Genomic DNA, 65,944 nt, shown 5'->3' with positions numbered 1-65,944 from the left:
CATGATCAATTAGACTTACAAGAAAAAAAATATTTAATTTTTGTAGTCTTTTTAGGTTTTATTATTACATTTATATTGTTTGCATAATATTATTTTTCTTAGTTTATAAAATATATATGGTTTACATGTGTAATTTGATGTAATCTACAATTTTTTAAAATGATTTATTATAAAATTATAACTAGTATTAAAATATTTAATTACTTAATAAAAAATTAAAAAAATATAATTTAAAATTTGTAAGATGTGAATAACTGAACAAAAATGAATACGAGGAAAGAAAGAAAAACTATAGTGGGAGAGGAGGGTAAATTTTTTTATATGTCTTTTTATTAATGAATTTCTGCTTTTCTTTTACTTTTACTTTTTGTTTTTACAACATTATATATGAAAAATTAGATTGAGAGTAATTTTTTTTATACTTGGAATAAATGAAACCTTTTCATTTTGTATTAGTTTGTAATATAAAATTTATATTTTTATTGGTTGAGAATATGAGATAATTATATTTAATACACTGCTATTAGATTTTAAATTTAGTTGGAAATGGATAACTTTTTTATTACAGTGTTTAACACTTTTTATTAAACAATTAATTTTGTTAATTTCACTGTTGAATTGAACATTTATACCAAAACAAGTTCATGATTATTACAAAATATATTTATTATTTTCAATATTATTTTATTTAGTATATAGTATATTTGAAATAAATAGATAAATATTAAATATAAATAAGGTATTTGCATACTGTTTAATTTAACGGAAATTTAATATACATTGTCATTAAACTTATACATAATTTAACAAATTAGATTTATTATACTTGTACCAACCTAACTTAACAAGAGTTATTAAACGAGTCAATAATGTTTTAATAAAATAAGTGCATCATTTTTTAAATTTAGTTATTAAATTTATTAAAAAAATTGAAAATAGTTGTAAGTTGCACCTTACATAATATTGTAAAGTCTTTTAAACACTTTTTACATCAGTTTAAATACTTTTAAAGTGATATTCTCTTTGGAAAAAGCAAAAATAAAATTTGCACCTCCCCGTTATATTTAAATTTAGCTAATATATTTTTTATATAGTATTATATATTAATTATTAATTATAATATGCAATACCATATAACATATATATGATACCTTTACATGTTATATATATTTATAATATAAATGTATATTGTAGAATTAAAAAATACTCTAACCAAAGAAATCGATCCATGTTCTAACTTCTTCATGGTATTAATATACTTAATATATGCTATAAATACAATATTCATATTATAATTAAGTTGAAAATATTTTAATCAATTACAACTAAATAGATGGGTTTATACATAACAATAAAAAGAGTAAATTAGTGTAATTTAATTAAAACTCACTTATCCACAAAGGTTTAAAAAAAATGCAATTATGCATTCTTATTATCAACATCAAAAAATTTAGAATAGTAGCATCCTGTTTGTATATTAAACAATAAATAATATTAATTATTAAAATAGTTTGATTGATTTCCTTTTAATTTGAAAATCCTAGTTTACATTTTTTAAATGCAAAATTGAGTAATTTATGCATGATAAAATATTGATTTAAATATGTAAAATATAATGAAAATATAAATGTTAAAGTGAAAAATAATTCGCAATGAAATCAATTATTAATTTACGTGTAAATAGGATAATATGTGGAAATTGGTTTAAGAAGTGGAGTAAGTTTATTGGATCAAAGATTTTAGTGTGAGTCATTTAACAAGTGAAAACAAAATAGACCAGAACAAATTAAAAGGAAACAAAAGATTTTTTTTTTACATTCATGAAAAGACAAATTAATGGCAATAGATTCAGATGAAAATATTTGTCTTCTCTTCCTTGGTGTGGACCATCAAAGTGTCATAGTCTAGGTAATTAAGGTTAATTTTTTTCTTATTGGTTCTTGTCATTTGTGCACAATAAAACCTATAAATAACACTTCACTTCAACATTTTTTGTGTGTTCTTGTTGTCACGATCAGAAGAGAAGAAGGTATTTGAGGTAAGTTCTCTGTTTTTATTCCATTCTAGATTAGAGTATCTTCTTCCTAGGAGCTTTCATGTTTTAGAATTTTGTTTCTTTCTTTGTTCTTACTTCATACTTTTTTGTACCTTTTCTAATAATTTTCATTCTCCATTTTTAGTGTGTTTTTGTTTAAAAAGATGATTCTTTGGAATGTGGAAAACGTAAAGTTTGGTTCAAATATGACCTAAATCGAAGTTGTGGAAAATAAGGTTTAAAGAAAACATTTTTTTTTTAAAATTTGTATACGACTTTACTATTTTTTTTATATTTAAATTATTTGTCACTTATAAATATGGTTAAATATTCAAAACAAACCCTACTATATCTAATTTTATTTGAAAAAATATAGATTATTTATTGCGCTATTGAGTTTTTTTATATAATCAATGTTGATTAAATTAAGATTATGATTTAATATATTTGGTGATGTGTTGTTAATACTGTGTTTATGGTTAATTTAATATGTAATATAATCATGGTGGAAAATTTCGTAAATAATAAATTTTTATCGATATGTAATAGTGATATTCTTAATATTATTATGTGTGTGAAATTTGTGGATGTGATGGTATACGGTGATAACACAAATAAAGAAAATATGATTTCGAAAATATTATTATATGGCTACTTGAGGTAATAAATTTCTATATGAGACCTTAGTATCATCAACAATTGATTATTTAAGAAGTATGTGATAGGGATAAAGATACATTAAGGTGCATAAATCAAATAAAGTTCATGAGAACCTAAGGTAAACGGAGGGTGGTGATAGGGTTATTCGGGGTTGATGTACACAATTACTTGGATAATAATAATCACAGGTCTCACACTCCGTTCTCAATAAAATAAAACGTTGAACTATATTTTTATCGTCAATAAGACTAGTATCACACCAGTTGTGCTTGAATGTGCATGTTAAATGACAATTTTCCCTACTTATGTAAGACACACACAAACCAACATATGCAATGTAAGCAATGATGTAATACAAGTACTAATGACTATAATCACAATGTATGTGCATATTTATGTGTGCATAAAGTTTTTTTCAAAACAATTTTATGTTTTAGGATTTGAGGTTAACATATTGCTCCAAATTTCGAGAAGTATGTTTGTTTATTTTATGAATAACCAAATATGTTATATATTATAATGCAAAATACTAACTTGTGACCTTCATTTTAATATCAATAGTGATTGTCACTAGGTTAAAAGTTATATATATCTAATAGTATTAAGGAAATAATAATTATCAAATTATATGTTGGAGATCCCACATCGACTAGAGATTAGAGCCTTTCATTGTATATAAGTGAGTGCAAACCTCAACCCTATGAGCCGGTTTTATGGGGTTGAGTTAGGCTTAAAGTCCACTTCGTAATATGGTATCAGAGCCATTTCGAGTCTATCCTAGCGAGTATTTGTTGGGCTTATCAGGCCACCCGCTATCGGGCCGCTATCGGACCACCAATAATATATAGTCCCACGCACGAGCTTATATCTATCACTCTCGGCGTGAGGGGGGTGTGTTGGAGATCCCACATCGACTAGAGATGAGAGCCTTTCATAGTATATAAGTGGGCCCCCACTAACGGACTTGACTGGCTTGAAACTTTCAGTTCTCTTACTCGACTAGAGGGCTTTCCCTCACATCCTACTCTTCATTATAGAAGGTTCCCACCGCGCTCACGGCCCGGGCTGGCCTTCCAGCGGTAGTGACCTAGATGGTTAGGCTTAAAGTCCACTTTCGTAATATGGTATTGTTGGAGATCCCACATCGACTAGAGATTAGAGCCTTTCATTGTATATAAGTGGGTGCAAACCTCAACCCATTGAGCCGGTTTTATGGGGTTGAGTTAGGCTTAAAGTCCACTTCGTAATATGGTATTAGAGTCATTTCGAGCCTATCCTAGCGAGTAATTGTTGGGCTTATCAGGACACCCGCTATCGGGCCGCTATCGGACCACCCAAAATATATAGTCCCACGCACGAGTTGGTAGTCTCGGCGTGAGGGGGGTAATTATTGTATGCAATATTTGACGATATTGTACCAATTATATGCAATTAATTTAATAATTATAGAATCTCATGATTAGTATCCTACCTAATTTGGGGAGAGAAACTCCCTATATATTTCCTATACATGAAGTGATGTAATATACACATAAGAGAATAAGAAACATTTGTTCTTCTTACCATTTTTTATCATTTTCTTATATGGTATCAGAGCACCGATCTTGGTGCCCCTGACAGCCTCTCCATTTTTATCCCCTAAATAAAAAATCATGTCTGGCAAAGAAGGCACCAGTAACGAGTCCGATAGAAACCTCGTACAACGCTTCAGTGCCGAGCAAATTCAGCAATTGGCAAGGGCTATTTACTCGCTCAACAATAACGGTAAAAGTGACACGTTTGTTAGCTCTGCAGGTCTGCTTGCCCATAACTCCTTTTCTAATTCTGCTTTTACGAAACCATGGATTTTGGATAGCGGAGCAACCCATCACATTGCATCTAATTCACAATTTTTTACACACACTTCATCATCATTTATTTCAAATGTTAATCTGCCCACAAGCTCAACTGCACCCATCTCATCTACAGGCACAATTAAATTCAATGACAAAATCACTCTCAAAGATGTTCTTTGTGTTCCTTCTTTTAATTTAAATCTCATGTCCATTAGTAAGATAGCCAGTTCACTAAATTGTTGTGTCGTTTTTACTCCACATGGTTGCGTTTTACAGGACTTGGCTACGGGGATGATTGGCTAGGGTAAACAACACGCAGGCTTATACTACATGTCCCCTTTTTCAAACCAAACCCACGCATCTCAAATATCGACCGATCCTGATTTATGGCACAAACGCCTTGGACATCCTTCTCCGACGTGTCTACAACTTGTATCTTTCTTACTACCTATCCCTATCAGTAAAAATCTCATTCCCATTCATAATCATTGTAGTATTTGTCCCAAAGCTAAACAGACAAGGCTACCCTTTCCTTTAAGCACAATAAAATCTCATTCCCCATTTAATCTATTGCATTGTGACATTTGGGGTCCTCATAAAACCCCAACTCATTTTGGAAAACGTTTTTTTCTCACTATAGTCGATGACTATACTAGATGTACTTGACTATTTCTTATGAATCACAAATCTGAAACCCAACATCTCTTAGAGTCATTCATTACATTTGCACAAAATCAATTTCAAACATCTATTAAAACCATCCGCGTTGACAACGGACTGGAATTTATTTCAATGTATGATTTTTTTCTCAAAAAAGTATTGGATGTCAACGCACTTGCGTTTACACTCCTCAACAAAATGGAGTAGTAGAACGCAAACATAGACATATTTTAAACACAGCACGAGCCCTCCTATTTCAGTCCAATTTACCATTAGAATTTTGGGGAGAATACGTTTTAACCGCCACATATATCATTAATCGCATGCCATCACCTTTACTAAAAAATAAATCACCTTTTGAGCTACTATATAATCAACCACCTTCACTTTCTCATCTAAAAACTTTTGGTTGCCTCTGATATGCAACTGTTGTTTAACCTAAGCAAAAATTTCATCCGCGCGCCCGACAATGCATCTTCATTGGTTATCCTCACAGTCAGAAAGCAACATGGCAGAAGAGCAAGCACCACCTCCTAAGAGGACACTTGGAGATTATGTCATGTACCAAGGACCAATGCATTATTCTAGTATCGCAATACCTGCTACCGCTAAGGCCTTGAAAATAAATCCTAATTTTCTCACTATCATCATTACTCATCAATTCAAAGCAATGGATCATGAGGATCCATGTTCACATTTGTCTACATTTTATGAATTGGTGGGAACAATGGGCTTTCAATCAAGTGATCTTGAAAATGCTTATATGCGTTTGTTTTCTTTGTCATTGGCAGGAAAGGCTAAGGATTGGCTCAGATCACTTCCAAATCAGAGTCTCACTAGTTGGAAGGAGGTAGAGGAAAAATTCCTGCAAAGATTTTTTCCAATTTCTCGCTACATCAAAGCAAAGTCTGAAATTTCTGTGTTCAGACAAGGAGTAGATGAATCATTCTGTGAGACATGGGAAAGATTTAAAATGTTACTTAGAAAATGCCCAAATCATGGGTTTGAAGATATTGCTCAACTGAGCATATTTCTCTCCGGTCTCAGATCTGACACAAAGATGCTCCTAGATGCTGCAGCTGGAGGCACAACGATGACTCTTGATGTAGAACAAGCGACAAGGATTATTGCTGCATTGGCGTCAACTGATTATCAATCCCAACATGATAAACAAAATACTCAGAAGGAAGGTTCGTTAGAAGATGCACTCTTGGCTCAAAATAAAATTCTGACACAACAGATTGAGCAACTAACCGCACAAATGGCTAAATTGTCCCAACAGTTATATGTTGTGCATTCATCTCAAAGCCAGAGTCACTCAATCATGTGTGATTTTTGTGGAGGTGATCATCCTAATGGACACTGTTCTTATCTGAACAATTCACCTGAAGTTGAGGATCCATTCATGCTTGAAAGAATGAGTAAAGTTGAAGAAGCCCTAACAAAGCTTGTCATAATGGAAGAAAATAGCATGGCAACAATCAGGAATATAGAGATCCAAATGGGAAAAGTGGCTAAACAATTTGAAGAAATACAAAGTGGTCAGTTTTTAGTTGACAACCAAACCAACCCAAAAGAGCATTGCAATAAGGTAATAGCTGAAAAAGAAGATGAGACTGAGGAGTTAGAGAGAGAAATGAAAAGAAGTGAGGAAGAAAAAATTAAAAATAAGGAGAGAAGTGTTCTTGAAAAAGATTTATCATATCCTCATCCTCTTTCAAAAACAGAGAAGGACAGAAAATTCTTTGACAAATTGCTCCCTAGGAATTATTTTGCAGGAAATCTGAAGCAAGATTCAACATTTGAGAGATTTCTGAAGAATAGGAGCTATATTGAAGAGAGAAATAGAGAGTTGGAGGCTAGATGCAGTATCATGACTCAAAGGGACTTGCTTCAAAATTCTAAGAACTTAGGAGGTTTTAATCTTCCCGTGTCTATAGGCGTTTTATCTGTGGACAAGGCTGCACTGTATTTAGGCGATTTGGAGGTTCAACCCACCAAGATGCAGTTGGCAAAAAGATCCATCAAAGATCCTTATCGTGTGGTTGAAGATGTTCTTGTAACGAGGAAGAATGCATACAACATGATGCAACAAAGAGAGTTGTCCATCTTGAAATAAACAGGCGTCAAGTTAGATGACGTTAAACGAGCGCTTACTGGGAGGCAACCCAGTCCACATTTTAGTTTTATGTTGTTTTATTACCTTTGCTGATTTTATTTAAAATAAAAAATAAAAAATAAAAGTAAATAAGAATAATAATAAAAAAATCCTATATGCCTCCTAATCATTTTGTAGGTTATGTATTTTTGACCTGGGGACAGGTTCTATTATTCAGGGGGGCAGATCCAGCAAATGAAGCAAGACTGTAGATAAATTTTTTAACAAAAAGATGGATGATTTCTTAAGAAGAGAGGATTGAGCAAAAATATGGTTTTATCTTTCTAATTCTCTTTTCTTTTCAGTTATTTGAATTTTTTCTTATTTTATTTATTTTATTTTTCGGTTATTTTGTTTTCTGTTTATTTGCTTATTTGTTTGGTTTGTTTTTATTGCTTATTTTGAATAAATTTCCTGTTTTATTAGTTTGGTAATTTTAAGTCTTGAATTATCTTTCTTGACTAAATTTCAGTTTTAATTTGTTTGTTTTCTAGTTTATTTTTTTTTTCAAATTAAAAAGAACTAGAATATTAATTTTGAATTGTGGAAAAAAGAATTTGTGTTTAAATATTAAGTAGTGAGATGAATTAGACACAGGTTAGAAAAGAAAATATGATTGAATCCCTATTTAAATGTAGTTAAAATTATGATACATGAAAATTTAACAGGATAATTGATTAGGACAAATAATGACAAGACAAAAAGGAATGAGACCATTTAAACCAAGTGAGTGTGTGAACCTGAAACAGTTTTTGAGAGTTTTACTGATGAATTGACAGTTGTGGTTACTTAATTTTTATTTTTGTTGCATCATAAAAGAGCATGAAGATGATTGAGGCATTTGTTTGTGTTAAGTAGGAGCCAAGGCCAAAAAGCCAACCTTTATATTAGTATTCCATTTTTTTATCCCCTTTGGGCCAAGAATTTTTTTGTTAATATTGCACCTTAACCTTTATTGATATAATTTCCTACCCTTTAGCATGTCTAAGGAAGGAGAACATAGATGCAATACATATAGAAAAGGGAATGGTTGGTTCTGATTGTGAAAGTTCAAAAAGTTTAAAATAGGAAGAATTTTTTCCTATTATTGAAAAAAAAAAGAAAAAAAACAAGAAACAGAAACATAAGAAGAAAAAGAAATAGAAAAGAAAGATAGAAAAATTTCATGAAAATCATGAAAAAAAAAATGAGGAAAAAGGTGATATCAAAAGAAAGTGGTAATTAGATAACATATATGTTCTCTATAATTGAATTGTAGGTATGTTCTTCTTCTTTAAGATGTGCTTTTGTTATCTAAGAAAAACCAATATTTTTTGGAAGCCCAGCCTCATTACAACCCTGGAAAAGACCTCAAGATTCATGTTTCTAATATGTTTGTGATTTGAAGATGAAATGAAAAGCAACTGTGATTTGTTATGATTCAGTGAAAATATAGAGAAACACTTACCCGTGAGAGCATATGAGAAGATATTCCTTGATGAATTGTCATTTATTTGTTTTGATTTGATCCTGGAAATTGATTGTGTCTATAATTTTCTATATTTGAATTTGGAAGCATCATAAGTTTCTAATTTGATCTGTTGTTTAATGAATTAAGCTGTTTGATATTTAAATTCAAATATATTCATTTACTTTGCTTGAGGACAAGCAAGATTCTAAGTTGGGGAGAGTGATAAGTGTCTAATTTCAGTAATATTTCATATTAAAATATAGGCACTTATGAGGATTTATTGCTAATTTACATATAAAATAATCCCTAATTTGTGAATTTATACCTTTTTACATTTTTTATGATCTTTATTTGAATAAGAGTATTTTATTCCCAAATTTGGTGTTAATTGCAGATTTCTAAGGAATATTGGAGATTTGGATTAAAGATGAATGATTTGAGCTAAAAAGATAAAGATAAAAGGTCCCAGAATGGAAAAGATGCAAAGAAAGATTGGGCCTTTTTTATGTTTTATCATTTAGCCCATTAGCGCGACATAGGAAACAACCTAACCCTAGAAAACTAGGATAAATAGAGGGCTAGAGGCTCAACCTTAGGGTGGCAGATTGAGAGGAAAACACCATAGAGTGAATTGTAACCCAATTGGGAGAATGGAAGGTGATAGAAGTATGCGTGGCTAATTCTACCCTTTGGGATTGGGAGTAATCTGCTCAAACTCTTATGTATTGAGGTGATATTTTATATATTAATATTCAGTTCTTGATTGATTATTGGTATTGTTGTTTTACTTTTAATTTTCCGTGACAAATTGAGAATCTTAAATCTGACCGGGAGGTATTTTTAGGGTTCGGACCTAAACAACAATACTTAACATATTTGAGTGCTAGGAATAGACTTGAAATGTTAATTGCTATTAAACGTCCGAGCTTCGTTCTAAGTTGTTCTTATAATTATGCGAGGGATCGATAGTTAGGGAACATTCTTAAGGATTTTATATGCGAGGAATCGATATAAATGATTTTTATACGGGCATCAATTTCAATTAAAAAACTTAATATTGACATGTTAATCAAAATACATGAGAGTGAGAGAGATGAAACCTAATCCCTATTTTTCCAATTGAAACAATTAATTCTTTGTCTGTTTTCTTATTGATCATCGCCAACACAACCACTCTCAATACACTTTTAATTGTTTTGTTCTATATTTAGCGATTATTGTACTTGATAATTCACTGTTCCTTGTGGGATCGATATCCGTCCTTAGGGACAATTATTACTTCTGACAAACGCGGTGCACTTGCCGTAAAAAGTCATCAACTTGCCACCCGGGCATCATCGACAGGGGAAAACATTGTATGTCGATTCAACAAATCCTTTATGGTCTCAAATAAGCATCTCGAACATGGTTTTCAACATTTTCTCATGTGATTAAATCTGTAGGATTTCAACAGTCCAAGACAGATTACTCTCTATTCACAATACAGAATAACTCATCATTTACTGCCCTTTTGATTTATGTGGATGATATTCTTTTGACAGGAAATGATTTGACAGAAATTCAGCGTGTTAAAGATTGTTTATTACAACAATTTCGCATTAAAGATCTTGGAGACCTAAAATATTTTTTAGGGATTGAATTTTCCCGTTCCAAAGCTGGTATTTACTTGTCCCAAAGAAAATATGCGCTTAATATTTTGCAGGATACGGGACTCACAGGTGCTCGTCCAGACAAATTTCCAATGGAACAATACCTAAAACTCACACCAGACGATGGAGAGTTATTAAAGGATCCAGTCAAATACAAGCGACTTGTGGGACGACTGATATACCTCACGGTTACTCGGCCTGACATAGCATTTTCGGTTCGGACCATAAGTCAATATATACAGGATCCACGGAAACCTCGTTGGGATGCCGCAATTCGAGTCCTAAAGTACATCAAAGATCACCAGGACAAGGATTGCTATTGCCATCCGAAAACAATCTGACATTGACAGCTTATTGTGACTCAGACTGGGGAGGTTGTCAGACAACTCGGAGATCAGTATCTGGATATTGCATTTTTCTTGGTTCCTCTATTATCTTATGGAAGTCAAAAAAACAGACAAACGTATAAGATCATCAGCGGAAGCACAATACCGCGCAATGGCCAATACTTGTTTGGAGATAGTTTGGTTGCGATATCTGTTGCAGGATTTTAAAGGTGCCATATAACTTGCCAGCTCAACTTTTTTGTGACAATCAAGCGGCATTACATATAGCATCAAACCTAATATTTCATGAACGCACAAAACACATTGACATAGACTACCACATTGTGCGAGAAAAATTACAAGCTGGGATAATTAGTCCTTCATATGTGCCCACACAGTACCAGCTCGCAGATATTTTTACGAAGGCATTGGGCAAGGAACGATTTTTGACGCTACGACACAAGTTGGGGTTCTTGATCTTCACCTACCAACTTGAGGGGAGTATTAAGGAAATAATAATTATCAAATTATATGCAATTATTGTATGCAATATTTGACGATATTGTACCAATTATATGCAATTAGTTTAATAATTATAGAATCTCATGATTAGTATCCTACCTAATTAGATTGTAATTTGGGGAGAGAAACTCCCTATATATTTCCTATACATGAAGTGATGCAAGAGAATAAGAAACATGTGTTCTTCTTACCATTTTTTTTATCATTTTCTTATAAATAGTTAGAGTGTAACTTTTTTTTACTTAAAAATGTAGTAATCAAAGCGTTACGATTCAAGTGTGACTTGACCTATCTAACCCATGTCACAAAATATTTGATGTTCATCTACAACAATCTCTCCTCAATAATTTTCTTCCTACAAATCAAATTCATGACCTTGAATTTAATATTAATTGTTGAATCAAACGCTTGATAATTATAATACAATTCTTTTTACTTAAAATAGTGGTAATTTAAACATAACGATTCAATTATGACTTAACACACTAACTTACGTAATAGAACAAATGATGACCACTTGTAACACTTTTGTCTTCATAATCACATTTTAATTTAACCATAGTGTTTTTTTCTCTCTAAATCTTATTATTTTTTTCATGGTTTAATATTCGAGACTGAATATCCCCTACCGTTTGTCTTATGTTTTCTCCCCTACAAGTTGTCGTCCAATATGTTTGAGAGGTGAGATACCTATGCAGAGACACTCCAACGCTCAAGTAAGTTTGGATTCATGAGTGCTTTGTATGTTTAGTTAGAATTAGAAAAGTCATTTACCTTTTACCATGAGAGTCCTCTCATATTTATAACTTTTTATTGGACCTTATTGATTTAATCACTCTGACTCAAACCTAATAACTCCTAATAATGTTGAGTTATTTACTAATCCCAAATTAATCTAATTAACTAGTTAGGTAATTTACCTTTACATTTAGATTCAGCTACTTCAGAATCGGATGTGACATTTCCTTCCAAAACTAATTTTGTTGGTTTCCAAAACTATTTTTGTTGGAGGAATCTAAATTTTGTCTTTTGCATATGTTTATTCCTTTGGCAAAATCTACCTTGATGACATACACGATAAAAATAAATAGAAGCATATGAAATCCTTTTCGTTTTGGATAAAAGTGGATTGAGCTTTGGACAAATATTTACCATGTTGCATAGCCACAAGTCCTTTATTCTATTTATGCATATCAAAGTGTTTTAATGTTTTGCTTAAATATACACTTTCACTAAAACCGAACTTTAATGACATACTGAAGTTTGGTGAGAGTCACAACACTTCTTTCTTATTTTTTTTAATATAATATTATTATTTTAAAACTTTGTCGTATAAGTTTTTTTAATATTATAATTTTATTTATATTTATTCATTTAATTTAATTTTAAAATTTAATTTAATTTAATTTTAAATTCTTAAACATTATTTCTTTTTTACTTCATTATAATACTTTTTAATTGATTTGTTTTTCGATTTCACGCCTTATCTATATAAAATATAAACTTCTAATATACTTAATTAACCATAAAAAAAGGTAAGAATATTACACTCCAACTAGATATGATTGGTGAACGATGACTCAAAAAATAAGAAGAGAGTATATGGATGAGAAGCATAAGGAAGAGGATAATATGTGTAATGTTGCGTGAGAAATCTTTAATCACAATAACTTTTTTGCAAGTATTATATAAATAACAATTATGACTTTTACTTTTAGATGTTATATGAAGTCAATGTAAAAAATGTAATTTAATCAAACGGTATTAAAAAAGTTGTTAAAGTCTCCACTGAATTGTATTGTAGTGTTGTAAACTATTAATCTATTAACGGTTTTCTAGGTTATATAACTGAGTATAACTTTTTACTCTTATTTAACATAATAATGATTTATTTATATTTCTTTTATTAGAATTTTTTACTATAGTAAGTCATTTTTAATGATTGTTCTATAAATATAAATTATAGAAAGTTTTATCTAAATATATTATGACAGATTTATGATGTTTTATATACAACAGTCATAAATGGTCATAAATTAACTTACTATATCAGTTTTTAATACAGAACTTTTATATTATATAGATCTATATTCTCATCAGAATCATCATAAAATTTCTTTTTCCGATTAAAAAAAAGTCGTGCAACTCAATCATTTTTATTTTATATTTTTCCTCTCAATTTCCTTACCATTTTCTTCAAACAAGCAAAATGTTACAGAACAGGCAAATACAGTATCGAGCACAACAAATACATCAAGAATATTAAAAAAATATTAAATTACAATATTTAAAGTTGAAAATGAGAGAATCATAATATATAAAAATATAAAATATCTTTAGTTCACCCAATATCTTTTTAACATTGAAATGGTCAATCATGTACTAAACCGTGTTCCACAAAAAAAAATTGCATCACTATTTGTTTCCTTGTTAAAAGCAATGAAAACAAACAAAACATTTTGTTCTGAAACGAAACATCAAACATTAATATTGAGAAAAAAAGTTTATGCTGACAGTGTTGAATTCCTCTTGGTGTGTTACGTTTCGATTGGATAGAATGTCTTAAGAATCCAACTTGCAAAACTTTTTTGTGTAGGTGTCCGTTATTTTCTGTCTCTTGCAAAATTGAAAGATAACCTTCAAAATTTAATGATTTAGATGGGTTGGCCTACAAGGATTATGACGCTCACTACCTTTCTATTTTTTAGGTGAGGAGTGATTGTTGGAGATGTGTGTTTTGAGCATGAAATGAGAGATAAAAGAGATTACTTTTCAACAAAAACAAAGAAAGTTAATTATGTAGTTGTGGCTGACCCCATGGAATGAATCATAATTTGGATTTCAGTGTTTCAAATTTGGGGAGCTAATTAATTAATTTAACCTACTTGTACTTCTAAAATTCCACGTGCACATCCAATGAAAATAAAAACTGTTTAACATCAGCATTTAGACACTAACACTCATACGATACAGGTATGAAAATATGTATAATCTCTCAAATGTAAGATACAAGGACATAAATTTATATATTATATAATTATGAACTATATAAATTAACTTTATGTGCACAAGTATGTTTCAGTTTTTTTAACAAAAAGATGTTTCTCATGATTGGTTAAAAAAGATTTGTTTCTTATTTTTATAATTATAATACAAATTTATATAATAAATTTAAATTATTAATTAATAAGTTTGAGTTTTTAAAAAATTAATATATTTTTTTTTTCAAAAATTGTAGAAATTCAATAAAATATTTTTTTAAATTGAGCACTTCATATACGTGTCCTATAAATATTAATATCTAATATGTGTATTCGACGTTGACACATCATTTAATAGACATATTCGAATCTCATATAGACAAACTAGCAGTAGTGTGTGGATATGCATTTTTTAATTTTTTTTATTCTTACTGGCTTTTAGATTTTGAAAACAATAATTCTTCTCTATTAGCGCGTATTTTGAATTTGATAAGAAAAGGGAGTTAATTAATTATTTTAGAAGAAATGAAAAAAAAGAAAAATTGAGAAAAGAATGATTCAGGTCCCGGTAAGTCAACCAAACCTACCCACTTCAACAGGAATGATCTAATTAGAAGAGATGAAAAAGGAAAAGAAAAGGAGAGAGACAGAGAGAACCGCGGCTTCTTTCTCGTGGAATGGAAACGTGTGAGTGATGAGAGAATGAACGATCAATCCAAAAATAAAAACAAAGAAATTCTATTATTGTTTTCGTCGTTATTATTTTCCCTCGCTGACTCGCGCTTCCTTTGATTCGGTTCGTATACTTTCCAACAGCATAACCAAAGCTACAGGTTGGATCCGTTCCAACATGTAAGCATGATCGCTAGGAATCTTCGTTCGTTCGTTCGTTCGTTGTTGGTTGATTGATTGATTGTGAGAAGTTTTTGTGGTGCGGAATCCTCCGGCGGCCGCCATGGAAAACATTGCCGCGCAGCTGAAGCGCGGCATCTCGCGGCAGTTCTCGTCGGGGTCGCTGCGGAAGAGCATGAGCAGGCTGTTCACGCGGCAGGCCTCTCTGGATCCACGCCGGAACAACCAGCGGTTCAGCTTCGGGCGGCAGTCGTCGTTGGATCCGATACGGCGGAGCGCCGAAGAGGAGCAAGCGGAGCTCACCGTGCCCGAGAATCTTGACTCCACCATGCAGCTGCTCTTCATGGCGTGCCGCGGCGACGTCAGGGGAGTTGAGGATTTGCTCAACGAAGGCATCGACGTCAACAGCATCGACCTCGACGGCCGCACCGCCCTCCACATCGCCGCCTGCGAAGGTCACGCGGAAGTCGCTCGGCTCCTCCTCACCCGCAAGGCCAACATCGACGCTCGCGATCGCTGGGGCAGTACCGTAATTTTCTCTCTCCTATATTCCGTTATTAATTTATTATACACTTATTTTTTATATTGTGATTATTATTAATTTAATTTAAGTGCACTGATAACTGTCAGCTTGACTTGTGAGGCACATTTCCCATACTTGTTCCATAATTTTCGTTATGTCTCTCAATTATTTTTGACCTTTTAGTATAATTAGCTTAAAATGTAATATAAAATGTTTCTCACTTTTTGTAAGGTTTGTTAAAAAAAAACATTAGATGGTTTAAAAAAAGTTGAATATATTATCTATTTATGTTTTAGACATTTCATGTTTCTCTGTGTTTGGTGTCCCTGCCTCCTATACTTCAAAGATATTGCATGTGTTGGGTCTGGTCATTGTTTAAGAGAAATTATTATCTAATCTTATACCATCATGTTATTTGTAGTCCCAGCTAATTCTTTTTTTATAGACCACTAGTTTCATCAAAACTATCAACATCTTATCAACGTCTATTTATTTTATTTAGATATTTTTTTAGTCAGAGTACTAAATGGATATTACGACTATGAGCTCACTGTTCAATTACCTTTTTTTGTTGGTAAATAATTTAGTCAATTCACAGACAATACATCTAGTAATAGTAATGGAATTTTAAATTTTGGAAAACTCTTCGCAATTAAATTTTTTAAATATTAAAAATATATCATGATCATAAAAAATTCTTAAATTATTTATTATGCATCCAAAAAAACGTTTACTGAAATCACAGCGAATCTGAAGAATTATATTTTTATAATAATCACGAAAAATTTGAAGAGTTTTTTCATATTGTCTAGAAAAAATTATGATAGGAAGGACTGAATTTTGACTTGAAAGATAGTTTATGTGAAAGCCAACATGACACTTGCCTACAAATGGAATACATGGTTTGCAGGATTCGGCATTTCTAAACCACGAAATGCTCGGTTTCGATTTTGTCGCAGATTTGATAATGGAAAAAGGGCATGGCAATTAAATCTATTATAATCATAATTTTAAAAACTGTGAATGAATCAAAGTAGTGTTTTAATGATTTATAGGATAGTTATTGTAAATTAATTTAATTTAACATATAAATCTTTGTAACTGCATAAGAATGTAAAAAATATTATTCTCTTAGTACATTTATATTAAATTATTGCTTTAAGGTTAAAGTTGATTTGTTTTTTGTGTTAAGTGGTGGTGGATGTGTGGATGTGCAGGCGGCAGCTGATGCCAAATACTATGGAAATACAGAGATTTATTACATGTTGAAGGCTCGTGGAGCTAAAGTGCCGGTATTGTGCTACCGTTCTTTGTTTGTTATGGATCAGTAAATGGTGGTAAATATGTCGGATAGAATTTAGTGACTTACTGATTAATTATCTTTGACGTGTTTAGAAAACCAGAAAGACTCCAATGACCGTTGCAAATCCTCGAGAAGTTCCGGAATATGAACTCAACCCGTTAGAGCTACAGGTTCGGAAGAGCGATGGTATTTCCAAAGTATGTTTCTCTTTCTTTCTTTCGTTGGGAACTGTGATTAAATATTGTTCACTTGGTTATATTTTATTTGATTATTTAATAGTTATGGTTTTTCTGGGATATTATTCAACTGGGGATTCCACCCGGTCATGGTATTTATTAAAATGCAAGTTGATAATTGCAATTGAGACAACTACTCTGACTCCGAGGGACCATTTTTACTTTAAAATTGATCAACTAAGATAATGTGCATATGCTGTAAAATTTTGCTCTAGTAATGTAATTTGCATGACCAGTAATGTGTCATGTGGTGTTTATTACTGCACGCATTAAATATTTTACCATATTTCGTGCCCTATGCACTGGGCTCCCTTTGTTAACCGTCTGATTTTTTATTCTTTTCCCCCTATCTTTCATTTCTAATTGTTGGTACCTCATGTGCTGATGCTTTGTGTGATCGAGTTCACGGATCTTTAAACATATGACATTTATAAAGCTAAACAATGATGTGTGTTAAACTTGTTTGTATAGTTCTTCACTGCTGTTTGATCCATCTATTTTCAGGGAACATATCAAGTAGCTAAATGGAATGGCACAAAGGTTGCAGTGAAGATACTTGACAAGGACAGTTATACAGATCCTGATACCATGTATGTATATACCTTTGCAATCGAACATGTTTGTGAGAATGGTTGTATGATATGCTTCTTGCCAATCAATCACGTTGTTTGATGCTGCTTGGCTAAGTTCCTGTCGGACTGCATATGTCATTACTTTTCACTTTGATTTCTGGTCTTGTAGATGACCCGAATTGCTGTTTATTTGTTTCTATACTTTATTACCCAACCTTGGCTCTAATTTTTTGCCATTTCAATAATTCACTCAGAAATTCCTTCAAACATGAGCTCACGTTATTAGAAAGGGTGCGACATCCCAATGTGATCCAGTTTGTTGGAGCTGTAACCCAAAATATACCTATGATGATTGTGCGTGAGTACCATGCTAAAGTAAGCTTATCCTCTCTATCCCTCTCTGTCCTCGCAGAGTAAGTTTCTCGTATGATTGTATCTAACTCACTTTTCTTTGTTCATATCAATTTTGATTTTTCAGGGTGACCTGGCAAGCTATCTCCAAAAGAAAGGGCGTTTGTCCCCATCAAAACTTCTATGTTTTGCTCTCGATATTGCTAGGCAAGTAACCATTTCAAGGAACTATACGCATCTTTGAAAAAAAATCATGTCCTTTTCTTGCTTTTATTATCTCTTATATGGTTGTTAATTTCTAAAAGGCTCCTTAGGTCATCTTAGCTTTCTAAGTTTACAATGTACTAATTGATTATAAGTTTATTGCAAATTCCACTAGATTGTTTATCCAAATTGTCTTGATAATTTGTTGTTGGCAGGGGCATGAACTATCTTCATGAATGCAAACCAGATCCGGTTATTCACTGTGATTTAAAGCCAAAGTAAGATCACTTAATACAATCTGATGTTTAGTTATGACTGAGTGCATTTTGAATTAGATTTTTTTCTCATGGGATTACTGTTCCTTTAATATATGAAATTTCGGTAAGGTGCCAGAAATATTTTGCTGGATAATGGAGGGCAATTGAAGATAGGTGGATTTGGCACTGTGAGACTTTCTCTAATCTCACCTGATGAAGCAAGGCTGGTGCAGCCTGACCCTAACATTGATCTTTCAAGTAAGTTTTGAGTATTTTCAAAAGAAATTTGTTGCATTTCTTCTCCTTCCTCAGTGTTCGGAAGGTTTCTATAATCCAGCGTCCTATTTTCTAGCATTAAGATTCAGTTTAGTTACAACTGGCTGAACATATCAGATTTGTGATTGCAATAGGAATTTCCTTTTCATGGATGAATTATACCCGCTAAAATTGGATATGACAACTCTCTTTAGCTGCCCTAAGCTTGGGTTTTAGGCCACGAAAAATGATAAAATACTGTCTAGGAACTTCTTTTAATTAGTTCCTATTACATCTTAAGTTCAATATATACTCTTTCAATTATTCATTGAGAATTCTATGTCAAAACTTGCTGGACTTAAGGGGATTGAGAGGGAAATTTTGTTCGACGGTCCATCATTTGGGATATGGAAATTTTTTACAGTGCACATACCTCCATTTGATGATCTTACACAGGTTTTTTTGTACAGTTTTAAGGTTTAGGGTCTTTTTAGACAAACTTCATATTAACTTTTTGGAGAGAAAAATAAGAAGAAAAATAAATTAAATGAGTTTCTCTAAAAGTTAAAATTAGTTTTATGTATAAGCTATTTTCTAGAGGCTATGTCATGTATGGCTTTTCTAAGCTTTTATTTTTTTTTAACCTGTGCATAAACTAATTTAATTTATAAAAAGAATTATTTCGTTGTTCTTTTTAATTTTTCTCTTCTAGAAATCTTTATGGAAAAGCTTGTCCCAGCAAACCCTTAAACCCTTTTCTCTAAACTTTTTTACTTCTGGATATGCTGCATTTATAGTGTGCTATGGAATGGCTGTGTTAACTGATGCGTTGTGCACCTTCTCATTTCCATGATAAGCCTTGTCAATAGAATGAGTCTAACAAGATATACATGTTTATTCTGTATTCTTTATTGTTAACTAGGATATTAGACAGCCCGGTAATTTTTTGTTGTTGTAATGAAGTGTGCTTGAAGATAGTTGCTGCTACATATGAATATCTGTTTATACTTTATTTTGTTATAAATGTGTAATTAGTTATGGGATTTTGGTGTAAAGCAAAAATTGGACAATAAAGTGGGGAGTTTTCTTTAAATAACGGTTGAGATTTCAAAAAGTGAAACTACCATTATGATAAACATTTACATAGAAATAACTTAACACTTGTTGAGTAATTTTCCTCATTGATGATGGTTTGATACTTGTTCCATCTCTAAACCATGGTCCCTTTGCCCAACAAATACAAAATATATATAAAAGAAAATGCATACTTTGTAGAAAAAATTGTAAAGAAAACGGACAAGCATTTCAAGAAAGATTAAGCGATATAATTGCAGATTAAAATTTCTAAAACAAAAGTATATTTCGTGGTTCTATAATGATTTGGTTGTATTCATTGCAGGCTTGTACGTGGCACCGGAGATTTACAAAGATGAAGTATTCGATAGAAGTGTGGATGCATATTCTTTTGGTCTCATTATATATGAGGTACCTGATTTTTGTAACACATAATAATGCCGATCTGTTATGACGTTTCGTATGTCAGATTAATTAGTTTACAAATTAGTTTCCTCTTGGTAAGATTCTTGTTTTTATTGCTTCGTGTCAGCCTTTTGCCTTTAGAACATGTGAGTTTTAAATTGAACAGTGAGGCTTAGTCTAATGCTCTCCAATTATAAGCTTTAATTTTTAGCTTAGCTGTATGCACTCGATCTACAGGTTTTTTAGAGTTGAGATCACGAGTTGATGCTCAGAAGGGTACGGGCTTGAGTTGGGTGCCGAGGGGAAGGATGATGAATTTGACAATATTTTCTTCACATTTCTTCGGATGTTTTGTCACGTTGTAGTTCCTTAAGATGATGCACTTCTATTTTCATGAAAAATGCTTTGTAGATTTTCTAGATTCATTTAATATTTTTGAAGTTTAGGATTGTCTATTGGTTGATCACTCTATTCCTCATATTAATTGTCTATTGGTTGAAATTCAACACTTTCTTCTTCAATTTAATATATCATTTATGGACCCAGATGTTAGAGGGTACACATCCCTTCCATCCCAAGCCCTCGGAGGAGGTGATGAAAATGATGTGCTTAGAGGGGAAAAGACCGACATTCAAGATCAAAACAAAACATTATCCACCGGATTTGAAAGAGTTAGTCTATTTTAAACTTAAAATCAGGTCTTCAAGCTTCAGTTTAATTTAGAAACGGTCTAACTATCGTAGTTTATGCAGGTTGATTGAGGAGTGTTGGGATCCAACCCCTGTTGTCAGGCCAACATTTTCTCAGGTCATAGTACGGTTGAACAAAATTGTTGCAAATTGCTCAAAACAAGGATGGTGGAAAGATACTTTTAAGCTTCCTTGGTATGTTTCCTAGACTGAATATATCCTTGTAAAGTTTTATTTACTTGACTGATTGTACCTTGAAATGCCAAGAATCAACCATCCCTTGTTGTACGTGTCTGTGGTAGGGAGGCTTACCTCAGACCATTTTAGTTCAATTTTATCAATGCTAGTTGCGAAAATACTAATATTATTGTTGTACTTGTTGATGAACTCTCTTTGCTGACTTCAAAACTTGGCACTATCATGATACATTTCAATGCTTGCAGGAAATAAATAACAGGATACATGCTACGTGGCAAAGAGGACATCAAGTTCAGGTGGCATCCTCAAAACCAATTTGTGAGCTTCGTATTGGTGTTGGTGTACCATTGCAACAATTAATAACTTGAGAATTCGAATAATATTAACCTGAGCTTGGATTTGAGCGTGAAAATGATTTTCCACGGTTCCACCCGGCCCACCAGAGGTTCTGGAACAGCTCCTCTCTGTACAATGTACCATAAACGACATAACATTTATTCTCAGAAATTTTCTAATAAAAGTGTGTTTCTATACTTATGGATGCACTACTATGTGCTTCTATTCGCATCATCATTTTGCACCATATATGTTGTGTGCCTTCTAGGGAATCTGGTTTTTGTCCCTCAATACTTTAATTAGATGCGCTTGAAATAAAAGCTGAGAAGTTAATCAGAGCTCAAAGTTTATGTTTCTAACTAATTGAATTGAAAATGGTTGATAAAATCAACTATTTTATGGACAAATGTAAGATAGTAACAAGGACAAATAGTTACTTCCTGACAACTTGAAATTTGATAATTACGTATTTAAAAAATAATTATATATTTCTTTTGACATTTTAATTTATTTTAAATAATTTATCTTTTTAAGAATTAAATAATGTTTTTATACTTTCATGTATATGTTTTTATAAATACCATAAATATATTCGTATTATTTTGTATGATTTTATGTTGCAAGAAAACATTTCATGCTTTAGTTAATTAATTTTTTTCAAAATTAACGTACTTTAGAAACACATAATCAATCTTGTAGGTAAGGTTTGTAGTGGGAAAGAAAAAGAAGATGTCCGTAAAAATAAAGAGTTAGAAGAATGAAATGGGAAATATATCTATTTACATTCTCTTGAAAGAGAAACGAGAGAAATAGAGATAAAAGGCGTTACTTTTAATGCAATTGAGGTTCAAAACTAAAGTTACAAAATGTTGGTTCCTATTTTGGTGCATTAGAATGTGTGATTCTGTGTTTACTGTTATACTAACGATTTATCAAACTGGTACAAAATAATTGTGCACTACACTTTCTCTATTTTAATATTGTAGTCGTAATCTAAAATTTACGACTATCATACTAATATTAAATCACAACTAATGGTAGTTGGTTAATAAATAATGTTTCGATAAACCTTTCTAGAAGTCTCATGAGAGAGAAAGAAAAAAAATAGACTTTTCCACATAGATTAATTTACTCATACACTAATGTGTGAAAACTATCTTATATAGTTTCTATAAGTTCATGTTTTAAATTTATATATAAATTAATTTTAATTTGGGAAGGAATTGATTATTTTTTTTTCGATCCTTCTTCATGCCAACGTGTTTGTTGATAATTTTTTTGAAGAAAAATAGTACTATTAGGTATGGATAGTTTTACTGAATAGAGGAACATATATATAACTTCTGTAAGCACATAACAATGGAATTAAGAGTTTTTTTTTTCTGTGCGGATTATATCAGTAAAATAATAATATATGATTTTAATAGGATAGAAATAATAGGATAAATTTAAGAAAAATTTATTGTTAATTTTAATAAGATATCAGATATTTTTTTATTTTTTATTAGGTAACATTGATGAGAGTACATCTTGTTTAGTTCAGTAAGAGCACAATGATAATAAATTTTTAACAAAGAATTAAGATTAAGAATATAAAATAAAGTTTATTGTATTTCTTATTGTAAGAGTCTTCACTTATTGTTAGATGGACTGAGACTATTAAAAAAATAATAAATAATTATATTATAATAATTTATAATCATTTAGTAGGTTATAATTAAATTATAATCTATGTGTCTTGAATATTATATCAAATAATTAATTATTGGTATTTTATTGTAATTATTATAATTATTATAATTGAATGTATATAAAAAAAACATCTTGAGATCTCTCCAAACTTCCGATCTGGCTAAAAACAAGTTTTAATACCAGTCTTTAGTTTGCCTTTTGCTTCATAATGTCCTAAGCAGCAAGAAATGAAAGGGTAGAAAATGAAAAAAGATGTTAGTAAGAAGGGCAAAAGTGGAAATAGAGGTCACGAACAAAACACCTTAAACCTCTTCACTACTTTTCTAACACCCTAACTCCTACAAATCTTTCTTTCTTTATTTTGTTCCTATTCGCTCTCCGTCTTCCTCGCCCGCATAAGTAAGCTCAATCACGCTCTCGCCTTTCACCCATCAACCGAATTCCCACTCGCCATGCAATAAACAAAAAAAGAAGATCTAAGGAATTCGAAGTTATTTATATTTTGTAATAGAACAAAATAAACATTCATTTGATCGTTTCTTCGATCTTTGTTTCTCATCTTCTACTGTTGCTTTTCGGAGGCCAGTTCGAGAATGGCGTCGCGAGCGATTCTCAGAAGGAGGAACACTGTCATCCATTCATACGTCAATGGCAGTTTTTCGTCTGTTCGTTATCTGGAACATGCTGTAGCTACGACAACTCCTCCGATTCCTTGTAAGCACGGAACGACGCCGTATAAAGACTTATGGAATCGATTTGGATTAGGAAAATTCGGGAGTGCGGTTCCGCGTGAGAGTTTTTCGGGATTCAATGCGCCTATAGGTGTGCGGTGGTTGACGCAGCCGGCGGCGGCGAAGAATCATGAGCAGGAGGAGAATGATGAGGCAGTCGCGAAGAAGCGGAAAGAAGCGTCTCCTGAGGAGTGTGATCAGGCTGTTGAAGGCTTGACCACTGCGAAGGCCAAAGCCATGGCGAAACGGTCGCAAGAGTCGCAGAAGGAAGTGCAAAGCGTTTTGCGGAGAGTGTGGACTGCTTTTTTGGGAATCGGTCCCGCGTTGCGAGCCGTGGCATCTATGAGTAGGTCCGCGGTTATTGTTCCTTATATTAAACGAGTTTGGATTTACTGTTGAGGTTTTCATTTAATTTGAAATTTTAGATTGAAGGTACGGTTGTGTTTCGAGTATGGAAATTGCAGCTGAGGTTTTGAAATTATTATATTTTGGCGGCGATTGCTGATGCGGATTGAAATTTGAAACAGTGATATGTTTATTTGTTAATGGTTGGTAGTTTGGTGTTTAGGTTTGCTAGTACTTGCATTTGCTGTTTAAAATTGTATTTGATTTTTTAAGTTGAAGGTATGTTGTGTTTAGAGTAAAGAAATTGCCGCTGAGACTTTTGAAATTCTAGTGTTGTGCTGCAATTGCTGTTGCAGAAAGAAATATGAAACAGTGAAATGTCTGTTCGTTAATTGATGGCGAGTTGGTGTTTAGGTTTTGCTAATTGTTGCATTTACTTTTGAGAATTGCATTTGATTTTAAATTGAGCTTATGCTTGTGTTTTAGTTTGAGTGTAAATTTTTTAGCTAAGGCTTCTGAATTTGTCAGAATGAAATTCGAAATAGAAATGTTTATTCTTTAATTGTTGGTGATTTGGCGTTTTGGTTTGTTGATTGTTGCTGCTACAGGGAGGACTGGGCAAAAAAACTGGTTCACTGGAAAGGGGAATTTGTGTCTACGTTGCAGCATTATTGGTTGGGTTCTAAGCTGCTTTGGGCTGATGTGAGGATCAGTTCCAGGTTGTTGTTGAAGCTTGCAGGTGGGAAGAGTCTCTCCAGAAGGGAACGGCAGCAACTGACACGGACTACTGCCGATATCTTTAGGCTAGTTCCTTTTGCAGTTTTCATTATCGTTCCCTTTATGGAATTCCTCCTGCCTGTGTTTCTAAAGTTATTCCCTAACATGTTGCCCTCCACATTTCAAGACAAGATGAAAGAACAGGTAATAAATTATCAAGAATTTTTAGGCCGTATGCTGTTAGTCCATCATTTTTATTTTATTTTAAAAAGCTATCAAATTAGAGAGAATATTTTTTAGAAATTAAAAAAAAACTATTCCCTTCTATTCCAAAACCAAACTTCCAAAACACCTTAAACATCAGCATCTCTGGTTACAAATTATATATGAGCTAATGCTAGTACATGCTCTATGTTTTCTGGTGGCCGCTTATTTTCCTAATTCAGTTAGCATGAACGTGTGGGATTTGATTGCCCACCGTAGGTTGTTTGTGTGACTCAGTTGCTCAATGTGTAGGAAGCATTGAAAAGGAGACTCAAGGCAAGAATAGAGTATGCAAGGTTCCTTCAGGATACAGTCAAAGAAATGGCAAAAGAAGTTCAGAACTCCCGAAGTGGAGAACTAAAGAAAACAGCTGAAGATCTTGATGAATTTTTAAACATGGTTAAAAATTTAGTTCAAGCAATTGTTTTTATATATTTTTTTCTGAAGTTTTTCCTTGGTTAGTCATTTTGTACCCTTTATTTCCTTTCTACAGGTTAGAAGAGGTGCAATTGTCTCTAATGAGGAAATTTTGGGCTTTGCTAAGTTGTTTAACGATGAACTTACTCTAGATAATATAAGCAGGTCAGTCTCCTAACCTTGTTTGACTTCAATATGCTGTTTTTCTCAGTTGTGAGGTGGTATCATGACTTCCATTGTCTCTTTACTGCTTGTAGGCCACGATTAGTCAATATGTGCAAGTACATGGGAATCAGCCCTTTTGGCACTGATGCATACTTGCGCTATATGCTAAGAAAACATTTACGAAGGTACGATGCATTTTATCATGCAAGTTTACTGTTTGATACTATTAATGCAACTTGGGGTTTTATCTTTTTGTAAAGCATTTGGGAAAACTAAAATAAATCTCTAATGATAAAAGATACCTTGTTATTTGAAAAGATTACCTCCCCTTACTATCATTAGGGTAAAAAATAAGATAACAAATAATCTTATGCATATTAATTATTTAAATATAAGAACAAAAGGCCTGAATACAATAAAAGTATTCCTGTATGTTGTGGCTACTACGACTATCACAACCAAAGCCTTGTCTTGACTGACAGGTTTGACTTCATGAATCAAATAATGTCATTGGGCTCAATCAAAGATAAAATTCTTCATCAATCCATTGATGCAACCTTTGGTACTCAATTGGGTTGGACCTATGTTTGGATTGGAGTTTATTGCACTGTTAACATTTGAAAACTGGTATCACCATGCATGATTAATTATTTAAATTTTTAAAAGAATTATTTTAGATTTAATTGTTTAGAGAGGAAATTTATATAGAAAAAGAAAAAACAGTAGAGGAACTATTTCCTTTACTCATCATTTTGGTCTGAACGCATTACAAGCCATCTATCAAAAACTTTTGATCTGCAAGGAAATGGTTTTAAGACCTCAGGCCTGAACTCCACAAAACTACCACTATGGCCCTAAAATATTTGGTACAGATCTAGGTTTGAATGTAGTTAATTAACTCTTCAAACTGCTATTATCTGCTGCTGCAGCATACATTTTCTGGTGTTATGATTATAATAGTTTAATTAGCATCATTAGTGACAACAACCCTGAAAAATAGTTTTCTTTTTCACCTTTTAATGCTATATACTTAAATTTACCATTTTACTCGACATACCTAGTAACTGTGTTACTTGCAACATGTCCCCCTTTTGTTAGGATTAAGGAAGATGATAAACTGATTCAAGCAGAAGGTGTGAATTCTCTTTCAGAAGCTGAACTTCGGGAAGATTGTAGAGAGCGAGGCATGCTTGGGTTGTTTTCTGTTGAAGAAATGCGCCAACAGGTTATACTGGCATAATTCATGAAAATTTGTTCTATTTGAATACTGGATCTTGATGAGGATATTAAAACGTCAGTTTTCTTTAATATCAAATGTTAGCTTGGTGTTCTATTCTAAAATTTGCAAGCCTGCCTTTACAGCTTCGAGATTGGCTCGACTTGTCTCTGAATCACTCAGTGCCATCATCCCTTTTGATACTTTCAAGGTAATCGACTAAGTCTTCCTCCCATGGCAGGGTTAAATAATAAGTTAAAGAATAAACCTGTTTGATATGCATTTTGAAATCTCACTTGATATCATTTATAGGTCATTCACTGTGTCAGGGAAATTGAAACCAGAAGAAGCTGTACAGGCTACACTTTCTTCTCTTCCCGATGAGGTCGTGGATACTATACAGGTTACATCCTTACCCTCTGGGGACTCTGTCTCAGAGAGGAGGAGGAAACTGGAGTTCCTTGAAATGCAAGAAGAACTTATTAAGGTAAAGTATGGGTATGGAAATGCATTGCTCTTGATACTTGTCCTGTTTGAAGGTATCTTTGTTGCATTAGGAGGATATGGTCAAAATTATTCTGTTTATAGTGTTTGCTATTTTCTCTGGTTAATATGAGAAGAATGAAGAATCTAGTAAAAAGTACTAAATGATCAGTGACCAAAAAGGAATCATGTGTTTTTTTTGGCAGAATTCATTTTTAGTCTGATTAGTCATTTTAACAAATAAAATATTGGGTGTTGATATGCTAGAATTCACTATATAGTTCATTTTCTAGGTATAAATGACTATTGATGAAAATTAAGTAACTTTCGTTTGATCAATGATTCTATGTTTCCAATAGTGCAATACTTAACAGTATTACAAATAAAATGCAGGAGGAGGAGGAGAGACAAGAGGTGGTGCAATCAAGGATGGAAAGTAGTAGTTCCAGTCAAGAAGATAAGGCCCTGAAAGAGATGAATATTTCTACAGCGAAAGAAGCTCACCAACTCGCTAGAGACAGAGCAGTGGAAAACAAAGAGCAGCTGTGTGAAATTAGTCGTGCATTAGCAGTTTTAGCTTCGGCATCGGTGAGAATTTGATGTCTAAACCTTCCACTTCCTTCAATTTGGTGAACTGCTTTTTGATTCTGCAAAATGTATACTAAAAATAACATGTAAGCAGTTTAATGTGTGCTTATGTCTGTTGGCAGTCTGTAAGTACAGAGCGTGAAGATTTTCTTAGGCTGGTTAATAAAGAGGTATATTTGAACTTTCTGAATTTATCATTTTCTTTACATCTTCTGTAGATTGCCTTGAATATATTTTTTGGGTATGCTAAAGTTTTGATACACTATATAATATCATTTGAAATTTGTTGTGCATGCAAGCACATTAACAGACGTTTCCACCTTTTTAAGATCCACGTCTCTTCCTTTTTGTCTAAAACGAAAAAGATGGAGTGCTAATATCTATCAATGAAGGCACAGGAAAACAAGAGTAGTATAGTATGTGTCTGTATAATGAATAACTTTCTATAAGATGAGTTTTTCACTAAATCTTACTTTTGATTGAAAGTATGTATCATACTCTTAAATTTTATATTTGTCTAAGAACATTTTAGACTCCATCGAAGCATTAAATTTTTATTTATTATGATTTGCAAATAAGTAAAACATTAACCTTTATGACATTTAAAAAAAAAAAATCGATTGGCTTTGAATGGTATGCAGAATAATTTGTGATATTTCAAGTACTCATTTTTTCTTGTAAGAAGTGTTGTGCAACCGTACTGTATCAATATTTTTTTGGTGTTACTGGCAAACCCAGACATTTTTTGGTAGCCGGGATAGTCAAAGACAAAAACAAACAAAAGAAATTAATTTTACAATTTTATTTACATAGAAAAATTCAATAATATTACCTATAAACAATTTCATATATTTGATATTATAAATTAATACTACTATGAAATGTTTCTCTCTCTCTCTCTCTCTCTATCAATGTATTCAAACAAACATTCAACAAATAATTCATCTGACATTGTTAAAAGGTAGCCTTTTTTATAATGTGCATTGCATTTTGAATTTGTCTTTGTATTGTGACACTGTAAATTGATCGCCACTCTGTGTATGACTGTATATATTTAATCCATTACCCATCCTTATCATTGGCTGTTTTGTTTTTGTGCAGATAGAACTCTATAATAGCATGGTAAAGGGTTCAGATGGTGAAAAAGATGCCTTTAAGGCATATAAAGCTGCCCGAGAGGAACATGACCATGCTGCTGAGTCTGGTGAAGGGGATAAGGTGTCATCAGCACTCATTGGGAGAGTACGACCCACGTCATTTATCTATTATTAGGGAAAAACTAGAAACTAGTTTTACACTTCAATTTGTAATTATTTAAAATTTGTCAGGTTGATGCTATGCTTCAAAATCTCGAGAAGGAAATCGATGATGTGGATGCTAAAATTGGTGACCGTTGGAGGCTTCTCGACAGGTGTGCACTTGTTTCAACGTTGTTTTTTGGGAAAGGGGTGGGGGAGGAGGGAGGGTTATGCTAATGTTTAGGCTATAAGTGACTTGGCTGAGATGGTTCCTATGATCAAGTAGTCTCTAAAGGGAAATGGTGCCTTCTTCGAGCTAAGGCTCTTCAACATTGTGTTTATATTGGTCATGCTTTGTCCTAATCTTATCAGATAACATGATACATATATGTAGTTTCATACTGCATTTGCATAAGAATGTGGTTTCATATCAGCATCTTATTGCATCTACAGCCTCAACAAAATTAACTTATTAAGAATTCAATGACTTGTCACCCTGTACTTATCTCTCTCCCGCCTTTTCTGTTAAAATATAACTGCCAAGTGATGCTGTTTTCAATTTCAATTAAGGCTTTTCACAATTGATCAATTTCTCTGACGGCACTATTTGGTTGTGCTTTATAATCTATTTATGAAGGATTTGTGTTATATTACAATTTAATTTGTGTTGTACTACAAGAGAAAGATGTGAATACATTTTCATTCTATTCTAGTTGATAATGATTATAAGTTGCTGCCATTTAAATGACAGAGGTATAGTTGTCTGAACTCATTTTCCAAGTTGAAAGCTTAACAATCAACTCCAATTGGGAAGAATACATTTCCACATTTGTTTTAAAAGTTAATTCATGTTTGGGATGACAGTGTGTGATTATCATTTCACAAGATAAATTTGATCGGTCATGTGCATGATTTCTTATTTGCTACCCATGCAAATTTTGTACTTTATTAGGACAATCTATGTTTGGAATAACTTCTGTGCATATATTAAAAGTTGTTTTTGGCCTTTTTGCAGAGATTATGATGGGAAAGTAACTCCTGAGGAGGTAGCCTCTGCTGCAATGTACTTAAAGGATACATTGGGCAAGGAGGGTATCCAAGAACTTGTCAGCAATCTTTCCAAAGATAGAGGTCTGTCATTTCTATCTCACGCATAAATTTAATACTTTTCCCAATCTTATCAAGTCATCATTTTGTTTGCTCTGTAGTGTATTTGAAAATAGTTTTGTTTCTTTATTCGCATAAAATAAATTCTAGTGAAATATTCTTGGAATTTCACCTTGGAGCAATAGGTGAGTGAACAGTATCTCAGATAGATCAACCAAAAGTATTGCTCTGAATTTTAGCCGGATTGTTAGTCATTAAAGTATTATTCAGTAGGTTATAAAACTTACTTTTAAAATGACTGCTTTTTAGATGTTACTAAACAAGTATTTGCCACTTCTTAAATCTTGTGTTACCTTTTTCATTTTAAAGTATGCGCCTATTCAAATTGGTCTCCAGTTAATTAGTTTACCCTGCCAAGTTATCAACTTTGTAAACAATTTCATCAAGGACTGTTTTCTATGAACTTCCATGAACTGAAAGAACACAATTTCCATTTCCTGGGGGCAAATTGTATATTAATTATTTTTTTGAATAAAGTATATTAGCAAATTGTTTTGTCAATATTCTTTGGGGTCTTTTGTGTTCCCGAGCAAGTTGGACTAAGAAATTTGTATGTTTTGAAGTTATGGGACTATAATATACTCAGTGACGATATCTATCAAACTTCCTATTTATTGTGAAAAAAATCAGTTCACGAATACTGTAATTACTGATATAAATTTTTGTCGGTACAGATGGGAAAATACTTGTTGAGGACATTATTAAGTTGGGCAGTTGGAGGGAAGATGGTCATGTACCTGAAGATGGGACCAGGGAGAGTGTATGATCTGTCATTTGACTTCCAGAGATGCATATTATTTGAGTTTCATGCCACAAAGAATGTTGCGCAAATAGACTCTAGGCCATTCGAATTTTTCAGCCATTGGTTCTGTGTTCATGTATTAATAAGTAGTTCAATTGTAGCAGTCAGATTAAAAGGAAGTGTGTGCAAGCTCTGTAAATTTATGCCAGCTGAGCACACATATACGTTGATTTACACATGATACGACACTTAGGCTTTATTGCCATGCATAACTCTACTGAAATTATATTATTACTTCCGTGAAATATAAGTGGAACACAATTATATTAACATAATTTTTTAGTTTATAGCTTAAGCACACATAACTGTACTTAAAGCAAGTTATTGAAAGAAGTAAAACTCATTTAATATAACAAAATCATATTCTTTTAGGTGAGGTTAATTACATGGATTGCATGCTGCCAATTCAACTTCGTTAAAGTCCAAATCCTTTGGAATATTTAACTTGAGATCTATCTCAACAACTTGTCTCAATGTCCTTGTCTCCTATTTGACAATATGCAATTGACTTCTTTCACTAGTGCTTTAGATATTGTGCCTAAATCATCTTAGTTGTTTCTAGGTTACATCTTAATTGTTTCTGTTACTTTATCATGCTTCTATCTTGTGCAAGGCATTTCCATTTATTTCCATCCTTTTGTATTTTACTCTCAGGTAGTTTTGGATTTAGATTCATCGGTTGTATTATTATGAAATTATTTTAGGCGTTGGAGTAGCAATTCAACAAATAAAAATGTTATTTTACCTTATATAATGAATTTTGAGTTGAAACGATTGAAGTATGAGTGTTTGATTATTGGATAATTGTAAGTGGATACATTAAACTTCTAGATAATGTTTAAAATGACTGTTAGTGGATTCTTGGTATGGTTGGAATTTTGCTGCATATTATTTTTCTTATATTTTTGTTTAAATGATATATTTTCTCTAAAAAAAATGTGAGTGAGTTAAGTCTATTTTGGAAAGTTAGGGGAGAGTTTATTTCATTTTACCTCTAGAACACCGTTATATTATAATTCTAAATATTGAATGTCTTAAACTTTACCCAAATTATATGAGATTATATGAGATTGAGATTTCTATATATGTTTAAATAATTTTAGTGTTAATTCTAACAATACTTCTAATAGAACTTCATCTCTCATAGATATATATCTATTTGTATAGATCTATAGATTTGTGAATGTAAGAAGGGATTTAACTGGAATTGTAAAAAAGGGACGAGTATTTTAGAAGATGCAAAAAGATATATTCTTAATAAATATAATTTATTATATAGATTTATGTATGGTCTAGTTTAGATATATATTTTATAAATGAATGATGAGATGGAATGATTATGATTTTCTTGTTATTAAAAACTTAAAATAGAGTTGTTGTTTTTATTATATTAACATCTTTATTCCAATGAATTACTCTAGTAATTGTGTTTGTGATATATTTGAAAAAAGAATATCTGCTGCTATTATACTTAATATAATACTTAATATAAGAGTACATGTTTATGTATTTTGAGGAGTTAAGCTTGTAAGTCAATAAATACTTGATTGAAATTGAGTTTATTTTATTCATTGAATATATATAAGTTTAAAATTTATTTTAAATTAATGATAGTTTTATAAACCCTGTGTATAGTAAAATAGTACAAATTGATAATACATATAATAAAAGAAAATTTATAGTATGTTGAGTGTTACGTTTAAATCAATCAATTTCACATCATTTGGGTCAAACCAAAGAGTAAAAAACATGTTTTAAAAATATTTAATGGAATAGTAGTTATTTTAACTATGCGATTATTTAGACATGACAAACGAAAAATATAAAAATAAAACAGCATGAAGAAATATATTGAAATCTGATATTTTATTGTGAGAGACGAAAAACTTTAATACACGTGATTAGATTATATTTAAATATACAACATGAAAATTTTCTACACGCTTTTTAATAGATTATGTGATCATTAAATATTTTTTAATTTTCGCTGTCTCTATATTATTGTATGACTCAAATTTATAATTCTTATACATTGAAATTATAATTATTCTCACTTAATAAGAGCATATGAAGCGAAAAGTTATAATGAAATTATTAGTTAATTAAGCAAAGACATACTTGTGATCTATTTTTACATATGACATATATTTGGTTTTAATATTGAAATATTAAATGAGTGGATTTTAATAGTCAAATTTGAATAATTTTCGTATATTTTTTTTTCCATATATTTGTTTTTGGAAGGTCATAATTGAAGTTACAAAATATTTTAATATTTGTATACCATAATGTGATTGGAGTTGTTAAGTTTATATATTAGATACACTTTGGTTGTTCATCTTAATTGGAACATGACTCTATCTAATCAAGTTCTAATTAGACTTATAATATAGTTTTAGAAATGTAATTGAAGAAATCTTAATTAAGATCAGTAAGCACTCACAAATTAGTGGGTTCAAATTAAATTAGGAGTGATTGATCTGAATTGATAGAATTCAGGATATTGATTAATTGCCTAAATCATTCTAAATTTATTTTGGAATTTACGATTTTTTATCAATTGCAATCTCAATTTCGTGAATATAAGCAGGTATTATGTAACTGATTTTGAAATGAATATGTATGAATTCAGAATCTTGAGAAAAGAATGATTTCATTATAATTAGTTGAATTTACCCTAATTTTGTATGACCCCTTTTCTGTTTAAATTTCTATTTTAAATCCTCTTTGATTATTGAGTTTCGAAACAATTAATTTGTACGAGAGAACGTAATATGCATTTGTTTTATTATTAATCATTTAGATGTCAATGTAAACAAAATATTTAAGCAACTAATCAGAATAAACCAAATTTTAAAAATACCATCCTTGACAATTTGCTATTATTGAATTACAAGTATAAATAAACCCTTTATAGCATATAATTGATATTTGGTAGATATCAACTAATAAGAGAAAAGAATAAGAATTTTTATGTTGATAATCACTAGATTACCACTAAAAAAATAATTTTTTACTGAAATAGATTAATTTTGAAAGTACATTGTACACATCACAGTTGCATTTTTGCCAGTTTTCAAACTAATATTTATCATATTATCAAAGTTTAGGATTTTTTCAGTTCAGATTATTTATGAATTCATTTATTCAGATTATTAATGAATTCATTGATGTTGTGGTGTGAAGTACCACCCTGAGTCACTGCTTCTATGGCCAATTTCTTCCATTTCTTAGCATTAATCCTGAGTTCTCTTCCAAGGTCCTTCTCCATAACTAGCCTGATGCAATTCTGAATCTCTTCTCTTGTGACAATCCCATTCTCATTTTCCTTCACTCTGATTCCCACTTTCCACACATCCTCAACAAATTTTGCTTTGGTGGGTTGGTCAGTCCACTGTGGTAGTGCAACCATTGGCACTCCCAAGCACAGTGCTTCAAGAGTTGAATTCCATCCACAGTGTGTGAAAAAACAACCAACAGCTTGGTTTGATAGCACTTCCAATTGGGGTATCCAATTAACTATCAAACCCTTTCCACATTCATCAATTCCCTTCTCCAACTCCTTTGACAGGTTCTTTCTAAACAAATCAGGAATTACCCACAAGAAGTTGAAACCAGTTCCCATTAGGCCTAATGCTATTTCCTCCATCTGCTGTGAGCTAAAGCAAACCATGCTGCCAAATGATATGTAGATAACTGAGCCTGCACCCTTTTGTTTCAGCCAACTAATTGCTGATGAGTCTAACTCAAACAGATTCAGAACATTCTCTGTGTCATTTGGGACTGCCTTGTCCAAGTGAAAGGATGGAACTGTTGGCCCAATTGTCAATAATGGACATAGCTTTGACATGGAATCCACCACCTTCTCATAGGTATGGAAAATTATGAGACAATCACAGTTCATTTTCATTTTACTAGAGTTTGAAAAAAGAAGTGGTGTCTTGGTGCAAGACAGAAATAATCTCATGATTTAAATAAACATCTACAGAAAAACTTGCATTTATATTATAAGTAAAGACAATTGAAAGATAGGAGTCTAACTATTCCTATTATCTTCTTAGAGTCACCTTTCTCAATCAGTTGTTAGTAAACCAAATTAACGTATGTATCACCAATAATCTAGTTCTTTTCATTAGAAGTTTCTGATTACGATTTGAGAAAGTCGATTAATTTAAATATAAAAATCTCACAAACTCAATGACTAGAGATAAAATCATTTCATAATATATAAGAGAACATCTATTCAATTTATAAACTAGTTTTATAAGGTTGAGTTAGACTAGAAGTCCACTTCTTAATATGGTAACAACAAAACCATTTAAAAATGTTTATCCTAATGAGAGTTTGTTGGACTTATCAGGCCAATCATTATCCTATAAATATATAATCTCACATACGAGTTGGCAGATATGGACATGAAGAAGTTTAGTTGGAGATCCATATAGACTAGAGATAAAGATATTTTATAGTATATAAGTGGATGAAAATCTCAACTTATAAGTTGGTTTCCTAAAGTTGAATTAGGCTTAAATTCACTTTTTAACCCATCTTGTTAAGATTCCGGGTGGGAAAGGAAATTGTAATGTTCTTTATGGTTTATTTTAAGCATGACTCTTGGTAACTTTTAAGCATGTTTGAGATGAAAGTTTTGGTACACCAAGCATATACATGAGAATTAATATCAAACGAATAGCAGATTACTACACATTCCTTTGAATACGTACCTGGTCCTCTAGCTTGTAGAAGGAATTGACAAGAATGAGATCTGCTTTGTGGATGTTAGAAAATTGATTAATGACCAAGTGAAAATATGCAGGATAGAAGTCAGTCTGATAAACAAAGGCTGGTGTGTCTTTTAGGTGAAGCAAAGGAAGCCCTGGAATAGAGATTGGTAGTGATGAAATGGGGAGCTTTAGAAGTCCATGGTAGACACAGTAATATATGTAATTGACAGCACACATTTGAGTGAAAAAAGCAGCTCCAAATAACCCAAATTCTTTGGCTACATCCAACACCCATATCACCAAAGGGTCATAGACCACACAATCAATAGGGTGATCAGAAGAGTTGTGTTTGTTGATGACTTCTCTCAAGCTGTTAGACCCTACTTCTTGCATGCGAGACAAATAGGTTTCCACAGAAGCAGCTTCATGAAAACCAGCTTGGTCATAGCCATCTGATATGAAATCAAGTTGAACAGTGCCCAATAAGGATGAAGATTGAAGATGCATGGAGTTGGAAATGAAAATGGTTGTGAGCATGGTCACTTTCAATCCTTTGGAGCACAAGCGTTTGCTGAATTGGAGCATTGGATTTATGTGGCCTTGGCTTGGGTATGGAACCATTAACACATGTTTAGATCCACTCACTTTCTCTTCCATCTCTTCTTCTTCTTCTACACACACAAAACCTATAAAAGATAATTAACAATGGAGATGATGATGATCATCATAAATAGCTCTGCAAATTGAAATGAAATGTTGGGTCAATACTATGTACACCAATCAATCCTTCATACAATATCCATGGAGTTATTATAAATAGTAATAATAATAATAATAATAATAATATATATAGTAAATACTCTCCTTGTACTATTATTCTCTTCTCTTTCCATTTCAAAAATCTGTTTTTCCAAATTATAAATTTTTGTGTGGTTTAATATGACACACTATTTTCTTTATATAAAGATGAAAAATAAGTGATTTCAGAATGAGTAACTAAAGTCAATATTTAACACTTTAGTTTATATTTTCTTAGAAAAATCATACTTTGATAACTAAGGAATTGTGTACCATCTTTGATGTGATAATTTTAAAAAATATATAATAAAAAGTAAATTTATAATTAAATAATGTAAAAAAGTAATTAAAATAATAATATTGGGCGAGAGTGATTGTAGAAAAGAAGTGGATTTTGAATGTATATCATTTTTATTTTTTATTTCGGTCTTTATCTACCTGTAAGTGCAGTGAACCTTTTCATTATATTTCATCTTTCAACTATGAATTTGACACCACACGACATAATTACAGGTCATTTAACACTCATGTTTGGTTTGGCAGAGAGAAAATACATGAAAAGAAATATTATTTAGATTAAAAATAATAATAAATAAATAATCTTATCAATTATAACTTAATATAGTTTATTATTTTGAATATTATGTTCCAGTTATTATTATAAAAAAAGAAAAATATTTTAGAAAATACGATGATAATTAATTATGTATATAAAATAGAATGATGGTGAGATAATTGAGTTGCGTAGTTCTGGGAGAGTGTTTCATCCTTTCATTATTTTTGAATTCTAAACGTAATTCCTAACTCACCTTTCACCACTTCTCAAATCCAATGGGACTTATGAAGCACTCTTGCCCTTTATTTCACTAACATTTATTCCACAAAACAATTCCTTAATAAAAATATGTTTTTCCCTTTTATTTATGAAAATGTGATTCTTATTTGTATAAAGAGAAGAACTAAAAAGATAAATTTTTAGGATGAACAAGAATTGCTTTTCATGGATTAAAAAAACAAATTTTTGCAAGTTGCAGAAAAAGAGGATGTTGTTTTAAACCATCTTTCACTTTTTTTTAAGTTCTAAGTAAAAAAGATAACCAAAACAAAAACATTTCAAATCCTTAAAATATTTTTTTCCTTTAAAAAACACTTAACCACTTTTTAAGGAAGATAAAAGATAAATGAAAACACAGTTTTTATATTAATTCATCTTAATTTGAACTATTTTCAGGGTTTGGTACGCTAGCAAGATTTTGATTATCAGAAGTTTAGTATAAGTACTTGATTAAATATTTAGTAACACATTAAATATAATTATATTAAAATTATATAAAATGAATAAATATATTTTAATTGAGCACATTGTTTTCAAATAATAATAATACCAACATAATACCTATATGACATGTATAAATTAATATATATATATATATACACACACACGAAGTATAAATATAAAATTATTTAAATTTGAGTGTTTACTTGTTTTACTAAAATATACATAAATTTCTGTCAATAACTTGTAAATGTATATTTGGAAAATTAAAATTTATTTTAAATTTTCGAAGTTTAATATTATGATTTTTATCGAGTAGGTATAGTCGTTAATAATTTTAAAATGTTATTTTAATAGTAAAATAAGATTTAATTTCATTAAACATTATTTGCTATATTTTAAAGTTGTATGCCTATAAATTTATTAAAAAATTATGTAAAAGTTATAAAAAAATATAAAATTTCTACAAGTTTCGAATACTAACAGATATAGATAAAGTCCTTAATTTTAAATTATTATTGTGTATATATTAACTAAATTAAAAATTAAAGTACGTAGATTTTTTTTTTATCAGGAAAGTACACTTTTTAGATAAGTATGATATTTTATCTCTTGACTACACCTTGAATCATTATTATAAATAAAATAATACAAAATATTATAAATTCAGTCACATACTCATAAAATTATATTTATGAAATATATTTTAAAGAACTTATTAAAACATAAAATAATAAGCATTATATAATATGAATTGTTGTTTGTAGTATTTGTTTATTTAGATATCTAATATTTAATATCCAATAAAGTATTATAGATATTTATCTACAAAAACAGTTGTATATAATAAATAGAATGGTACTAATATTGATTCACTCAAGTAATAACAATTTGCATCTCTTAATCTGGATCATGTAATGTAGCTTCAAATATATATAAAACACATTTCATTCAGAAAGAGGTAAGGGTGAAGCTGGTTGACATGTTTCGTCTTTACGAGCCAGATACATAAAAGATTAAGTACAACACTCAGAAATACAAAAGATTGATGCATTCAATCACGTCACCTTCATGTTCTGAATTACTTGTAAGACTAAGAAAAAGGAGACATAAGTTACACGAGTGGTGCATAACTTTTGAAATAAAATTAGATTAGAAAAATATTTGTACAAAATTTCCTCAAATGTGAATAAATGGGAATTGGTAATTGTTAATGTTTGTACAATTTTTTGGAATTATCAAAACGGCAGCAGCATTTACAGTCACTTAATGCTTGTTACTACTATACCTCTCCACACTCTCCTTACCTCCATTTGAACCAGGTGTTAGTAATTTCCTACGTATTTTCAGCTATTTCTTTTCCAACTGTGATTAAATGGTTACAAGTATACCCCTATAGTACCCTTTTTTATGTACACAATAAACACCCCGACAACCCTCTTCAAAGCTGGCAGAAGCATAGTTCAAGACGTCAGAATCATCAGATTCAAAGACTGTTTATGCGCAGCTATACCCCATCCTTGTCTAGGACAGATGCCATGGAATTCTCACCAGGAATTCTATCTTCATGATGTGAGGTTCTGAATAAGAAACTCCAACCTTGTAGAATTACCTTGTCCCAAACTGTGAAAACGTAATCATTTATGTTAGATGACATGCATGAAAAAAAATTGTTGGAGAGAGAAAGAAAATTACCCAATAGTTCCAACCAGGGCTCCCAGTAGCGCATGTACATAGTCCCGAGAAGCCAACCAGAGAAACTTATCAAGAGGGCAAAATATAAGATGTAATGTAACCCATCCGTAGGCACTACAAAGCTTCCAAAGTTACTGATGCCTTGGTGAAAACAGAAAGCACAAACGGTGCTTCTTCTCCGGGGTGTATAGTAGTAGGAACTATAGTATATCCCTTTGGTTCAGGTTCCAAAACCATTTCACAGGATATTTCTCGAGAATTAACATAGTCTGTCCCACCAACGGACTCATGTAGGTATATATTGAAAGCAGCACGTCTGCCACGAGTTTTGAGTATTCTCATTCCAATGTAGAACATCAGTGAATCATGGCTTGATTGATAATTTCTAAAACCAGCAGTTGTTCTTGAAAATCCTACTCCCTGTAAATACGATGAAATTAAGTTTTAAGGAAATTCAAGGGAAGTGTTGTTTTCAATAATTGCATTAATCGATAGGCAAATATTGATAGTACCTGAGTTAAGGTTATGAATACATGAATTGGAAATGATGCATCTTGCCCAGTTGCAGTCAGTCTGAACTGTGGATTTTGATTCCATGTATCATAATCCTGACACCCACCAGCACTGTAACCACGCCATTGTCCATGAACAGAATGACGCATCTCTGACGGATAGATACGGCAAATATATATTGATCGAAAATGAATCTGAAAATCTTGCCATGACATCCAAAATATACCATCTTTTGACTGTCCAAAAAAGTGAATAAAATAAAATGATTACTACCTTGAGCAAACAGTCTGCTTAATCATAAAGAGGAAGAAATGTCACGGAGTCAAAGCATAGACTGATCCACATTAGAAAAACATAAAGAACTACCTGCGAAACATGCTTCAGCTTGTGTTTTATCCTATCCGACCATTCAGGTGATGAATCAGACCAAGGACCATTCCACTCAACTTCATTGGCCCATGGATTTCGGATCTGAACAAGTTTATGACCATCCACCTCTCTTACCTAAAATTGTAAGACAGCAGAAAGATCACTAAAAATCATTAGGATTAAGGACCAAAAGGATCGAGTTGTTGGGTGTTGGCAGTCATGAATGTATACAAATACAAAATAAAATTCTTAACACAAGAACCTTCTGAGCTTAAAGCATGAATAATACACAACTCTGCTCTACTTTGTGCTGAAATTCAACTTTTTAAGGAAAATATAAGAATAAGGAGAGGAGAGCCAGGATCAAACTTCTAACTACTCAATCATAAAGTCAAGCACCTAAGGATTGAGTTGTTGGGTGAAGGCACATGAGTCACGAATATATAAAAAAACACATTCTTAACACAAGAACCTTCTGGGCTTAAAGCATGAATACTACACAGCTCTGCTCTACTTCATGTTGAAACCATGATCAAAGTCCTGACTACTCAATCATAAAAGACCTTTTTTCATGTCAGGGACCAGTGTTATCAATGGTAGAAAGCCAAAATTTCACTATACATGCCATTGTGGCCTATGGTGTGCCAAAATAGCAGGCCACCTTCATATATTGCCCATGGCAATTGAGGAATAATCTGTCATACCATTCTGCCATGGCACCACTATTTAACAACAATGTCAATGATTAATGCTCTGACAAGCTTACAAAGTCACTAACTGAAGGACTATAAATGGACTGGGAGTATAATAAATATAAACCATTACCTGCAGTATTGAATATGCATGTCCTTGCACAATGCCACTAGAAGAGATGTGCACATCGGAACCTGATGGACTTCCTGCGCCTAAGAGAAAACCTTCTTGCTTGAAGCGCAATAGTTGAGACCACAATCTCCCACTTGCAAGGTCAATCTGGGCTTCACCACTCCTCATATCAATTTCCTCCCCTGCACCCCCTGTAAGATCCACCAGGGCATCCTGAACAAGCCCACCTTCTAGTGCTTCGTAAGAGCCATGCAACTTTGCATATGCCTTCTCCAATATAGAGACCCAAAGTTCATAACCCTTCTTACTAGTAGCAAATGCAGGTTTACCCGGTAATTCACAAGGAATCCAATCATCAACAACAACCGGAATCCACTCACCCTAGATACCATAAACCAAAATATGCAAATAACTAAGTTGCCAAAATAAGGAAATAACAGCATATCCGAACAACATGCAACTAGAGCTCTTATAGTAATGAACAGAAATATTATAAGAATTTTATAAGTCACAATAAATAAAATTTTAGAACAAAATTGGTTGAGTTTTCAGAATCAGGTGTACGTATAACTGACGAATTATCTCTTGAATCTTTTTAATTAACTTTATATCTTGAAAACAATTTATCAACAGAATAGTCCCCCACTCCCTACCCACCATAACTTTAACTTAAGCCTGCTCCACAAACAAATAATTTGTTTAGGCAAAACAGCAAAACCAAAAAAAATCAAAAGAATTCTTCAACTTTCATTACCATTTTGAATGTCAACATACGAATAAGAAGGATTTTACCATTCACATTAATAATCTCTCTCATTACGTAGAAAAGACAAAGTAGAAACCAACGGATTACTATCTTAGGCTTCAAGACATAGTAACAATTGCAATTTATTGGGAAAACATTCTTTATCCAGTTACAGAATGAAAGAGATAAATAAAAAGGAACTGAATTAAATCTGGTGATATATGCTTATTACCTGAACACAGAAGCGAACAGTGTAAATTCCCTCCTCATTGTAATCTGGAGTGATGATTACCTCTGATATACATGAAACCTCTGTGAGAACAGCAACAGCGCTCAAGAACCAACAATCACCTAAACGGCCCTGTTCAATGTACATAACAATTAATACCTAGAAAAACCTAAATACTATCAATAAAAACATTTATTTCCAAATTTTTGCAAGTGAGCTGTAAAACATGAGACCTGACAAACATCTGAAGGATTTGGTGATCCTGAAAATAAGCACTGACGACAGTCAAAATGGTTTTGTCTGGCAATATCATTTGGCCTCAACCACCCGGAAACAACCTGTATACACCAAACATTTACAGGGGGAAATACAGCAGACCAAAAGATATAAATTAATAAGGAAAAATACCTGTAACTTTGCAGGGGGGTTTGCAGGGTCCACAAACAATGAGTGATCATTGGGAGGAAATTCCTGATCAGTAAATTGTGTCTCTCCTCTAGCATAGAGAGCTTCTTTGATGGCTAATTCTACAGATAGCATCCGTTGAATAATCTCTTCTTGTGTTTCTATTCTAGGTTTCCTATACTTCCTCGAAAACGAATCAATATCCACCACCATGCCATCACGTTCTGACCTTCTTTTCCTCCCACTAGAATATTGTCCATCCCAATCTACATCATCTCTGTCATACAAATCTACGTCGGCAGGATCACTGTCCCAGCCATCAACCTAGGCAGAAGATGTGTTAATAAAATTTGCCAAAGTAAATGTGTTAGCCAAAATACCACTTGCTATACTATTTATATTTCTCAATGGTAAATGATAAGATGCATGTTCCACATGTTATAGAACTTGACAGTGTTGTTAACAGCTTATTCAGTTTCTCTAATATATAAATATATTGGTTTTAAAATTTCAATTACATCTTTTTTCATAAAGGAAGGGTGTGACAGGAAAGGAGGAAGCAGCAGAATACCCTAGAAGGTGAATCAGCCCACTGCCAATTATCTTCAGGGAAATCAAGATTTTAAAATTTCAATTACATCTTTTTTCATACAATAAGGGAGTAATAGGAAAGGATGAAGCAGCAGCATACCCTAGAAGGTGAATCAGCCCACTGCCAATTATCTTCAGGGAAATCAAGTGCACCAAAGTCTGCTGAAGCCAATGAAGTATAGAGAGAAGAAACCTCATCATCACTTAAGCACCTTCCCCATAGAAAAGCATCCATGATATGCATCTTAGATTCAACCCCTTCACTGTCTGATCTACCAAATGCATCAATATCTGTTGGTGGCCTAACACCAACCCACACTTCTGTCCCCTCTTCCCAAATGCTGCTACCCACACACAATGGTAATCCATTCTGGTATCCATCAAATCCACCATCCAAATAACAGGTTGCTTCACCTAAATCGGCATCAATTGTCATGGTTACAATATGCCACCTGCAATATATTTAACACACTAAGATGTTAGAACCTGAAATAATATTATGTAAAATGAAAAAACATGGACTAGACAGAACTATTAAGAATTTTAGTCCTCCTGTGTTCCAAAATACTCGTGCAATATAAAGTTTGTTCACATTTGTAAATTGACTCTGGCCAAATCACAAAAGTCAGTCCTAACAGTATTTAAAGATAAATATAATCTTGTGCATTTCAAGGAAGCTAGATGGCAGAGATTGAAAAATGCAAACAGACTTGAGTCTTTTAAGATTGATTTTGAATAGCATGTTTTTGATGCAAACAGACTTAACAATATTTGAAGAATGCAAAATTGCTTTAAGATTAAATTTGAATAGCATGTTTTTAAACTAAGAATATTGTTTAACACAAACTGCAACAGACAGTAAAAATACAAAGAAGACTCTGACTCGTGAACCTGAATTTCAGAAGACAACATATTATACTATACATACATAAAAATAAAGACAAAGACCAAACCTTCCATCTGCAATACTTGTTGCACTGATACTCCACTCCTTTGCAACAGTGGTTTGCCTATCACCTTTAGTAATCAATCTAAGCCCAACTTGTCCAGCCTCAATACCTTGTTCAGATCCAGCCACAAGAACTTCCCAGCATATCTTCTTCTGAAACTCAGTACCCAAGAGACAAATAGGACCAGATTCAGGTTGTATCATCAAGGCAATAGAGAAGCTAACTTTTTGACTTCGGCATAGACTGGAATCAATCGGACCACAATGCCTGCCACTGGCTGTTGGCTCATCATCAAGAACACATATGGCACCTGTCATTCCTGTCTGCAAAGATACAATAAATTCACTGACTTAAGTAATCTCAGGAGGAATGAATTGTTTATAAACACAAATAAAAAAATAAGTATAATTTTCATATAATGTATAAAGACTTATAAACTGTGAGTCATTTCAAAGTCACCTTAAACATGACTTACTAAGTAAATATTACAAAAACCAACAATATAACTGTGACAACATTTATACTATCAGTGAATTCTAATTAAAATCTAAAAGAATAATTTTCCATCATCTTTTTCGGTGAATCATCCACCAGTCAGAGATAAAGGTGTGCTCGTTGCAGAAATTTTAAATATAGATTATTATTACTATAAAGAAAATTTAGTTAGCTGAATGAGCTGCTGAGAATGGAACAAGTATGGAATAGATCAGAAGTTTACTGAATACTTAGGAAAAGAATAAGAATGCAGCCCAAAGGTCAAGATCATTGAAGGTATATTTAATGAGATGTAAACTGTGCAAAGTACGAAATTAGTTTTGGAAGGGAAAGAGAGAACTAACTGGCAACCTGGCACATAGTATGAGGGGAGTATATGTGGGTTTACAGTAAATCAGGGAAGGTTCTGTAGAATGTACTATGTAATTAGGCTTGGTCTGGGAGATTAGACATTCCTCAAACTTTTTAGGAGTCTTTATCCTTTGTACTATTGTACACAGAATATACCAGGATCTGAATCGAATACAAATATTTTCATTCTTAATATCTTCCATTTAGTCTTTGTTGATTGTTTGTACCTATCAAAGAAAGTTGGTTTAATTAACAAAGACAATCTATTGATAAACATATACCTGAAGAACAAATGAACATTATAAAATTAACACTTTTTCTTCTAAACATTTTTCAAAGAATATATATTTGAATTAAAAAGTTGTGTTTATCAATGGTATAGACTTGCTATGTTTAAAAAATTATTTCAATAAAATCACATCAGTTTTTTTACATAAAATAACATTGATTTAAAAAAAGTTTTAAAATTGTTTTACTACTTTCGAGGATAGAAAGCACTATTTACATTTTTTTTTTAAAAAGGTGACCAAATACCAGCTAACAATAAAATAAAATATTTACTTTAGCAATACATTTTCCACCACTCCATTATTAATTATGCCACAGAATGAAAAAGAGGATGCTCATTCCATTAAATTACTTTCTAATCCCGATGAATGCCCTCAAATAAATTAAACAAGCCGTTAGAAAATTTGCAAAAATATCCCTACCAAATACTATCAGAATTCAGAATAAATATAAAAGACAATTAATGAACCTGAAGTGCACGCCGAGACAACTGTGAAGCACGAATTCTACGAGCAATGCTTGAAACCCTCTCTCGAGCAAAAGAATCATCTAGGACAGAATCACCTCCAACTGCACGCACTGCAGCTGCCATGGCAGCCGCCTCTCTGCTGCTAGCATTAGGAATGGAGGATAGCAAAGAAGCTTCTATCTCCTTCCATTTACGTTCCTCTTTTTCAAGTAGGGCCTTCCTCCTTTCTTTCCCTCTCCCCTCCTCCTCACGCCTCTGCATGAAAACTTCCTCTTCCATCTCCTTTTCTCTTATGTAACTATAAAATTCATAAGAAAACATTTAGACAGAAACGATTGGGTCAAGCTACTATGTGTATTAATTAGATATTCAGAAAAGTACCTCTCCTGAATGATTTCAAATTGCCTACGATCTTCTGGCATCCACTTCTTTATTTTTTTAGCACTTAAATCAGAAAATCCAATGCTGTCAAGAAAAAGTCTCAAACGAACCTCATCCTGCCAGAGATAAAGGATTAACATTGTCACAGAAAATAACTAGATATAATCCACCATACACAAAACTAGAAATTCATTACCTGTGCTTGCTCTGCCTTAGAGGTCAAACCAAGTAACAAGAGTAAATAACCTCCAAACTTGTCCCACATGTACACCCACTCAGTGTCAATGGCCTCTTCTAGTGCCAGAATTCGCGCATGAGCACACATTACTCTTCTATAATCCACATCACTAGTTGGCTCGTGGCGAAATGTCCTTTGGTATCTTAGTCTACTAAAGAATGAACCAGCAACTAATTCTTCATTTCTCAAGCGGTCTCTCAATTTCATCACATCAGCTCTTGGAAGCACAAAATTTCCTGCCCTATCACGCATAATGGTAGGATCTCCAATCAAAAGTGCAGCAGAACTAGCTGACCTCTGTGGAGCTGAGTAGGTTCCAGATAATGCATTTCTGGTCTGCAATGAATATCATTAATTTCCAGTTTAATTACATTGACAATTGGGAGAATTCTTTTCAAACAATAACATTAACAGATCCAGAAAAGTATTCCATAAATTGATTTTTCAAAAATAATACAGAATATAAAACAAGTATTATAAAGAAGCATTAAAAATTTCAAAAACTGTCTTGGGACCTAACTAAACCCCACAAAACCAGGCTTGTACATTAGAGGTTTGCACTCCACTCATATGTTGTATTTTGGCGCAATCTCTAGCCACTGAGACTTGTGTTTTCTCGTTGCACTCCCTCACACCAAACGTTATTGGTCTAGGTGGGTTGATAATATGACATGTGAATTTTTTAATACCCTTTTAATGGACTATCACATTAGTAATATTGCATTTTGAGTCTAACCCAGTCCTACACAACCAGCTTGTAAGATGATTGAGTATTGAGTCTAACTCTACCCCACTTAAATATTATTTTTGGCAAATTGGCACTATCTCTGGCCAATGTGAGACATGAGTATTTCACAACAGAATGTTGGTATATAATACTGTGAAAATAAAGTAAAAAGAAGCACAGGATAAATCCCTTGTATATAATGAATACACAAAGTTATGTGCTAAGCCCATTACAAAAGGTAAATAACCCGAGGTAGACAGAGAAGAAAAAAAAAGATTTGTCACCAGTAATGTGATATGTGGCACTTGAATCTAGAACCCAAGAGCCAAGAGAATTGGAGTGAGTGAGGCCAACAAAAGATGTACTAGTGTGTGCAACAGTAGCAGTAGTACTAGAGTTGTGACGATTCTCATACCATTTGAGAAATTCATTGAAAATAGGAGGTTGTCCTATGGTATCAAATGAAGTAGGATCCAAAGTAGACAGTTGCAAAGGAGCAGTTTGCACAACTGCACCAGATCAAGGAGGACAACCATGTAAGGCATAACACACATCAATTTTGTGGCCTAGCTTGTGACAATGCCCTTTGCCAGACTTGTGAAAGCAGTTGCGATCATCACACTGAAATACCAAAGTGGAAGAGTCATCAACAGAAGCAGGTATATCGGTGGTTGGCTTACCTCGCACACATGGGTGCAAAAAGTGGAAGTAAAATTAGACACAACTGAGGATCCCAAAATCTACGGACATGTGAATAATCATCAGAAAGTCCATGAAAAGCCAATAACATGAAGAACTTTGACCTTTGCACGAATTCTTGAGAAAGAGTGCAGGTAGGAGGCAATAACTCATTTGAGTCGAGGAGAAGAGCATGAACTTTACCCAAATATTGGGGAGATTTTGACAAACACAATAATGACGTTGAGTATCATTGGTGATCAATGATTTAGCTTGTTCCCAAACTTCTGAAGATGTCTCATAAGCACAAAATATTTTGTTTTAAAGATGAGTGAATAGTAGTCTTGAGAACAATGCATAATTGAACATCAATTTTAAACAAATGAGAAACCACATTTTCAGCAATAGTGGCCACACAATGGGTAAGATAATCAACATAACCCTAACTCTTAAGGTATAGTTTAATGTTTGATGCCCAAGTATCATAATTAGTTCCATCTAATTCTTCAATGGATGGAGAGAGAAACCCTAAAAAAAGCAAACGAACTTCAGATGACAAGGGCAAAACCAGAACAAGCATCACAAGGCTATCCCGATGCTGGTAATCAGGCATGGAGAGGCGTGTCGAAGCTTTGATTGCCGCAGCATGGTGGTCGCCTGGGGGTACGATCTGAACAGAGGTGCAACATTCCACAAACAGCGACAAGGCAGCAATGGCAACAGAAAATCCTTGACTTCTTGGTGAACCCACCAAGAAGTCAAGGATTTTACCCTAACTCTAGATACTATGTGAAAATAAAGTAAAAAAGAGGTACAGGATTAATCCCTTATAATGAACACATAGGGTTATGCATTTATAGATAAGAAACATACAAAATGTATGGGCTAAGCTGGTTACGTCTAACAAATACTATAAAATAAACACTTATGTCACATATCTATGATCAGTGTAAAAATATCTTAGAAAATTAGCAAAAGTATTTAACTTCAGAGAAGTAAACTAAATTTTAACAATTATTTTGTTTCTGTAAAGAATTAAATGTTTTAGGTACATGCACAGGCATATAAAAGTTGTTGAGTATTACTCCAAACAAGGCTAGAAGCACAAGAATAAATTAAACATATTGGCAAAATAGGGCCAGTAATCTTTTCAGTAAATTTACTCACCTTTGTAGCCGATCTAGCAATTGCTTGAATAACAGTTTCTTTACTGAGAAAATGTACAGCATCTTCCATCATCTGTACAGTATACAAAGGTTAGAACCTCCAGTAGAACAAACATAGCACACTTTCGTCCTTGTGCTACTTTCATTCTTGTGAATCCATTCACTTAAATTTGAAGTAGCTTAAAAAGTCAGGATTGATCGCAATGAGTTCACAAACCTTAAGAGTTAGGCAAGGACGAGATACAGCAAACCCAAATGAAACAACTAGTGTAATGGCTGATACAGCCGCACCAGCAAAGGGTGGATAAATCTTTAAACTTGCAACAACCCCCCAGCCTTCAGTTGCCAGGGCAATCCCATATAGCATAAGAAAGGACACACTGTACATAGCAGATAAAGGCAGTGGATACATTAAGTAATAATTAGATAACATCTACATTCAAAGAAAACATTAATCGATATTTAAAAACAATAGTAATCATGTTTAGAGTGTGGTCATAAACCTGACATTCTTTCCACAATCAGCATGAGCATCATACACATACACTGGCAAAACTCGAGGAGAATATACAACAATGGGATTAGAAAGCAGAACCTGGGGAATAGGGGAAAAAGCACAAGAAATTAACCTCTGAGCAAAATAACAATGAACTGAAGAAGCATTACAGAATTAGGGATTCAACAGATGGATATTATAAGATTGAAAATTAGAATAACTCACAGTCAGCGACCGTCCGGCAAGAAGAAAAAGAAAAGAAAAATAACCAACCGATGCTCCAACAAATGGTTTGCCTGAGAAAAGAGCACAAAAAAGACAATGTTAACAGATCAGCCAATGTCTACTAAGCTACGCATAGCAATGTCAATATAATGGACTTCTCTACCACCTTCAAACCATCCAACAAGAAATGCTGCCAAAGCCAACAGAAAAGCAAGGAAGCAAACAAAGACCATCTGTGTCCGGCTCAAATAAAAATTGTTTGATGCCCAGTGGTGAATGGCTCCAATTGCTAACACCATAAGGAGAAGAATCAAAAGAAATGCTACCCCAATCTGCAATACAAAGAGTTTCAGCAAAAGAAGTTTGACCATGGGTAAGGTGAAGTTAAAGAGACATTGAGTTCAACACTGAATTGAATTCCACTTACAGTCCATGGCTTGACAACAACTATCAAAGCTGAAATAGCACCAAGCAGAAGAAAAAGACCAATTATAACAAAGATATATACACCACGAGAAAGTTTCCAATCATCATCTTTCCTGAAAATAGGCATTTTAAAAATATCAGACAGCTGTCAAACAAAAAAAATGACAACTGTATCAATTTACCATAAAGATAAATTTACAAATACAAGAAAGTTTAGCCTACCACTTAAGTAATCCACAGCAGAGTGACAGCACTGCTGGAATGCAGACTAAAGGAAGTAAAGCGGCTAAAAAATCACCGTTTGTTGGAACTTGTTCATCCCTGGTTTTGATAACTTCTACATAAGACACCCCACAAAATGCTACAAGGATAACTGCAGCAAGAAAAAGATTATAGAAATAAATAATTACATACCACCAATAACAGAAGCAATTATCATATTTTTGCTCATTAGGTGGGGAGTATGAGAGGATTTGTAGAGACAGATAAAATACCTGCAAAAAGCCCAATAAAGATAGCAGAGGAAAGGGAGAAGCGATATGTTGCAAACCATGAAATTATTGGTAGCACGCTAGTAACAACTAAACCAATTGCAGATGCCATTGCCCAGCCAAGAAAAACATATGATGTGTAAGGGGAGCCCAAAACTTTTGGATCACCATTCAATCCCTTGTATCTTAAATCATCTAAAGGCTTCGCAGAAACTATTGCTCCCAAAGCCAGTACAGATCCAATAAATACTGACATACAGATAATAAGAACAATACCCTGTAATAAGAACAAGACAAGCTTAAACATTGAAAAGGAATTTTTTAACTTGACAGAAAAAAGAGCAACATTTGCACCACACACCACCTAGGAAACAAATGCATGAATTAAAATCTCCCAATCTAGAATATGATAAGCTAAAATATGTGCTTCTTTGCAAATTAACATCTAGCAAGTTTTGGACCAAATCATAATAAGATTGTATGACAAAAGTCACTCAAACATAGAAATTTTTATATAATTACCACAAGACAATACGTGAGCATAAAAATGTTACAACTGTGTTTCACACAAGACGGTGACAGATAGAAAGATGTAAGAAACTACAACATCCCAAATAAAATGTCAAGCATTGTTTTCAAGTCTGGTACACTGCTCTTGATTGCTTTAAGGATTTCCAAGAGATTATATAGATTCCGCTTCATTTTTTATGTTGTATGGGTCCAAAGGGACATAAGGAGTGCATCAGAATGAAACAATACTATGTTTCACTGTTTGGATTGTTCAAAATAAGATGAAATGAAGTATAATAAAAATGAACTCAAAGTAAGCTCCTATGTCAGAATTGTTTAAAACTGAATGGAACCGGATGGAATGTCCATTCCATTCCAAGTAATACCCTTTGCTTCTTCCCTTCCAATTTTAGAAGAATGAAAGGGAACCAGCAAGTTTTTTGTTCAAAATATATACAAACAATGGAATGGTAACTTCGTTCCATTCTGTACCATCTCAAGTCCAATTCCATTTCACTTCTCTCATTAGATAACCAAACAAAGGCAGCTTCTTTCAGTTCTTTGTTTCAGATTCTTAATTTAATTATTTTTTAAGATGTGTAATGTTTTATGACCACCACTACCCGTGCCCCCAGAAAATAATTAAATGACATCTTCTGGCCCTTTTAATATTACATTTTTATAAACAAAAATAGAAATAAAACAATATAACTAGAAATTCACGCTGCAGAAAAGTGCCAGTGTACTTATCATAGTGTTTAGCTCCACTAAGTTCTATTTGAAAAAATACATTATTTCTATACCATCTTTCCTCTACCAAATATCATGTATTGGTTTGCACATAATAAGATTATACCAAAAAGGAAAAAATGATTGCAGTTCAGCAACAACATTAAATGTTCTATATACTGTCACAGGCTAATTGTTCAACGCATCATTTACGATTTCACCCATCCTGAAGCATAATATTTTAAATTACAATCATATTCTAGCAAACACCATTAGCTTTTAACTATTCTATTATTATATATATTGTATGTAGAAAGCACAAGTTAGAGATAAAACTATAGACATCCCCCCTATAGTAAATAGGATAGGCATTAGGTCCAACCTTCTTTGTTTGAGGAATTTGGTCATTTCCAGCACTTCCGGTACAATTTCCATGGGGAACCCAAAATTGGTACCCATTACAAATCCATATGGGAATGGCAACAGAAAGACATGCTACCATTAGTGGTACAGTCAAGGATATACCAAGGAGAACAGATGATTTGCTGCAAAAATTATATTAAAACACATAAGTAGGAAAACAGTTATGCTGATAGAAAAAAGCCTTTCACATAGAATAAGCAAATTAGATGATGGCCTGATTTTAATATTTTTAATTTTTGTATCATTAAATTAAATAAATGAAATCGTTAATGTCTCAATTACAATCATGACAAAGAATTTTTTTTTATTGTAAACATTTTCAATAGAAATGAGGTCAAAATTTTAAAGTATGAACAACTTACAGCAAAAGTAGGGTTCGGTGGCTTACCTTAAAAAGGAGAGCAACAATCCAACACAAGTGCTGAGTAGCCAAGCAATAAAACCATACTGAAGATAGTGAATGGGAAAGAAAGAGAATATGTTACTAGTTATTCATTTAAACTTCAAACAAATACTTTATCAGACACCTTCATGAAATAATACGCATGCAGTAAAACAAATGTAACACTAACAGCACAAGCAACAACAGACATATAGCCAGGCCAAACATAACAATTAATGGACTTCAAAAAACAAACATGAGGTCTAAATAAAATCCCTAATTCTAGATAAAATTACAATGATTGACTAAAAAGCACTCCCAAGGAAATCGGTAATTCTTCAATCTCCATGAAGGTATCAGTGTTATCGAAAAAAAAGCCATGGCAGCACCATACTGAATTTTTGTGACGGACTTTCCATTGGCCGCCACAACATTATGGTGGTGAATCAGGTTTCGCATGGCACCTCATGGCAGAGTGGAAGCTCAGCAGCCATGCCAGAAACGACCCAACACAAGGCACTAAAAACCCTGATTTTCTCTATTCTCGTTTCATTTAATTTTCTCTCTTCTCATTTTATTTTCCAGGCAGGATACAGTAATGTATCAGCCCAAGCGCCTTTTTTAAAAAGGGTTGGGCCAGACAACCTGGCCTCAAACCTAAACAATTACAACAAGTTTAATCTAAGGCACCTCACCCAGCAGCCTCCTTACGTTGCTCTGCAGTGCAGCCACTGTCACACAGTCACATTCCTGCCACTGATTGCAAGTCCTCTTTTCTCATTCAATTTACTTAACTTTGACCAAAGTCTGAAGATAATTATTCGGATTGAAGAAGTCAAATAATTAGAAATTTCGGACATGTAACTTATGTTCTGTTGTTATTCTAAGTCTTGAACCTGAAATTTGTGGTGCCTTGATATGATTTTATTGTTATTTATTTGAATTTCTACACATGATATTATTATTAATTATGGTTGTCTTTCATTATTTTTGCATTATAATTATATTTATGCATATTTTTAAATTATCTTATATGTATATATTGTCTTTTTTTTAAAACCTGTGAGGCTTCTGATATATTTTCATAAGAATTTTTGGGGTTGCAGATATTTTCCATTATCCGATATCGATAACACTGGAATGTCATCGTTATTTAACAGAAGACGGGACGTTACTGGGATCAATGGGCGATTCAATGAGCCATCAATCTTCATGAGCAGTCTGACCACAAAGCTCTGACAGCTTCAGCAAATACATGTAAATTTGTAACTTAATTCCAAGTGGAAACCAAGATGCAGGGTTGTCAAAATCCATGTCCTACTTAGGATGAAAGATGGGAAATTGTGACGAAACAAATTGCAACATCAGAGGTAAGACCTCACAAACAAAATTTAAGAATTGAAATAATTACTTAAAAGTTATATTATTAATAATTAATGTTTTTATATTTGATAGCAATTACGAAAAGCAAAAAGAGAAAAAGAATTAGAATCAAACAATCAAAAGACTTTGTATAGACCCAGCATGAGCTCAAATTATGGATTTAAAAATAAATAAATAAATAAAGCTTCAGCCCCTCATCATACCAAAGTGATTTGAGAGTAGAGTTAGAGTGGTTAAGGGTCGCATCCAAGACATGGGAGTAACTCTGAGACTAGAGGAGTCAAATTATTCAAAGAGACTGAGACCATTAAGATTTATGAGATTTCAGGTTTTCAAACACAGAATTGGATTACAAACTACCCAGCTCAGCCCATCACAGAAAGACTAATCCAGTCCAGAAAACTAGCACATTATAACCGTTCCAAAAACTCCCACTCCAGGAGAATTTACAGCCAAGAAAGTGGTATCATTACAGCACCAGTAAACGTTAGCCCTCTCTCATGTCAAGCTAATATATGTGCGGAACAAGAATATTACATCTGTCAGCACCAAAACTAAAAACACTGTAAAGCAACAGATGTACTTCCTTTATTATGAAGAACAAATTTAGACCAATTAGTCAAGTTGACATAGCAAATATTAGTTTCAGCCAATTGCCTTGTTGATCCAAATAATAGAAAATACAGTACCTTCCTCGGTTTTGATGTCATGGACATTTCTTCTGCCGTAAGGGATCGAAGGAAAGCCATGATTGAACATATGACAGGAGACAACAGGAGCACCGCCAATCCAAATTCAAACTGCAAGCAATCAATGTTCAGAAATATCAAGATGAGCATTGTAACATTGACAATTACAATTAAACAATTCCAACCCCATGATCATCCTAAAAGATAACAGACTTCTAGAAATAAAAGACTGTATCTCAGTTGCCCAAAACAAAGCAGAATATTGTGAGGGGGAGGGACTCAGGACTCACCTGCTGATGTGTTGCATTGATTATTTTGATAGTTTTTGGACGAAATATGCCAACAATGATGGTTTCAAGTACGAAAATAAAACTAAACAAAACCCATGCTCGTTCTGGAGTACCCGTAATGTGATGCAATACAAGTCTGCACAACTGAAGCCACTTTTCAAGCCCGTGTAACCTCAGTTCTTCAGATAGTGAAATTTGATTAGGTATGGTATTGTCAACACTGGCATTATCAGTATTTTCATTATGATCTCTATCTGCATCCATGCTACTTCTTTGTAACAATGCCAAGATAGTTGGATCCAATTCTAAACTCTTCTCTTTTAACATCATGGCGAAATTTGGATCCAATCCTTTATCTTGTAATAAACTACTAAGTTCTCGGTCACCTTGTCTTGCCCTTCTTTTAAGCATAGTTGCAATCCTAGGGTCATTCAATCTTTCTTGGAAAGCAAGAGCCAAATTCAAATCTAGTGTTTGTTGATTTGCAGAGTGTGATGCACTGGAGTCGTTCCCTTGACTATCAAGACCACTACTAGAACAAACCACCAAAGAATTGTTGTGTTCCAAATTTCTATCATCAGATGGCATTCCAACTTCTGGCTCATGAACAGCTGACCGACAAGAGCTGCTATGTAATGCTAAACTTGACCTTCCACTATCTATACTTTTATCACTATTGATTCCATCTGGCAAACTAGCAGCTTGAGACAGGACATTATTCCAATTGCTCCCATCAACTGCAACCATAGCTCTGCCAGCTTCAATTACATTACCAAGATTACCGGCTTCAACACTACTACTTCTTTTCATACTTGAGCCACAGCCCTCGGAAAAGCTAGATGAACTGTTGTGCTCCTTTTTACGAAAACCTTCTCTCAGCCGAACTACAGTGCTTTGTAAAGCATCTCTCCTTGCAGCCAATGGGTTAGTGGCTGACAAATGGCGAGTAACAGCCGCTCCCAGTAGTACAGTTGCCATAACAGCATAGCTAATACAGTGCCCTAAATACCTGTGACAGCAAAGTAGAGATAAGTCAACAAACCAATAATACATGCAATTGTAGAGAGGAAAAGGTCGTATTTCAAAGTAAAAAAACTAACCAATACTGTACTCCAAAACAGATAAGAAACACACGGGATGTTCCAGCAATAAACAGTGCTGCAACACGACTGTCAAGAAGTTGAAAACCATACAGGCAAGCTCCCAAATTCCAGTCTACAGTACAAGAAATGCATAGAAAAGGCAGAAAATCAAATAAACAGATCTGAAAAGTGCACAAGAATTTTCCTGTTAACTATTAAAATATTATAATAGCAAAAATAGCTAATTAAATCACCAAGAATAATAACAGCAACTGATGTAATTGCTCCAAGCCAATTCTCCTCTTTAGCTGTTAGACCATACAGGATGGAGTATACTAGCAGAACAAATAGTGAGCCAAGGTAGAGCAGTACAAGATGGGAAGCCCTACAAAGACAAAAACAAAAACAATATTAACTTGGAAGAACAAGACCTACAATATCTTAATGGAATATTATTGAATACGGACAAGTATTTCCGAAGCAAAATTAAAGATTCATTATTCAGCCAAAACAAGACTCCATTAATGAAAAGCATTAAAAGGTGTATGAAAATAAGAGCAAAATATATGTCTGCCAATGTAATTAGAGCCTATAACTGTCTGTGTCCACTACAATAGTCAACAATGAGAACAAGAACTAGAACAAACCTCCTAGATTGCCGAGGATACAACTCATTAGGGTCTGGGGGTTCAGGTAAACATGCCACAGGACCTACTTCAATACAATCTGAATAAGCAAACTTGTATGCCCTTCGCACATACTCATCCACATCCAAGCCATTCCCTACAATGAATAATGCTATTAAGAATATTTAAATAACAAAAAACAAAAGAACAAAATAGAATCAAGCCAAAAGCAGTATAAATACATTGTGAAACCATCTATATCATAAAGGAATATACTTATTACGGTTATAATATCACTATCTACTGAAGTTGTTACACAATGAAGGGTACCAAATTAAAACTGAGTGTTGTGCAAGTAGGGAGAAAAAATACAACATTTTTTGTCACTAGATAGCAGTAATTTTTAAATTTGATCCTTGTACTTTAAGGTAACTCAATTTCAATATCACAATATTATGACAATTATTAAAATAGAAAGAATAAAAGTGTAGACCTGTTTGGATGTGTACTAGATAAACACTTTAGGACAGAAAAATAAGAAAAATTAAAATTAGTTTCTTCATAAACTAAAATTAGCTTAAGCATAAGCTAATTTGTAGAAACTCTCCTATCTAACTTTTTCTTTTTATTTTTCTCTTCTATAAGTATTCATGGAGAAACTTCCCCAAACAGACCCCATTATTGATTATGAATTACAATAATACATTGATAGGTAAGGTCATTCTCTATTACACAAGCCTGCGTAAAGATCAGGAAATGATCACCTATCCTGTCAGTTACAATTGATTAACAGATAAGAGAATACAGTATAACAAAAAAGAGAGAGAGAAAAATCTCTCTCAAATAAACAGTAGGGACAACATTGAAAAGGACTAGGAGCTATTGGAAACTTTCTTCACATATGCACTACATTGAAAATGATTATAGTGAACAACAATCAAAAACATATCCTATCCTTTAATAAAGTAGCAATTTATAAATGAACTAAGTAATTCAAAAGCATACCATTAAAAACCATCCTGCAGATAAATAGCATGTTGATTGCTAAAGCGATTGCAGAGACTCCAAAAAAGAAACCAGATGGAGAATAGCGGTCAGACGCTCGTGATCCAGTTGTAACATATACGGCACAAAGTTCGTACGCACAGAGTAAAGAAACAGCCAAAAGAAGCAGGATTGCAACAGCCCCTGTCAAAGAAAAATGTAAACATTGGCCATAACAACTACAACATCAATGAAAATAAATAAACCATAAGATGCCCAACATACTAAATATCTACATAAAACCAGGTAAAATATACTCTTCTTGTCTACTTTCTACATCATAGCTGTTTTTGGACATGTCATTCACTTATTAATACAACTTAGGCACTGAAAAGAACATACAGAAAAAAAAAAAAAAAAAAAAAAAATTATGCACCTGACAACAAGTACAATTTCCAAACAATAAATGGATTTGACTGAAGACCTAATCAAAGAACATTCTCTGGTGCTCATTATACTATACGTAACAAAATACCTATTTATAAGCAATTTATTTCACTGCTGTTCAAAATGAAATAGGAGCAAAAGGCCAACTTTGGTTAGACAACAAATGCAATAGGATATCAAGCTCAGACTGCAAAAAGTTCAAATGCCCACGCTTCGGACAGAATAATAACTATTGAACATGTTGGAAATCCCATATCAACTAAAATATTATTCAACCCACTATTGGACCACCCATGAATATTTATCCCTACGCTCAGAGATCTCCAATCCTCAACATGAATATGTTGGAAATCTCAGAATGAATAGCAATATGACCAAATTATAGCATATAAATTGGTACAAACCGATTCTGTGAGGATGAGTTAAGCATATGACTACTTTCTAAGAGAGCACAATCCCACAAGAATTAACTCAGTTGAGGAAGATACATCAACCTATTTATTTGAGCTTTCAGCTGTATGACCTTTGCTGTAATCTTATTCGATTGCTATCTCCAGCTGATTCTCCAAGGTAGAAACATAAACAAAAGAGTATTGCTTGCGCAAAAAACAGAGAGAGAAGGATAATTATTGTGAAGTATGATTTACATGATTTCTATCAATTTCGACATCACCCATAGCTCGTTTTCTCCTAATCTTTTCACAAATGACTGGGGCATAGGGCGTCAAATACCCTGGCATATCTTAACATCAAAGGATGGATCCTGTTAACTATGGATTCCAACTCATGTTTAGAGCACACAATCTATGGGTTCTATATCATTGTTTCAACGTTGGAATTTCAGTATTTTGTTACATTGCTATAAATGATTATTCTAATTGCAACTAGTCATTCATTCTCAACAAAGAATGGGAACAAAATGCCATTTTAAAAAACTTTACCTGTTTCAAAGACAATTAGGTATTCTATTCACGCTAAGAAGCAAAAATGACAGGGTAGTAGGATCTAATTCTAAACTTTACTCTTTAAAGCTTCAAAAACAAATACAATTTGAATCCAATATGTGCCGAAAACCGCCATGAATATGTTCACATATCCCTTTGACCATCTAAGGTATATTCTTCACCAATCCATGTTTGCACAAAAACCTCAACAAAGAAGTTGCAAAAAAAGCGATTGAGACAGCACAAACTCTTACAACAGTTGGTTTGACTTGTAATGAAGCAGATAGCTTAATTTTAGGTCAAAGGTCACTATCTCACTCAAGCATGTATTTGTGAAATATTTATTACAGATAGCAGCCATCCCAGTATTCATTAGGTTAAAAGAATATAAGTATCATTTATCAATTTTGGGTCAAAATTAGGGAAATCTCTGGTATTTCTAGAGAACTTGCGTTGCTCATTCTAAGGTCAAGTCAAGATTACCATTCATCAGTGAGTATTCCTTAGACAAATCATGTTGAATGCTACACCTAGACTAGACCTATTGATACTCCAAATGTTAATCTTGCTATGAGCATTGTTAGTAAGTGTTACAATATTACGCCCAATTGTGTTTTAGAAGTAAACATGCCGTATCCATGTATTATCATGTTACTCGTGAAACTTGTTCTATTTTATTTCTTCACTTTAACCCCCATAATTTCAACATCGAATGCCATCCTCTATAAACATTATTTAGTTATTATTTTTAGGCAAATTTCCAATGTAAAATGTCCGTATTTGGCATACAAAATCATCACCCTACAGCAGTTCCAGTGTTCTCATTTCACTTATTACAACATTATTCGAGTTACTATTTTTAGGCAAATTCTCAATGTAAAATGTCTTCATTTGGCATACAAAATCATCACCCTACAGCCGTTCCAGTGTTCTCATTTTATTTATCACAACTTTGTGACTACTTGCCAACACATCCAGTTTGACAAAACTCTCTCTAGACCAGGTTGCACTGAAGCCTGTAAAGCCAGTGCAATTTTTTTCATTTCTCTAATTAGAAATTGCGCACTTTTATAAATAGAAGACTCTACAAGACAGCAGTCACTGTTCATCCCTCTTCTGTTAACTTTTCATGAAACAGAAGACATAAATCACTTCCAAAGGCTATCAATTGCTCAAATAATGAAAGATCATTGACAGAAAACAATCCTCCGAAACAGTAATACCAGAAACAACTTTTACCTAAGTTACAGCATTTCGAAATTTGGGTTTCAACTTAATAGAAAATTAAGCTTAAGAACTGTAAGCAATAACAAATAGGCCATAAAATACATACTTGAGCTTTGCCACTGAGTTCTCCACCACAGCATAATTGAATAAAAAGCCAATAGAAGAGCAGTACCAGCCATTATCACAGCCAAACCAATCAGATCTCGACCCAATATAACAATCAACCAGGAGCCCCAAATTATAAGCACCAGAATTGGAGAAACAACAACAACCCATGCAGAAAGATTCAGAAAACCGCAGAGCAAATGGAGTTGAGGACCTTGCAAGATATTTGGCCATTTCCGAGCAAAGATCCAACTGGAAATAGAAACGAATAAATAACAATAGATGCAAAGAAGCCCAAAACAGTCTCAAAAATTCAGAGTACTTTCATAGCGCGACAAAAGCAGCATAAAAACAACTTGTATTTCTTCTCAAAACATATGTTATGTGATGACAAAGTATTGTAGCAAAAAATTGAACTTATTTGTTATTAAAAAGCAGTCAAGAGGCCTAGTGCAACCTTATGTGTTACATTCATGTCGACCAAAAAAAAATGTGTTACATTCAACAATCCAGCTGCTATCACTGTGGATTCATCAAATAATATTAATTGTTATAATTATAGAACCAAGGAGAAGAATAGGCTTTACTAAAAAGTTGTGTTGAGTTGTACCTATTTGTAGTATAGGATCCTAGAGGTGCCTTTACTTGTTTTCTACTCTTTTCTCTCTTTCATTGTATCTCGGACTAGTACAAGCTCCCACAATATATTTTTTCTCTTTTTATTTTTCTCCATTATAAAAATTCATCAATAACTATCAACATAAGTTATGAATTGCTAAACAATATCAAAACTCATAAAAAGTAGTCAATTTTCTTTTCTCTTTTTTGCTTTGCTTCACTATACTAACTAATCATTGTCCTGCAGGACAATAATGAGTTCATATTTATTTCTTTCTACCCAATAATACCACAAATGTCAAGGAATTCCTTTTTAATAATACACACAGAATATACAAAACACAAAAGAATTCTGGGGCAATCAGCTAGAACATAATTTCACCCAACTTTTACGAGACATCCTTTTCTTCTTAGCTTCACAAATTTCTTCTTCAAGGTGTGTTTATATTAGAGCAGTGCAACTTTCTGTAATGAGTATAGCATTCCTATTGTATATCAGCTGCAGCCAGCTCATTAGTAACTAACTTTAGTTACAACTGTCTACAAATTCTGTTTCTAATTCATAGGAATCCCATGGTGCTATATATATAGTTGGACTCTTATCATTGTAAGTTTGAGTTCATTTTTGGCCCAAACCCTAAAACCAAGATGCCTCTGAGTGCATCATCCACCAACACCTTTCTCTGCTATGGAATCTTCTCCGGTGTTAATGGCAATTATATTTCTAACTCTATTGCCAAATAACATGAATATAAGATTCAGTCGATTTGGTGCTGGTAAGTTGAACCAACAATCAAAAGCCACATTACTTGCACCAAATCACACTTGAAGATAGCAGGCAAATCACACCTCAAGAGCCTATATCTAATGGGAGTAAAATACCAGTTGCTTCTCTCTTGGTTACAATCGCCAATTACTCAAAATATGCTTGCCAATTTTTGGGTAAGTGTTCTCAATAGCAGATGGCAACACATGGCGAAGGGAAAAACTTCTGGCATATGGCGCAAAAAGCAAGTCTCTCTTTGCAAATTGCATACAGCAATTGGCAACCGCCACACAATTCCACCATGACACCACCATTTAACAGCATTGAATCAGACGCAACAGATCATGGCAATTATGATATAAAAATTCAACCCTAATTCCACATTCACCTGAATACAAAGGCCAAACAATTTTGCGCAGAACTTCAAAGCATGATGGTTTAAGATCAACCAATTCTGAGTATCTTCTAAGAATCAACCCCTATTTCCCGTTCTCACTAAAATTTGTGATACAATTGAACCAAAGGAGTAACTCAATGAATTTAAAAGCCAACAGACAAATATGAAACTATTGTTGCCTCGGTAAGCAATAGACTTGATCCAATGTCAATTTGATAAAGTGATACCCAGTCATAACGCAAGAGGCTTGTCTTCAAAAATTTCAAAAGAAAACTACAGATATGGTAAATGTGGTAAAATCTCATCATGTTCCGGAAACACCATCACAAACCAGTGTTGCACAAAACCTTGTCTTGGGTGCTAAATGCCCTGAGTTCAACAATTCCAAACCTGTCCCCAGTGGTCGCAAGAGTCACTCTGGTGGCCACAGATTTCTTGGTGGCCGTGGACACTATTCAGTACCAACTCTGTTTCACGTTTGGCCATGATGTTTCCAGTTGTCACAATGATTTAAATCGGAGTTTAGGTCAGAATCAGGCATGCAATGGGATTGCATTACTTTCCCAAGGATGAACTCTTTTAAAAGCTTCAGTTAATCGTTGAAAACTTATTATGGCTTTATGTCTAAGTATCTAACATCCCCTCACACAAGATCCATTGGGCTTGACTCTGAAGCATATAAAATTATATCCCATCTTGCCTGACGCTAAAATTAAACACTTTATTAAAAAAATGAGGGTGGAAAGGTATGAACTCCTGTCATGGATGCTCTAATATCATATTAGAGATCAAATCCCACAGGTTAAAGCAACTTGGTAATCAATGCATTTGCTTGCTTCTTTTGACAAAGTAATAGTTAATTTAAAAGGACTCCTAACCCTCCTGATTTGTACTCTATCCCTGATAAATTACAATTTTGTATAGAAAAAATAAAATAATTGAGTATCCAATTCGAGTATTCCTAGGTACCATAATGATATTCAGATCCCTAAAAAGGTGAATACAAAGGCAGCATAATGTACAAGCTCGCATCGTTATGGGGTATGAGGAAGGTCTGATATACACACAACACAACCTTACTTCCGCCAAGGGGCGGATGTTTCCTTAACTATACCATGACTACCACAATGCAACGCAGCCACCTTATGGTTGTATTAAGGTTTACCCTCCTAAAAAGAAGCAAGTAGTCCGATGAAATCTGGCAGCTTGAACTAAATTAAAGAGTAATCTAAATGGAAGTCTTAGAATGTAGGTTAAGGTCTAACCCAACTATATGAAACCAACTTGTGAGGTGAGGGTGGTCTCCCACTTACATACTCTTTTCAAGATTTATCTCTAGCCGATATGGGATTTTGAATTTTCCTAATACATCCCCTCACACTCAGCATTACTGGTCTTGGTACATGCATAATAGGATGGGTGACCGACGCTACTAATGGATTTATGATAGATTCAAAGGCCATCTTAGAATATGGATTTAGGCATAATTCAACCCCACAACTCTACACATAATTCGTCTAATATTAATACAAATCACATATATGGAATGTAAAGTTATGTTTAATCTCAAATTCATGATATTTCATTAAAAATATACCATAAACCATGCTATTATACCTTCAGATTTCTAGCACGGTTACTTAAGATTCCAACAGACATACTAAAATTATAAACCTAATACATATGACTATAAGTTTCATGAGAATTTTACAGTTCCATTCAGATAGACCCTTTTTCTAAAAAGGAAACAAGGGAAATTCAATTAAGTACGTTGAAGATTATTTTAGCCCAAATAAAATATGACTATATTTTAGCCCAAAATATCTATAGATAAAAAATATTATTTTCTAAATATATCACGTTGAAGACAGTTCATCTAAACATGGAAGCCATCCCCCAAGTTATACCTCTACAGTCCACATTAGCCGTTACATTACATCATAACCAACATGCATCTTCCCGTGGATTCTGACAAAATTACTTAAAAGAGGTGCAAAGTAAAAGAAAGCAGAGCACACAGTACAAGGTAGAAACAAACTCGTAAGGCCCCAGTGATTTCCCACTAAAAAAAATCTCTCACAGTTCAAAATTGGCACCAAACTACCATACTTACCAGACCGTCATAAAAACCGAAAAAAAAAACGCGCTCCAATAATCCACACTTAATTCCCAGATTGGCAAACAAATGTAGCTAATAAGCTATCCATTTCAGTGACAGTAGTACACAGCAGTCAATGCCAGTAAATATCAAACCATCAATCACTTAAAAACAAGCACTAATTTAAGTAACAGAAAGCAACGGCGCAGGAAATCAAAAGCACTAACAGTGCAGCAAGACAATTCAATCTAAAAACTACAAAAAAACACAAAGCAGCAAGTCAAAACAGGTAAACAGAAACAATAATCTAGATGAGATACCTATAAATTCGCCAGGGCCTCCAGTTCACAGCCCAAAGGATGAAGAATGAAGCCAACCCTAACACCGAGAAGAGGATCCCGCAAATCACGCACGCGAGGAGAAGCGCACGGTCCATGCCTCTTCCTCCTCCTTCACACTAAAACAACGCGCATGCACCTGATTACAGCCACAGAAAAAGGAAACAGCGACGATTGAGACGATTACGCAAGAGAATGCAGAAACGAAACGAACAAATCTTCCACTTACCTTACTGTTGTGAACTGAAATGGCAGCAACATAGTGGCGAATTCAGCAGAAATGAGTCATAGCTGAAGCAGCTAGGGTTTCAAAGTGAGTGTTGAGGAAGCTAGGGTTAGTACAGCGAAAATTGAAAGCAGAAATAAGGAGAAGAAACAGAAAAAGAAGGGTTTCTGATTTTGTTTTTGTTTCTCTCTCTCTCAAACTCCAATTGTACGTTGCAGAGGGTAAGATTAGTGACGATTAAAACCCTACTCTGCCCCTTCTTCTCTTTTGCTCAACCTCTGTCAACTATATCAACTCAAATATAATATAAAATATAATAAATATCAAAATAAATTAATTTAATTCTTTCTTTTTCTCGCCCTACGTATGAGAGAGAATGAAGACGAATAATGTGCGCAACAAATTAAAAGAAAAGAAAAAAAAAACTTTAACTTATTTTATTACCTTTTTTTTTGGACCATTATTCAACGGTTTAATTTGGACCAGCTAAGACTCACTTTTCAACCCTCCTTCGCCATTAGTTAAACTTAGCATTTTTTTATGATAAATTAAATTCGTTAAATAAAAAAAATAAGAGTCACATCATTTGAATAATTCATGTTGTTATTTAAAACAACATTTAAATAGAGAAAGTCAATAATATAATAGTGAGTTGTTTAAAAGTGCGGATTTTGACATTTAAATAGAATTTTTCGCATTCTTTTAGCTGTGGGTTCGTTTAAAACATAAGATGAAAATTAAATAGGAAAAAAAATCAAGAGCGTGGTGTGAAC

At 33.1% G+C, this 65,944-nt stretch overlaps 4 protein-coding genes and 1 pseudogene across 6 annotated transcripts; 2 read left to right on the top strand and 3 right to left on the bottom strand.

Annotated features, from left to right (window-relative positions):
• Positions 1-6,089: 6,089 nt before the first annotated feature.
• LOC137813186 (small nucleolar RNA R71) lies at positions 6,090-6,195 on the bottom strand (annotated as a pseudogene).
• Positions 6,196-14,684: 8,489 nt separating this feature from the next.
• Positions 14,685-21,765, top strand: LOC137812234 (integrin-linked protein kinase 1). Of its 2 annotated transcripts, none has more exons than XM_068614152.2 (12): positions 14,685-15,657; positions 16,869-16,943; positions 17,047-17,151; positions 17,695-17,780; positions 18,017-18,137; positions 18,241-18,320; positions 18,533-18,595; positions 18,711-18,832; positions 20,229-20,314; positions 20,855-20,979; positions 21,061-21,192; positions 21,441-21,765. In XM_068614152.2, the coding sequence occupies exons 1-12, from the start codon at positions 15,232-15,234 to the stop codon at positions 21,445-21,447; spliced, it is 1,428 nt and encodes a 475-aa protein (XP_068470253.1). In that variant the 5' UTR covers positions 14,685-15,231; the 3' UTR covers positions 21,448-21,765. The 2 variants fall into 2 exon arrangements, 1 of the variants encoding a protein (XP_068470253.1); XR_016518797.1 differs by having other exon boundaries at positions 14,765-15,657; positions 18,704-18,832.
• A 1,651-nt stretch (positions 21,766-23,416) lies between these two features.
• Positions 23,417-31,626, top strand: LOC137812232 (uncharacterized). 2 transcript variants are annotated; one of them, XM_068614151.2, is made up of 14 exons: positions 23,417-24,304; positions 24,908-25,220; positions 25,533-25,679; positions 25,774-25,862; positions 25,955-26,047; positions 26,961-27,087; positions 27,225-27,289; positions 27,391-27,565; positions 27,955-28,149; positions 28,272-28,319; positions 29,251-29,391; positions 29,478-29,560; positions 30,403-30,518; positions 31,229-31,626. In XM_068614151.2, exons 1-14 carry the CDS (start codon positions 23,817-23,819, stop codon positions 31,318-31,320), a joined length of 2,172 nt encoding a protein of 723 aa, XP_068470252.1. In that variant the 5' UTR covers positions 23,417-23,816; the 3' UTR covers positions 31,321-31,626. The 2 variants fall into 2 exon arrangements, with proteins under 2 accessions (XP_068470252.1, XP_090155018.1); XM_090298892.1 differs by having other exon boundaries at positions 23,549-24,300.
• Positions 31,627-34,324: 2,698 nt separating this feature from the next.
• LOC137812229 (flavonol 7-O-beta-glucosyltransferase UGT74F1) lies at positions 34,325-37,011 on the bottom strand. Its single transcript, XM_068614148.2, has 2 exons — positions 36,081-37,011; positions 34,325-35,218 (listed from the first exon to the last, which is right to left on the bottom strand). Exons 1-2 carry the CDS (start codon positions 36,735-36,737, stop codon positions 34,496-34,498), a joined length of 1,380 nt encoding a protein of 459 aa, XP_068470249.1. The 5' UTR covers positions 36,738-37,011; the 3' UTR covers positions 34,325-34,495.
• Positions 37,012-39,268: 2,257 nt separating this feature from the next.
• Positions 39,269-65,571, bottom strand: DEK1 (calpain-type cysteine protease family). The gene is made up of 32 exons (XM_068614150.2): positions 65,175-65,571; positions 64,928-65,084; positions 60,730-60,980; positions 58,027-58,209; positions 57,043-57,178; positions 56,650-56,780; positions 56,414-56,528; positions 55,314-56,322; positions 55,024-55,134; positions 52,958-53,016; positions 52,529-52,691; positions 50,911-51,184; positions 50,639-50,789; positions 50,418-50,529; positions 50,157-50,322; positions 49,991-50,061; positions 49,773-49,864; positions 49,487-49,649; positions 49,271-49,342; positions 46,657-47,034; positions 46,461-46,576; positions 46,080-46,377; positions 44,480-44,799; positions 43,627-43,978; positions 42,939-43,259; positions 42,764-42,868; positions 42,534-42,662; positions 41,557-41,937; positions 40,729-40,866; positions 40,362-40,598; positions 39,850-40,269; positions 39,269-39,777 (listed from the first exon to the last, which is right to left on the bottom strand). Exons 2-31 carry the CDS (start codon positions 65,041-65,043, stop codon positions 39,964-39,966), a joined length of 6,456 nt encoding a protein of 2,151 aa, XP_068470251.1. The 5' UTR covers positions 65,044-65,084; positions 65,175-65,571; the 3' UTR covers positions 39,269-39,777; positions 39,850-39,963.
• Positions 65,572-65,944: the final 373 nt, after the last annotated feature.

The sequence above is a fragment of the Phaseolus vulgaris genome, chromosome 2 (genome assembly GCF_051622355.1).
Source record: "Phaseolus vulgaris cultivar YP4 chromosome 2, ASM5162235v1, whole genome shotgun sequence".
Classification (NCBI taxonomy): Eukaryota; Viridiplantae; Streptophyta; class Magnoliopsida; order Fabales; family Fabaceae; genus Phaseolus; species Phaseolus vulgaris.
Note: the sequence above shows the minus strand (reverse complement) of the source record. Positions and strands in the feature narration are given on the sequence as shown.

Excerpts from the sequence above, each read along its gene's own strand:
- LOC137812234 (XM_068614152.2), top strand. The coding sequence starts at position 15,232 with ATGGAAAACATTGCCGCGCAGCTGAAGCGCGGCATCTCGCGGCAGTTC. Across the intron at positions 17,152-17,694 it reads AGAGCGATGGTATTTCCAAA|GGAACATATCAAGTAGCTAA; the intron begins GTATGTTTCTCT and ends ATCTATTTTCAG. Across the intron at positions 20,980-21,060 it reads TATCCACCGGATTTGAAAGA|GTTGATTGAGGAGTGTTGGG; the intron begins GTTAGTCTATTT and ends TAGTTTATGCAG.
- LOC137812232 (XM_068614151.2), top strand. The coding sequence starts at position 23,817 with ATGGCGTCGCGAGCGATTCTCAGAAGGAGGAACACTGTCATCCATTCA. Across the intron at positions 25,863-25,954 it reads ACTCTAGATAATATAAGCAG|GCCACGATTAGTCAATATGT; the intron begins GTCAGTCTCCTA and ends TACTGCTTGTAG. Across the intron at positions 29,392-29,477 it reads CATCAGCACTCATTGGGAGA|GTTGATGCTATGCTTCAAAA; the intron begins GTACGACCCACG and ends AAAATTTGTCAG.
- DEK1 (XM_068614150.2), bottom strand. The coding sequence starts at position 65,043 with ATGGACCGTGCGCTTCTCCTCGCGTGCGTGATTTGCGGGATCCTCTTC. Across the intron at positions 56,781-57,042 it reads TATCCTCGGCAATCTAGGAG|GGCTTCCCATCTTGTACTGC; the intron begins GTTTGTTCTAGT and ends TTGTCTTTGTAG. Across the intron at positions 43,260-43,626 it reads GGGCTGATTCACCTTCTAGG|GTTGATGGCTGGGACAGTGA; the intron begins GTATGCTGCTGC and ends TCTTCTGCCTAG.
- LOC137812229 (XM_068614148.2), bottom strand. The coding sequence starts at position 36,737 with ATGGAAGAGAAAGTGAGTGGATCTAAACATGTGTTAATGGTTCCATAC. Across the intron at positions 35,219-36,080 it reads TCTACAAGCTAGAGGACCAG|GTGGTGGATTCCATGTCAAA; the intron begins GTACGTATTCAA and ends ACCTATGAGAAG.